At 46.9% G+C, this 72,089-nt stretch overlaps 1 protein-coding gene across 1 annotated transcript; it reads right to left on the minus strand.

Annotated features, from left to right (window-relative positions):
* Nucleotides 1–605: 605 nt before the first annotated feature.
* Nucleotides 606–40,730, minus strand: LOC142817583 (lipase lipl-1-like). Its single transcript, XM_075894633.1, has 10 exons — nt 40,554–40,730; nt 27,818–28,084; nt 27,713–27,758; nt 26,439–26,553; nt 24,410–24,560; nt 22,805–22,900; nt 19,368–19,520; nt 16,919–16,990; nt 5,578–5,646; nt 606–1,000 (listed from the first exon to the last, which is right to left on the minus strand). The coding sequence occupies exons 1-10, from the start codon at nt 40,671–40,673 to the stop codon at nt 671–673; spliced, it is 1,419 nt and encodes a 472-aa protein (XP_075750748.1). The 5' UTR covers nt 40,674–40,730; the 3' UTR covers nt 606–670.
* Between the last annotated feature and the right edge of the window lie 31,359 nt (nt 40,731–72,089).

The following is a 72,089-nucleotide window of genomic DNA, read 5'->3' on the forward strand; positions in this document are numbered from 1 at the left end:
CTGGCACATAATGCAAACCAATTTTAATGGGCGTTTTGTGCCCCTCAGCAGGAAAGTGAAGCACCTCATGACACGGATATCAATTTCAGTTTGGTGCAGAGAACCACCAACCGCCTACGTCATGAACCTGTGTTCACTGTCATGCCCCTGTACGGTTTATATGTCACATTTTACAACGCTACGAGCATCAGTTGTCGGTATTCTCGCTTAGCTCGCCTGTGTTTACAAAAAAACGCACCTGTCCCACCTCTCTAAACCCGTACTCAAAAGCGGAACTTTCGCTTGTGCTATAAAAACCATCTCCAAGTAACCAACCATCAAGCTTGATCAAGCATGTTTCTGGCCGTGATAAGCATCGTAATACGTTAACAATTGCAGTAAGAAATAGGAGGTACACTATGTTCATTTCACTACCCTTGGAAGAGGCAACCAAATCGTCCAACGCCTACATGCTTGTTTGGTTGTGTCTTGTGCAAGTTCATCGCAATGTAGAGAAAAAAAAGGAGAACACCTTAATGGCACGTTAACATGTTTAAGCAAGGCACCATTCTTTTTTTCCGACACAAAAACTTACGGTTGTTTGTCGAGAAAATTCGACTAGTGAATAGGGTTTGGTTGACAGCATTCTTTCTTAGAATAGCAAATAAATGAGATGAAGTTGTTCTATTTATCATGACGTCCAAGCTTTAGAAGCCAGGGTCGTGTCTACCACGTTCGTAGTGGTGGACACGTCTTCATCAAGCGCCCTGCTTTGTCCGGTTGAATACCCGCCCAGGAAGTCCAGCAAGCCCCTGAAGAGGGCCTTCTTGCTCGCCAGGCCCATGAGGAAGTGCAAGTGAGTGTAGAAAGGGTCATCGATGTATTCCTCTCTCTTGAGCCTGGGGCGGAGATCGGCTCGCAGTTCGTCGACTTCTTGTGGGGTCACGAATTGGTCTCCTTTGCTCCAGAAGACTCCCACATCTGTTGTTACCCGTGACAGGTTGTATTCGGGTGGCTTCCGCTAGTAACGAAGATGGTTCAAATGAGGTATGCGGCATAAGTTTTTGTGTTTTTTGACAGCGAAGCTGCATATACATAGATGAAATCTCAATTCGCTCGTTCTACAAATATATCTGTGCGGAAAAGACTAATTGTGTGTGCGTATTGGCCACATTTGTTTGATGAGCTCTACTCTCGAGCCCTTCCCCGCGAAGCATTAAGAAGTCGTCTGCCTCAAGAAACGTATATCATGAAACCAGGGCCGTAGTCAGGAATTATTCTCAGGAGTGGCCAGCTTGCTGAAGGCATGCGCATTTTGTGAAGAACACCCATTTTAATAATTAGTTATGGTAAAACAACCTCCTGCATCGAAATTCTGGGAAGGGGGGTCTGGACATCCCCCCTGGCTACATGCCAGTATAGAACTATTCACCTTTTAATCTATTCACTCTGCAAACTAATTTATCACCATCATCATGATTATCATCATTACCAGCCTGACTACGCTCACTGCAGGGTAAATGCCTCTGCCATGATCCACCAATAAACCTGGGCTTGTGCCTCCTAAAATAATTCATTTCATATTAATGGCACCATCCGATTCGAGCATGATCAACCGAGGTTGGTCGCGCCATGTGTCTAATGTTGAATTCCAATAGCATATCGAGATCAAGTTTTTCTGCTCTGAGCCGAGCAATCCTATTACAATAACGGATTGGGTTCGTGAAATGTGTGTCACAATGGCAGATTGAGAGAAAATACAGATCACAGATTGGTCCGTGGAGCAAGAATGCTTGCTCCGCCGAAATCGGCGGATTTGACCGGAAGTTCAAGTGACGTATTCTGTGTGCCCGCCTTTCATCCAATCACCGATAGAAGTCCGGAAAACGCTGCGCACTCTCGAAATCTCTCATGCTCCCTACTAGATTTTCGCTCACCAACAGCTCCCATCGAGACGCGGGCGTCCAGTCGCAGATTTGGCGAGAACAACATAGTGCGCTCCATTGGCAATCTGGCCCAGCGCTCGTGATATGCCATTTGAATTCAACATCAGGAACAGTGATTTGACCAAATCATACTCTCCACTCGTTCATCACTATCAGTATAGGAACGCACAGGAGGCAATGCCAATTAATATTTCTGCCCAGTCATAACCAATATTCGAGAAAGATTTAAATTAATTGCACCAATGAACTTGGTGACGAACACCGAGGCACTCGCTTCAGTTCACACGTTAGCTGTATCTGCAGGCCACTTCGGCGATTATCTTTAATACCGATTTCAACTTTTCACAGATTTTTTTCATTTTACGTTTTCTATCAATATTGAAGATAGCGGAGTGAGTGCCGAGACAAAGTTACAAATGTTTCACGTGTTCTGCATCCCACATTACACGGTAACAATCTCCAAAATACACACATAAGCTTTTCGATTAAACCGACTTTTCGAAGGCCATAGCAAGTTGTACTCGAGCACTCACAATGCGGCATGATGCCTCTCTACGGCCAATTCATGAAGGTATCTTTAAAGTAACAGGTTTATGTAACGAATTTTGTTGTCACAAAGAGGTTCGAAAAAGCTAGGTAATGCGTACATTTACACAGCTTGCGACTGGAAGTAAAACCCTAAAGCTTGCAACTAGTATTTGAAACCACGTGTTGAAGTGTCACACTTCAGCTACACATGTGCTTGTGAAATACTGTATTTCACCGATAATCACGCAACAGGGCTGAACGACACACTAAAGCCATTCTTGGACCGCATTGACACTTTTCCATAGCACGCCAGCAAAGCGGCAACCAGCGTAACCAGTTTCATTTTAATGGTTATTTTGCTATCCACGCGACAAAATACTTATGAAACGCTTGCTTGGTCTCATATCCTATCTCGCCTGTAGCTGGAGTGATTGCGTGACTTGCGTTCACGCTTGACAAAGTGGTCACAGCAGTGACAAAGCGAAAAAAAAGGAAAACCAATATAAAAATCTCATGATTCAATTATATGAGAAATAACAGCACACAAAGTAACCACTTATAAAATTTCAAGACTAAAAGAATTCACATAAAGCTTTTTATTGCCTTACAAAAATTATTTTTTTCTTTCACATTAGTCGGTGTTTCTTTGCAAATAAGGGCGCCGTACAATTATATGAGCTTCAAATCGTTCACATTTATCGCAACCAGAAAATTAAAGCAGAATCAACTGACATGTAGGAGAGCAGTGAAAATGGCTAGTTGGCACTGATTCATTCTGTTACAGCGTGAGAAGAACGAGGAAAGAAAGAGTGAGGCACACCTACGATAGGAAACAGCGCTGCCTAGTTCCCGTCACACTGTGACATAACGACTTACTACCCTGGTTTTACAACAATAATACAAGAATGTATTCATAAAAGGCATGTCAACAAACACCAACATGTGCTAATTGAACCCATAAAGCAACAAGTCATTAGGTGGCTCACGTGGCAGGCATTAGGCAATTACTATTTTCAACTGCGAAGTTGTTGAGCAAATCGTTCTTCACCTGCGTGCCAAGGAACTATCATAATCATAAATTGGCTAAATGCCACTACTCCCGACCGGTGCACTGAAATTGTAGAAGGCGGCAGTTAGCCCAACAAATTGCTGCGAAGTGACTGCAGCAATTAACGAGAAAATCTGCTCACCCGTACGTGAATTTCTTGACGACAGAAAAACAATTTTTTGCATTCAAAATTTCACACTGCAGCCTTTATCTCATTAGACGACTTCCTACCTGTTCTTCTATAATTATCACGTTGGTACATAGAATAATTTGTAAACACATGTTTTCTATATTTCTTAGTTAACTAATTAGCGTTGTGTGTTTAGTTTTCTTCACCTAAAAACTAATCTTAATACCCGTATTAACCCACAGTTTTATGAACAATTCCCCGAACTGGTTAAGAGTCATACCAGAAGGGTTAAACAAGCATTGATTGATATGTGGGGTTTAAAGTTCTAAAACCACCATATGATTATAAGATGTGCCGTAGTGGAGGTCTCCAGAAATTTCGACCACCTTGGTTTCTTTTACGTGCACCCAAATATGAGCATACGGGCCTACAACATTTCCGCCTCCACCGGAAATGCAGCCACCGCAGCCAGGATTTGATCCCGTGACCTGCGGGTCAGCAGCAGAGTACCTTGGCCACTAGACCACCGCGGCGGGGCAGGGTTAAACAAACAAGCGGTGGCGGTCAGCCGAAGAGTCACAATACTTAGAACGAGAGAATACGAGGGAACGCAAAAGGCAACGGCGGTTGCAAGACGCCGTACTGACGGTAGGCCTACGGCAACAACGGCATACCAGTGTTATGTATGTACCTGTCTCTGGTTTAAATCGAACCTGTTTGCGCTGCAGAATCAACCTAATAACAACATAGCATCACCTAGGTGAAGCCTAGCAACTATCTAGAATAAACCTAGAAAAAACCTGAATCACCAAGCTAAGGCCACGATGCGGCCTATAAAAGCAACCAGATTTGTCTTCAAAATCGTCGAGTTGCACTGTTTCGACGCTTGCGCTGCCTAGTGCAAGTTCCGCCAATTACTTTCTTAGGATGTGCCTACCGAGCAGCAAAAAACAGTCCCCGTGTAGTGTCTTAGGCCTGTACGCGCGCTACCCGCACAGCCGCACCACACGTACTGGAACAACTACCACACACAAGTGAAGGGTGCAAGAGCGACACTGTTTCGCCCTCCGCTAGCATGCGGCAGGTGTCATGCACACGTGGAACGGCTGTGTGGGCAGTGCGTGTGCTGGCGTTTAGTGTTTGTTGGTGGTTGCGAAAAGGCACATTCTATTATTCTAGTCGATGTGCAGGTGAATACTAAGACTATATAGCGTGCGCTAGACGATCACGCAGTAGGCTGTTTTCTTGCTTTGTTTCAAAAACATACGCTTTGAGGTGTTCGAGTTGCCGTTCAAGTAGGAGGCACGATTTTGTCGCCCTTCAGTGTGTGCTTCGGATGATCAAGATATTCTCAAAGGATAATCGGAATTTCAGGCACAAATTAGGAGAAGCAGAAGGCAGAGAAGGATGCTAGCGCCCTGTCAACAGGAGGCGTTACAGGGCATTAGGGATCGTCTAAGCCCTACCAGAGATCATGACCCGCCATACATATGACATATGCGCACAGTCCCTGAGTGTAAACAAAGGCGAACATCCCTACGTATTTTTGCACTTACCACATTCATCAAGAGGTGACATTTATTTCTTTGCTGGAAGTAGCTACTGAAAGCAGACTCACACATGTTCACCTACATATATATGTTAATCGACTGCTTCGGCGATTTCCCATTTGGTGCGCTCCTGGTGAGATTTTTAATAATTATCCTGCAGGACTTGCACCGCTATTGCGTTTTTTGATAAATTAAAAAAATGTTATTCTCTTGTTACTTAAGTCGTAATTACGCTGAATATATATATATATATATATATATATATATATATATATATATATATATATATATATATATATATATATATATATATATATATATATATATATATATATATATATATATATATATATATATATATATATATATATATATATAAGGGCTGTGTTCTCTCACCTGTCCATACAGTTGCTGGTTCTTCGATGCCCCGTAGTCATACTTTTGTGGCCGCTTTGATCTGACAAGCTGTAACAAATATACAAGAATGAATAGAAAAGTGCCAGTGAATGGAATAATGCTCCTCGACATACATCAATACATCACAGCACACAGATATGCATACTTTTCTACACTGAACTTTATTTAGAATAGGCTGACTCGAAGCTCGTTTACGCTGCGTCGGCATTCAGCCAACTTCGGCCTGCCGATTGTCAACGGCAAAGTCTGTTGTGCTGTTGGTCGGCATCGTGGTCGCCATCTTATTCGCAGGTTACCGATGCCAACAGTCTGTCTACTGCGTGCCTGATGCGCCTTCCACGACTAGTAATGCTGCCGGACAAGCGTAGGCTTGATCTCAACTCACACAAGAGGCGAGGCAGCGACAACAAGCGGACTTCCCAGCCCAGAGGAGTAGCGCCTATGCACTGACTGGGCAAGTACTGTATTAACTAAAAAGAAAACACCCTCCGACACTTTATCGTGAGTTTGTGGGGACAAGGATCAATACGCTCGAGAAGTACTTTGATCTTGGTGAGTTGGTACATTGTTAGGCGGAATAAACAGTGCAGAAAAGATGAGTACACAGAAATACAGTACACATACGAGCCCTGATGCGTACTGTGTTTCTGTGTGTTCGTCTTTTTTGCGCTGTTTCTCCCATCTATCAATAAATTCAGTGACTGCTAAGAAAAAGAATCAGATGGCCCACGGCTAATTACAAGTTCGACAAAACAGGCACTACGCAAACCACTCTCAGACCGCTGAGTCTACTTGCGCTGAGTCTCAAATGGCCTTATACCGCACGCCACGAGGATGAATGGAACGGGTATACCTCGTAGGCTTCCGACCACGAGGCAAGCTAGCCGTCTTGCGACCTGTATGATTTTTTGTCAAATTCAATTCAATTTTATTTCATCTGAGGAATGAGGGCAATCTCGGAAGACAACTTACGTTAATCGCTTGGTCAGAAGCCGAGCCGCCCTGTTCAGTCGGGGGCTTTCCGCTTAAAGTAACCTTCGCATATACATATGACTCTCACCTTGACAAAAAATTTTTAAATGCGAAGCATTTCTTAGTGAACCTCGGTACATTTGAGCGTATCTATCTATCTATCTATCTATCTATCTATCTATCTATCTATCTATCTATCTATCTATCTATCTATCTATCTATCTATCTATCTAGCCCCTTACGCTTCGGTGCTCTCGTGGTCATCGCCTTACCTTGGCATGAACGAAAACTAGCATGAGAGGGTAAGATGGTTTGACGAATATGAAGCGTTGCTCAAGAGTTGAATAATGTCAGAATCCCGTCACGCACGTCAACAAACACTTCCTGCAAGACAGTAGCACATACCCACGGGCGGCTACGTGCCACTGGTATGTGGGTATGTGCCACAGGTGATTGACACTTGTATCTACCAAAGAACGACGAGAACACACATGGGCAGTTTCAACGCATGAGCGTTAACAAATACCCGACATCTGTAGCGACGTCCTGGCGAATTAAAAAAAAATTGGCAGATCCCTCGTACAGTGGGAATCGATAATATGCGAAGCACGAATGAGAAGTGTTGATTTGTCACTTGAAATTCAGCACAACGTTACGACGTGGAGGTAAATGATGCAGTACATCGCTTCCCTGTCCTGATAATCATGTTTGGATGTGTCGTTTACTTTCGTCATCTATTCACGTCTAGTGACACCAAATTTAGTATATGTAAAGCTAGCAAAACGGCCGCGAGCATGCTATGAGCGTGGTATGTTGTTATGTTCCTACATGAATCGCTAGCCAGGATTATCATGTTTGAACCAGTCATATATTTCGTCATCAATTGACGTCACGTAACACCAAGTTTGGCATATGTGGAGCTAGCGAAATGGCCGTGAGCACATCATGAAGGGCCCAATATACTCCAATGTACAGCGTTGACGCGCGCACGCTGGGCACAGCGACACTACGATAGCAAAACGCAAGCACTTATAATCTGACGCCAGGCGCGAGGAGCGTCCGTCGGCGCGGCCCGACGGCAACCGGCGCGAAATGCGACATGCTGCATTTCGCGCTGATGCGTTACCCAGACAACACTGCATCTCCCTCTTTTCGTGACGGAGGGACGCCGTACGCGCTGAAACGCGCATGGGTCAAAGAGACGCAGCGCGGCGCATGCCTGCGAGTAAATGGCAGGACCGGCGCCTGGCACGGCAACGCCAGTGTGACGCGACGAAATGAACGCCGGTGAGCATGCGCACAGCATCACGTCGAAGTGTATTGGCGTCTTGACTGTGGTTTGTAGTCATGTTCTCACATGACACGCATCTCATGATTACAAGTTTGCACCAGTCACACACCTTCGTCATCCATTGGCGTCGCGTAATATCGTGTTTGGTAAACGTGAACCTAGCGAAATGGCCGCGAGCACATCATGAGCGTAGCATGTAGTGATGTTGTCACATGACATGCATCTCATGCTTATCATATTTGCACCAGTATCATATCTTTATCATCCATCCACATTCCATAATACAAAATTTGGTATAAGTGAAGCTAGCGAAATGGGCGCCAGCGCATCATGAGCATGGCATGTAGTCATTTTGTTACATTACACGCATCTCATGATTACATGTTTGCACCAGTCACGTACCTTCGTCATCCATTCGCGTACCGTAATACCGAATTCTGTATATGTGACGCCAGCGAAACGGCACCATGAGCGTGTAACGTAGTCATGTTGTTACATGACATGCATGTCATGATTTTCTTGTTAGGGTCTGTCGCTTCTGTTCACCATGCAATCATGTCATACCATACTAGTTTGGCGACATGCCATGGGAACGAAACCACCGCAAGAACTGTAGGACCATGGAATTTAAATCATGACATTCATGACATATTATTATCTGTATGTGATTTGGGTATGAGCCTCTCGGAAATGTTGTAGGCCCGTGTGCTCAGATTTGGGTGCACGTTAAAGAACCCCAGGTGGTCGAAATTTCCGGAGCCCTCCACTACGGCGTCTCTCATAATCATATGTTGGTTTTGGGACGTTAAACCTCACATATCAATCAATCAATCAATGGGTATGAGCCTCTGGTTAGCGGGAAACAGGCTGATTAGAGAAGAGGACGTCGGGCTAGCCAGATAGGCCTTATTGTCGCTGCTACGCTATACTTCGAAAAAGGTTACTAGTTATTCCATTTCTACGCTATACTTCGAAAAAGGTTACTAGTTATTCCATTTCTCAAAATAGGCGTTAGATTGACGGTGGAAACTGCGCTAAGCTTTGGTGCCTCAGTTTTGGGACATAGCCACAGGGATGCTTTCAATGCCATTTGCGATTATACTCAGGCAACCAAGCGTATACCTTTGTGATCTTCAATCAAATAATTATTATTTATTACTCCCCATGGCAAAGTGAAGTAAACGCAGCTGAGTGGTAATCACAACACCTGAAACCTCAAAATTGCTCAACTTGAATTTTCTATTTTATTTCTCGTTTGCTCCTTTTTATGTGGTTTTCTTACATAAGTCAAATTAAAATACAAATTCATTACACATAGTTCAAATGATCACAAAAAAACTCCACTACACTTTCTTGGCCAATGCCCCTGAGTGGGTATGAGCCATCAGCCCAAGGAAACAAACAAACAAACAAACAAACGAGATAGGCCTCCGGTGCACGGCCCCTGCAAGTCTTCCAGTACGCCAATACAGCGTAATAAACACATTTCTAAACGTAACAGAGTGGTGGAGGTGCTGGGTACAGCACGTCGACGAACGACGGAGCCACAGCTGTTAGAACTTCGCCAGAGCCGTCGTCTTGCTCTTCTGCCACCGACAACAACCGTCATGGCCGAGAGCGAAGGTCACGGCTTCTCAACCACGCAAAGGTCAGTGCTGGCTGCACCTCGGTATCGCTATATGGAACCCCGCCCATTCGCGGGAAGAGCAGGGGAACATGTGGATGCGTGGCTGACACATTACAAAAAGGTCATCCGGTACAATGGCTGGGATCCCACCAACCAACTGGGACATGTCACGCTGTTTCTTACGAAAACCGCCTTGATGTGGTACGAAAACCACGAAGATTCCTTAACAACGTGGGACAGTTTCGCCGAAGCACTCAAGAAATGCTTCGGCGACTCTGATTCGAAAATGAAAAGCGTGGAGCGCACGGTAGCTCGAAGAGCCCAGACTCCTGCAGAAACGTGTGCCTCCTCCATTGCGGAGGTTCTGATGCTCTTCAAGATCATAGACCCATATATGTCTGCAGAGGAAATAATCGAACACACTCTGAAAGGTATAGCAAAGGACGTCTACAATTTTTCGATAGGCAGGGGAGACCTCACTTTCGTCTCCACTGTCCAACGTCACTGCCGTACTTTCGAAAAGCTGAAGACCCATAGTATTGCCCCGAAATTTGGAAGGCTGGCAAATGTAACAACCGTCGCCACCGTCGACGTAAACCCGCCTGCCGACCTTGCCGCTACTATGCGGGCAATAGTGCACGAAGAGCTACAGCGGCAAGACACACTGGTCAACGACACCATCCATCATCCGCCTGCGTGTTGATCCTATTACCCGGCGTCGTTCGCTCCTCTGCCACCATCGATATGTGCGACAGATTTTAGCGAAGCTGGAACTTCCTGGTCACGCCGAGACTCATTCGCGCCTGACCAGCGGTATGACCGACGCCTTCATACCGGCCCCTCTCCACAGAGACGGGCAGTTCCCGTTCAGCAAGCTGATCCACTCCATTCGGGTAGGTGACCTTACACAGGGCAGCGCTCTCAGCAGTGGTTCGGCGAACGACCCCTACCCGTCTGCTACAACTGTGACATCGAAGGCAACATTGCCAGGTACTGCAACTACCAGCAGCCGACAAAGTACGGCCGCTCACCGAGAACCCACCTGTCTGGCTTTGCACGAGCACCAACGTTCTCTGGAAGCGCATCCCACGAGATACCAAGGCCGCTGCGAAACCGTTCTCCGGCCTCTGACCACTGTTTGACACCCCCGCCAGCCCCTCGCTCTAATCAGTCGCCGCCTCCGGAAAACTAGTCTGCGCGACCGTTGGAGGTGAGGTCGCTGGACAGTCTTCGATTTCCACAGAAATGCCTCCTTTCGTTTGCATGTTTAAAAAATGGTTCGTGTGGTAATCGACGGTGTCTCAACACTGGCCTTAATGGACACAAGTGCAACCATATCAGTGATGAGTCTAGCATTCAAACTCCTTCTTGAACGAAAGGTTATGTTTCGTTGGGACCGTGCTGATACATTTCGTGGAGTGAGTGGAGATGTCTTACAACCTGTTGGTGTCTGCACAGTGACTGTTAGTTTGGGTGGCCAGAATTTTATTGCTGATTTTGCTGTTCTCTTTCATTCAACGCATGATGTAAATCTAGGACTAGATTTCCCGAATCTTTGTGGTGCCACTGTCGATTGCCGCACAGGAGAGATTACAGTACATTCCAATGTTCCAGTAGCGTTATTGAAAAGCCCGCCCTTTTGGAAAGCACCCTTTGCGTGTCCATGGACACAACTGTACCAACCTCATCTACCAAGTGTGTTCCTGTCGTCAGTTTCCCTGCAACCTAGACGACATTTGATGCCACCGTACAGCCCTTTCACCTTAGCTGCATAAAGAAAAATGTGCTAGTACCCTATTGTACGTTGTTGGTTATGCGAGGGCATACTGGTTTGTGAGTGATCAAAGGCTCCAATGAACCTTCGTTACTGCCGGAGGGTCTACAACTTGCTAAAATCCGTCAACATGAGATGTTCTCCCTTGTCATCCTTGCAGAAAGTAGTTATTCTCCGGGTAAGCCCGATTCCAATCATTTGCATTTCAGGGACACCTCCATAATGGCAATGATTGACAAGTCTTTCAGCACCAACGAGCGTAATGACCAGGCGAGTATTCTGCGCAAACATGCTGGTCTTTTCGATTTCGCACAGCTACAGGCTCCACTGTCGTTCCCTGCTTCTCGTGTAAAGCACCACATATATACGGCATACCATAGACCTCTCCGACAAAAGCCATACCGGGTATCGCCTTCGGAACGCGCAGTGATAAGTGAACATGTTGGCAAGATGCTAAAGAAGAATGTGATTCAGGAATTTTGCAGTCCGTGGGCCGCTCCCATAATATTGGTCAAGAAGAAAGATGGAACATGGCAATATTGCGTTGACTATCGCCGTCTCAACGCCATCATAAAGAAGGACGTGTACCCACTACCACGTATTGATGATGCTATAGACTGTCTTTCATCAGCCTCCTACTTTTCGTCTGTTGACTTGAGGTCAGGGTATTGGCAGATTCCCATGCACGAGGAAGATAAAGAAAAAACGGAATTTCTAACACCAGATGGACTTTTTGAATTCAATGTGATGCCATTCAGACTATGCAATGCGCCTGCAACTTTAGAGCGCTTCATGGACAACATTCTGTGTGGTTTGAAGTGGGAAGTATGCATGTGTTATCTGGACAATGTTGCAATTTTCGGGCGCACTTTCTGTGAGCACAACACACGCCTCCACCTCGTGCTGAACTGCCTAAGCAAAGCACGCTTGGCCCTCAGCTCAAATAAATGTTTCGGAGAGCGCCAGACACTCGTCTTTAGACACTTGGTGAACAAAGAAGACATACGGCCGGATCCCGCGAAAACGACTGCAGTGGAGGCGTTCGAGCAACCTCACTCAGCGAAAGAACTACACAGCTTTTTGGGCATCTGCTCATACTTCCGTCGATTTATCCCTGGATTTGCCAATATCGCGCACCCACTCATGCGTCTGCTTCAGAAAGGCGTGCCGTTTGACTGGACTCCGGAATGTACGTCCACTTTCTTGAGTTAAAGTTCCTTTTGACATCCCATCGGATTCTTCGACACTTCCATCCTCTGGCTCCCACAGAACTTCACACACATGCTAGTAGTGTCGGTGTAGGCGCCGTGTTGGTTCAACGCTTGGATACCAAAGAAGATGTAGTTGCGTATGCAAGTTGCTCGCTAAGCAAGTCCGAGCGTAACTACACCATCACAGAGTAAGAATGCCTCACAGTATTCTTTGCAGTGCAGCGCTTCCGGTCCTACCTGTACGGATGCCCCTTTACCATCATGACAGATCATAATTCGCTCTGCTGGTTGGTCAATTTGCGTGACCCATCTGGTCGACTAGCACGCTGGGCACTCCGTCTGCAGGAATACGACTTTACGGTTTCCTATAAAAGCGGTCGTCGTCACGCTGATGCAGATTGTCTTTCACGACTACCGCTTCCATCGACTGGCTGCGGCGCGGGCAACTTCGACACCTACATCGCGCCATTGGACCTGCCATTTCCCGATACCAACGCCTTTAGAATTGAGCAGCAAAGGGACCGCACCATACAGGAGCTCCTTCCGACCGAGTCAAGACCATCGGCGACTCACTTCTGCATGCGCGATGGGCTTGTGTACAAAAAGAACTATGCTACGACCGGCTTACGATATCTTCTCGTGATTCCAAAGAGCCTTCGCGTTTCCGTCTTGCAGGCTATGTATGATGACCCAACGTACGTCCATCTAGGCACAGCGAAAACTCTTTGTCGGCTTCAAGAAAGATTTTACTGCCCGAAAATGCACTAGACGACCGAACAGTACGTCTCTAGTTGAAACGAGTGCCAACAACACAAGCGCCCTACCAGTGCTCCTCCAGGGCGATTACATCCTATTCCACCCCCTAGAACTCCATTTCAGCAAGTTCGGATTTACCTTCTAGGTCCCTTTCCGAGGTCTCCTAATGGCAATTGCTGGATAGTCGTATGTACCGATCACTCAACACGGTACTGCGAGACAACTGCTATACCATCGGCAACTGCAGCTGACGTGTGTTTATTCATGCTGCGTTTTGTGGTCCTACGACATGGACCTCCTAAAATTGTTATCAGTAATCGTGTGTGACAATTCACTACAGACGTGGTGGAAGAGATGATTCGTCTATGTGCTTCAAGCTTTCGGCACTCTACGTCATATCATCTCCAAACAAGCGACCTGACGGTACGGACTAACAGGACTCTCCCGAACATGCTTTTTATGTATGTCGCAGCAGATCACAAGAACTGGGATAGCGTGCTACCTTTTATCACTTACGCATTTAACACCGCACTGCATGAGACTACCAGCTACGGTCCGTTTTTTTTCTTCTGTATGCTCAGCCACCTCGTTATACCCTAGGTACCGTCTTCCCGTTTTTAGACCACCATGATTCCGGCATATCCGAGATCGTCTGCCATGCAGAAGAAGCCTGACGTCTTGCTTACCTGCGCTCCCTCGCTTCGCAAGATCGCTCGAAGACACGTTTTGAGCGTCAACTTCGACACGTGACGTAAAATTGCAGAGACCATGTATTGCTGCGGACGCCAAATAGGAAACGTTGGATGTGTGAAAAATTGCTGGCACACTATGCGGGACCTTATGTTGTTCTAGACCATATAAGCGTTGTAACTTACTGCGTAGCACGTCTTCATTCAATTTGCCGACGATCTGCAAAAACTGAACTTGTACATATAGCACGTTTGAAGCACTATATTCCCAGAGAGACTCTAACTCACCCGGTGGACTTCGTCTGCGTGGAGGTAAATGCTATGCATATGTGATATGAGCCTCTGGGTAGCGGGGAACAGGCAGATTAAAGAATAAGACGTTCGGCTAGCGAGATAGGCCTCCGGTGCACGACCCCTTCAAGTCTTCCAGTACGCCACAGCGTAATAAACACATTTCTAAACGCAACAATATATATCATGATTTTCAAGTTATGACTAGTCAAATATGTTTTTCATACAGCGATGTTATACCATACCAAGTTTGGTATCGATACTATTATCTAAACGGCCAGGAGAGCTAAAGGTTGTACGTGGATAGATAGATAGATAGATAGATAGATAGATAGATAGATAGATAGATAGATAGATAGATAGATAGATAGATAGATAGATAGATAGATAGATAGATAGATAGATAGATAGATAGATAGATAGATAGATAGATAGATAGATAGATAGATAGATAGATAGATAGATAGATAGATAGATAGATAGATAGATAGATAGATAGATAGATAGATAGATAGATAGATAGATAGATAGATAGATAGATAGATAGATAGATAGATAGATAGATAGATAGATAGATAGATAGATAGATAGATAGATAGATAGATAGATAGATAGATAGATAGATAGATAGATAGATAGATAGATAGATAGATAGATAGATACGCTCAAAGTTGCCGAAGTTTGCTAAGAAATACTTCGCATTTCATAAGAAATGTCAGGGTCCCAGCAGGAATCGAACACAAGCAATCGGCGTGGCAATAAAGCATTATACCACAGAGATACGCCAGGTCTCTCAACTACTTTTCAAATAGAGGCTAATCTTCGTGAAACGTTAGTAGTGGTTGCAGTGCTGCCTACCCAACTTTATAAATATTACATATGTACTATTTTGATACAGCCGTCACGTCGAGTTAACGTCAATTGTGGTTAGTTGCCGTTTGCCGAAGTTCATTTACGTAGCAGTGTCCAGGGCCAGCATCCTTGCGAGCATCATCGCTTCATATCAGCTTTTGTTCTTAACTAATACACGTGTTCTAGTTGGCATCGTTGCGCAAGTGGAAACAAGTGGTTATATAAACATCTGCAACTCTTAAACATATGTCTGTGCGTGCAACATTTGTACATTTACATAGCGTCATTTCATGACATTGGAGCATTAAAAAATTGCCCGCAGCTTCCCTCGGGGGAACACTGAGGAGGATGCGGAGCATATAATTGGTTAACGGGGTGTTAAAGTGCGACTTACTTGGGTCGATGGCTAAATTGGTTAACGTGGTTGTGAAATGGGGTGTTAAATTGCGACTTACTTGGGTCGATGGCTAAATTGGTTAACGTGGTTGTAGGAGGGGGTGTTAAATGAGTGAACACGTACACACGTATGCGAAAGGGCGGCGCTGGTCGAAGGGACGTCGATCATTGTGTTTGTGGATTCGTTGGAATTCATTTCACGCGACCTTGGACGTCGACGCGCCGTACAAACCAACCGACGAGCGGCAACTGAGCGAGCGAGCGCCGACCTTGAGTATATATACCGCGCGACGGCGCATGCACTGTCAGCTGTTGAATGTTCTCGAAGCGCGACGCCACATGCGCGTCCACTGGAGAATCAGGAGAATTGTAGATGTCGAACGCGGTGTGTAGAGGAGGAAGGGTGCACAGATGGTGGAGGAGTGAAGCGCGCGCGGTGTGTAGAGGAGGAAGGGATGCACAGATGGTGGAAGAGTGGGTGACGGCACGACGGCGCATGCGCGCGCGTCAGCTGTCGAATGTTCGAGAAGCGGTGCGGACGGCACGGACGGCGCGGACGGCGCACTACAAGGCGCGAGTATAAGATGCTTCCGCATCTAAAAAAGCTGCTGCACGGTCACCTTCCTTCCGCATGCTTCGCATAACGTCGATTTTCAGGTATGTGAGGTCTGCCAATTTTTTTACAAACGAATCAATTATGTGTGATTATGTGCTTTACTGAAGTTTATTGGCATTTCCTTCGCTACAGTTGTAAGCGAGCCATATAGAGTAAGGAGAGAGTTCAGTAATACAACCTCGTACGTAAACGTTTCACTTCTACAGGCTGTAAACTCTTATAGCTTTGAAAGCTACCTTACACTTCAACAAATCTCACTGCACCCAAAGGGTAACCAAATCCCTATTCTTCGTGCGGGACAATTTCTAATATTTTTTCGAAGAGCACCGACAGATAAATTCCTTCCGACATACCCCGTCGGTGATAACCTCTTTCAAGCACCCTCATGACATCAACCGCCTTCGAGGGACCAGAACACAGAGTACCTTGCTTTTATTGTCCGCCTTTCGTTGCCCAACCAACCACGACGAAAAATGTGCATGAAGAGGTTGTTAATCTTTCTGTCATTCATTGTTTTCAATTATCAATGAATTGAGTGATTATAATAAATATATGTTTATATATATCTTCTCTGTTCATTGTGCAACTTTCTTCACACCGAGAGTAAGGCCACGTCACATTTCCACCCAATGTCTTCTCGTTGTTCACGAAATTCTTGAATGGTTAGCCTACCTAAAGCTTACGATATTTCTTGAAAAAATGTGTTCTGTTCTGGAAGTATGTCACGTGTCACTTGAACCGATTTTTATGCGCATATCAGACGGAGAGCATAACTCCACTTCACTACAATGTGAGAAAATATATTATTATTATTTTTTAACCACAGGTGCAACTGAGTCACTCACCTGTCCAAAGTGTATGATGTTTTTTGTTGAAGTCCCTGCAGGAATGTGACACATGTAGGTTGTCGCGCGCGTCTGGAACAATGGCAAAAAGATACATAAACAAACATACAGAAGCAATAACGAAATAAAAATATTATCAGATTAACCTTTGGAAGTACATAACAATTGTCTTTGTTTTGCTATCTCACACAGAGCCCGAAATTTACAGATACGACAAATTAAGCTGTTAGTGTACTCGCTAAAGAAAAAGACAAATAGAGCACGCAAAATAAAAGAAACAATATTGAGCTTGGATAGTATACTGGTGCTGCTTTTTCTAATTTGTTGAGTTTTAGGCTAGATAAAAAAATGTATTTATCACGTGCCAAACTTGTAAAACTTGTTAGAGGGAATGGCTGCGCATACGCCCTTAATTTCGTCGTTGACGTCTTTGCTCTATTTGTATTTGAATTTGCCACATAATAAATGCTACTTTGTTATATATTTCAGCTAAATACAAAAAAGTTCACACTTTTTATATGTGATGCCCGGCAACGTAACTTCAGCTCTGCCTAGTAGCATAGCGGTCCTGTTGTAAACATTGTCATATGTTCCATGAGACAACTGGTGAATATTTCTGTTTGGAGAGAGCTGCTCGTGAGACTTTATAATTTGCGTTACGACGGCGAACTCCTGCGAGCTGCTACGTATGAAAAAGGATTGCCATCGAGTTAGGGGCGAAATGCCACCGTGGTATAATTTTAGAACTTCCAGGACATATCGATATAGCTAGCAGTAATCACCTCACTGATGAATCAGTGCAGTCAGCCCGTGAAGGAAACAGAATCGTTCAGATTAGACTAAAGTAAACCGAGATTGCAAGAGATCATTTTGTTTTCTTGCTCTGACTGTCACACCTGTTTTGTCGTATGCCGATTCTCTTAAAAAAATAAGTTCCTTCTTTATCCTTCCTTAGGGTTTTGGTAGACATACTGGTTGCTTCACTCACCGTAATATTGTAGTGATTATGGTGCCGAACTAATGACCACAAAGCGGTGGTTACGAATCCTTCAGGGGCCTGTTTTCGGTGGAGCTATATGTCATAGGCCCGTGTGCTTTAACTTAGGTGCACGTTGAAGGACGCTAGTCGGTCAAAATTTTGCGCACCCTCTGATACGGCGCCTCTGATGTCCTACCATAATGTTGGGGCAAAAACAAAGCCTACATATACAATAATTATTATTATAGCTGCCACAAATTCACCACTCTGGTGCATCTTCCTTCTGCCAGCTCTGAATGTGTTATTTATTACACAAAAGCACGCTAATTCCGCATCGGAATTGCTGGCATACAAGGAGGTAAGCTGTGCAAAAACAGTAAGATTACTGAACAAGTATAATAGTAACATTATCTGAAATTTTATGCACCAAAACCACGATATACTTATGATAATGAGGGATGCCTTTGAGAAGGGAAGTGCGGGATCGGGCTAGTTTGAATTCTATTGTTAAACTGCTCAGCGCAAAAAAAATTGAGACAATGCACGCAAAAACGATGAGCGCCAGCGCAGTTGAAAGTCTGCGCTGGTCTTCGTCTTTTCTGTGTGCATTGTTTAAACGTTTTTGCACTGAGCAGTTTAACGTTTAGTGGGGAACGGCTCTCAAACATGTGGCAACCTAGTCTTCTTTAACATGCGCTGACATCGCAGAATGCAGGGGCATCTTACATTCAGCCTCCACCAAAATGTGGTCACCGCGGCCAGGATCAAACCCGCTACCTCCGGGTCAGCTTTTTAGATTTGTAACTGCTACCCCACCGCGATGGACACTTAACTGATCCACTGTATTTACTGCCGTTATCACATTCAGCCGATTTGACTTGAGATTGTTCTCAGAGTGAACCAAGGATCTTGGCCATGACTCTACGGCTACATGAGCGTAGCCAGAAATTAGTTGGGGAGGGGTCTGTTAAAGTTGCCTTCGACTGCCCGGTCAACGTGCACCTATGCAATAGTTTGCCAATACACGCACGTTCTGGCGCGAGCACCAAGACGCGCATACGTGTTGAGAAGCTAATTCCTTCCTGAAATAAAAGCCTGGTTATGTAACTGACTTGAGTCTCTCCTCTCTGCTGCTCCATTAGCCAACCGGGAAATCTTACTGTCCTTGGTATTCTAAAAGCTTCTCGGTAATGAAGTTCTGCTATATAATGTGCCAAAACCACAATGCGTTTATAAAGCCCACCGTTTTGGGCAAATGTACTTTGATGTGATCTTTTGTGTTTGTTCTTTTCTGCTTGTAGACCTAAATACCCAGCGAAATGCGAACGCTGTGGCGGGCAGTTGAAACCTGGTCTTTTAACTTTGCAGCCCAAAACGCCTATTTGCTATGCAACCACAACGGTAGACTGTATATCGCATCATCGTTCCTGTGTGACATGTAGTTTGCGACATTGTAAGCACATGGCTTACCTGGTTGATGTACTGGCTCCCGACATTGCCGAGTCTATCGCCGAGAAAAGCGCAGACACGCTTGGCCACCCCACCACACAGAAGTCTCAAGAAGTCAGTAAGCTGCAAGTCCTTCGGGAGCATCTCGTAGCCACCCATCGCTTGTGCGAGCCGCTGCGAGCATGGGAATCTAAATGTTACCAGGACCACAGGCCATAAATGTTGCCTACAGCAGGGCACTAGGTCTGTTTGTACATTCTATTGAAGGATAATGAACAGTTAAAGAGAGTAAGAATAACTATTTAGCTTAAGTAAACAAAAAAGTCAGCTTGCGGATGCATAACCAACAAGCGAAGATGACAGACACATGCTGCAACTAACAACAGGTTTAATAAAACCACCACTGATAATCTTCACAGGAAAACTAAGTGTGCATGCCGCGTATATTAAACACCTTTTTTTTTCACTGAAGGAAAGAATGGTATAAGTAATCACATTTTTCGAAATAAGCAATCCCTTTGATAATGATAGCGAAGGTACACGAGTACATTTGTTGAAATAATGTTTCCAGATTGTACACACTTCAAACATTTCGCGTTCGCATTGCGTGGTTTCATTACCAATAAGTCGCGCAGCTTTCAGATCAGGAGAACAGCCGCACACACGGAAGTTCCTGCTCACTTCCACATGTGTGTGTTTATGTAATTTAGAAAGATAAACATCGGTAAGAGTGGCCGGTGCGAGAACAGAAGGATATCAGAGCACTAGAGATCACTAACAACTAGTGCTTACTCTCATATTAGACGACCTAGATAAAATGTGGCTGCACCCTGCTGTTCCCTGAGACGGAAATACTTTTCAATAACAGAGATCAGCCGACGAAAGAAATTTCTGAGGCGTTCTATATTAGTAAAAGAAAATATTGTCACAGGGTCGTGACGTCGACAAAGAAACGGACAGTAGAATGAAGGTTAAACTGTTTATTTGGGCGAACTTGTTCCCGGTAAACGGAAAGTCGGATCACAGTAGCAGTTCTTCACTGATAGCCGTGAACGGATCGTCAGCTGTCGATCAACTGACAAGCGGTGAAGCGCGTCGGCATTTGTACACTTGCCGTCGAATGTTCTAGCGTTATCGCTAGCGTGTACGTAGGCTCCATAATAATCTCTACAGTTCATGGAGTGGGCGTAATCTTATCGAAATGATCTACCACAGTCCTGAAGCTTCTCGAAGACTGCAGGCGCGGTTTGCGCTGAGAATTACGTAGTGTATTGGGGCGATAACAAAACTTGAGAACAAGAACGTGGCAATATAATTGCATCAACCAAGCATGGGTCAGTGGAAGCAATTGTCAAGCATCATTTTCGAAAGATCACCGAAAATTGTAACTTGAACGTCATTGTCGTACGTCGAATGCTATTATCTCGTATATCTACCACGTTTTCTCTGCTAAATGAATTAGTTGTGAGTGCAGCGGTGTTCTATCCGTTCCATTTGTGCCTGTCACCGTGCATTGCTTCACGAGTAAACAGAGATCTCTGCAAAGGGGTCGTAAAGATGCATTTAGCGCACGGTCAGCAAAGTTTTACTACGGTTCCCTCCCACCCGGTCGGTGGACACGTCACCTGGGTAGCATCCCCTCGCGCCCGGCGTTGTGAAAAACAAGCGCCTATGCGCACAGGCATTGAATAGCTGCCCAGCGCGGTGGCTGAGGGCAGGAACGTGATAGCATAATCACTCACGACAGAATGAGGCATGCTTACGCATCAAGAAGGCCTTTACACTACTCTACATGGTGGTACAAAACGTCAGGATATGCACTTGACAAGGAACATCGTAGGTGTCCGCACTTCACAGGCCTCAATTGTAATCAAATTAATGACTAGATGACGCTTCATTGTCACAATATAAGTTTAGAATATTTATTACAAAAGGCGGAGATAATTGATGCGTGAATATTCGCGGCAACGATCATTGCAGGTGTACGATCGAAACAAATGACCACAAAAATTGATAGAAGTGTGAAAAAAAATGGCCACGCATCTGCGTGTTTTGCTGGGAATGTCGTTTAACGACGATAATCTTCTGCTGACCTTTCGTGCATAGCATCGCATGGCAACGCAGTGTAAGAAACGCTGAGTTCTTTAGAATGGCGTCTCTGTGTATATTCGAGTAAGGAAACACACTAGGAAGATTTAAAATAACGCACCGCGAGCCCTTGCGGTGCGGTCGCTGCCAGTGCGCATGCATCGTAACGTGAGTCGGCGTTCGCGTTCGCGGACCGCATGCAGAAAATCCGAAATTGCGTGCGGTGATGGCGGCCCGCATGTGCCCGCAAGCGCTGTTTCGAGGCTACGGTGTCGCTGCGATCATGCGTTGCGGTTCGCAGCAGGGCAAACGCTATTGTAAAACTTTTATGGCGCCCGCTTCGCCCGCAATGCCCGCAGCGCTTGCAAACGGTATTCTAAAACTCCCCACTGCCTAACACTTGCGTACCGATGTCCCACCTTATATATGCGTGATATTTTTTTAGATGCGAAGCTTCTTATGATCGAACTGGCTCTGGTGTGCGGCATGATCACCCTTAGTGCGCATGCGCGTCCCCTTCTTCCCCTCTCGCATCGCTACGCCGGCGCAGGCAGCTCCTGCTAACCGACGCTCGTGGCCCTCTTTCTCCTCTAGCTATCCCTCCCGGCCGTATCTACAGGCCTATTGCGCATGCGCGTCCCCTCCCGATCGTTTTCTACGCACCCATTTCTACCCTCGCAACGACGACACAGGCAGCGTCTGCTTGCGAGTTTCTTAATTGAAAACACAAACTTCTCGCACTGCATCACCGTTCACTGGCTACTCTGTAAGGCATTGGATCTTGACATCGAAGATAGTGCAGGTGGGAGATTTCTCCTGTACGTTGATGAACCGTAAAAATCATCCATCTGGTGCATCTGCAGTGAAGATCACATGCACATCGACTGCGATCATGCTCAGACAGGTGACATTCACGCCTTTGAATACCTTACCCACACTGCTAAGACGTGGGTTTTATTTCTCGCAGTGCTCCAAATACAATATTTACGTACACTATTCCTGTTTTCTAACCCTTTCGTCTCGTATCATGTGTTTTGGGAGGTGCCTGGCATTGGTGCCTAGAGAATTGTGATGGAACAGACCAGCTAACATTAGCCAATTTTCGCAATTCAGCTGGCTTAACCATCTTTTGTGAAAACTATCCATCGCTAGCCAATATAAGGCAACATTCAGGCTACATAGTTCAGCGCTGACGTGTTAATATAGAATGCAAATCTCGTGACCAAAGCGAGAAGCGTGGTGCCATAGTCTTTCCTGCCTTCGCAATTCGTGCACACCCTGTGCAAAGACAATTGAGCATCACCACTCCCCTGCCTTCCCTCCCTCATCACAGAATGCTGCTAGAAAGGACCTTCAACGATTATGCTTACCAGTGCCGACTCGGCATACGGGCCAAGTATTGCGAGTGGTGGCACCTCGATGTGAGCCAGCTTGTTGAAGGGTGCAAGTCCAGCGAATGCCAGCACCTGCGTGAGTCCAGAGACAGCCGAAATCTATCAGCAATCGTCATTTCTTAAATGGTTTCTCAATATTTCTCTTAAGTAATCTCTTTCTTTCGTTGTATCATAGGAAGAGTCTTGTTCAGGGGCTCTGTATGTCTGCACGTAGGATACGAGAGATTATCAGTCAGCTGTCAGCTCGTATTAAGATCACGTGCTTTGCGATGCCAGCAGGCTGAAAAAGAAGAGTGTTCCACACTCGTGGTCATCAGTCTCATGAATACTTGCAGCATTGACTGACATTCCCATGGGCCGTTAAGAGAGAGAGAGAATAAACTTTATTGGGTTCCAGCATGCGGGATTCCCTCCGGCCGCGCAGGGCGTGGGGTTCACCCTATCTCACGTTATATCTCAGCTAAGTCAATAGAGCATCAGACGCGTTATACAAAGAGTGCAAGTTCGGTCCCTGTCAGTTGTAAGTTATCTATTGAACCACCTTACTTTCTTCACACTTAAAGTATACCGAGAAATCAGATACGATATACTTGGTTTTCTTGTTTGTATGTTCTAATTAACGTTTACATCAACAAACAAGAACGAATTCATATATATCCCCCTTTCAGTGCGCAATTTATCAGGCCTTATTTAGATACACGTGCCGTGCAAAATAAGTTAGGAAGTGTTTGACTGGCCGAGGTGAATGTGTTGACATGGCCCATCTTTCATGCCAGAATTACGCATGATGTGTACGAAACTCCTAAGCAGCTTTAATATACATAATGTTTATACTTTTAGCGTGCTACACTGCTAAGACGTGAGTTTCATTTCTCGCAATGCTCCGAGTACAATATTTACGTACACTAATCCTGTTTTCTAACCCATTGACAACATTGTTTCGTTTTCATCTTTTTCAAACTTATTCGCTATCACGCTGAATTTATAGCCTGCCTCTGTTCTTATATGCAACACAGTGCATTTTATTTTGTTGACATTTTGCACATTTTGAGACCCACTACACGCTACCGTACTTCAGCATACAAGTGTGTGTTACGAAAATAAATACGTGAAGTGTTTATTAGTGTTTACTGCCTTGATTGTGTTGACTGGGCCCTGAACTATATGGACGTCGAAATATTGCAACAGTGTCATCGCCTAAAATTACCCTAACCACCAAATAAATATCTTTCTATTAGCGGATGGGTTCATCGTAAAATATATGGCAAATGAACAGCTCATGTTGTTTAGGTAGCACTTAACTGTATATACTGAAGGATATAAAATTAGACTTGCGTATTTGAACTACAATGTTTGAACCACCAACTTCGCACTGCATCTACGGTAATCAGCGGCGGTAGATATTTCAGTGCTCAAATACTTCAAGAAAATCTGGTAACCTTAGCTAGCATCATACACTGCAATGTATGGCGGCGGATCTACAGGGTGGGTTGAAATTTGAGTTGAACTCTTTAAAGACACATCAGCGTCAAGAGGACTATAGGTTGCAATCAGCCCAGCTGTCACATGTGTGTCGCCTACCTTGTCGTTGTACTCCGGCCTCTCGGACATCAAAGTGAAAAAGCTTAGCGTGCCTTGGGAGAATCCGATATACAGGAGCCGCCTTTGCCCCGTGTTTCTGAGCACGTAGTCGATCTGAGCGGGAAGATCGTAGAGTGCGTGCTCGTGGAACCTGCAACGCATAAGTAAAGACTTTTGACTGCTCCGTCCTTCCAATGTGAAGCACTTTATTTGCATATTCCTTCTGTAGGACGGTGAAGACTGTGTATCAGCATTCTGCGGATAATTCCTCCTATGCCCAGCAGATGGCGAAGAACACTGCGTTGTCAGGTTATGTCTACACAGTGAGGCGGCGTCGCAGTCACACAGTTACGCGCGATTCTCAGAAAAATCATTGCGATGTCAGTGTGGTTAGAACCATAGAATTCCCAATTAACCTGCACGAAGAGGGGCTGGGGTGGAAGGTGTTCAAATCTGGATAGTTCGTGCATTTCAAAAAGCGCAATGGTGAAGGTTTTGTTGTGATTCAGGCTTGGACATTTACGCAAGAGAGAACAGCATGGACGTAAAGACGGCGAGATTCGTTCTTTATTACACTAAAATACATAAAGAGTAAGAAACCGTAAATGAAAAGAAAAAAAGCAGGAAAGTGGCGGAAGAAAAATGAAACCGTAATACGGCAGCTCCTGAAATCTGTCTCTAAGAACTGCTGCCTGCAAAAAACGCAACATCCCGTTCACCGCTTTCTGTACCCAGGACGAACTCGGCCAAAGTCACAGAAATCTTCCCTGCAGGCCAATTGTCAAGTTTATGAAACACATTAATGCTTGATGGAACTCTATTTACGCCCTCAGAGACGCGTGCTATTTGCCCGCACTGAAAAGCGCAAACTTTCAAAAGAAATGGCCAAATGTTTTCTTGAAGTTTTATTTACTGCATCTGCGTTTCTTCCCCATTTATATCCAAAAAACTAGGAACAACCAAGCCATTTAATAAGGTTCTCGTGGGAGCCTGTATAGAGTTTCGGCTGTTCTTTTTGCGTTTTCCAAACAGTGAGGCTTCTTTTTTAACGCCAACAAGGAGGAGCGTTAGATAATCTGCGAGTTTTATACATATTAAAGTTGATCACAACGTTCATGGGGATCAATATATGATGCTGTCAGCACAAAAATTTGATGGCAACACACTGCGGAAGGCACACTACATTGTCCCTTTTACATGAGGCACACCCGTGTGCGGTTCCTTCATGCCTCGCGTTTTCCATCGGTTACGCTGGGTCGACCCTTAATCGCGGAACCAGTAATATTTGTCGGAGTGTTATGTGCCCAAACCAGGATATGATCACGAGCGATGTTGTAGTAAAAGCTTCTGTAAATTTTGGCCACCTGGTATTCTTTAACGTGCACCCAAATGTAAGTACTGTCAACCGCAACAGTTTGCGGAATGTGCAGCGAATGTCAGAGGGGCGGTAAACTGCATTGCTGCGCCGCCTACCATGATGTGAATCATGGTGTGGAAGTTATCGGCCACGGCTTTCGAGATTACATCCAGGAGCAGCGCGCTGTCTAAGCGCGCTACACGCGCCGTTGCTCATAGTGAGGCCACGTATGGTAGCATCAACACCAACGACACGACGCCTTGGCAAAGTAGGCAGCACAGCATTGCAGTTTTCCGCCACTCGGTCATCGCTCCAGGTCTCACAAAGATTTACAGCTGACAGTACACGGGCCCGAAGCACTTTTGCCTCAACTGGAAACGCAGCCTCTCTAACTGAGAGGTGAGCTTTATAATAATAATTGTTGTGGATTAACGTCACAAAACAACTATATTGTTATGGGAGACGCCGTGGTAGAGAGATTCGAAAATCTCGACCACCTGGGGTTCTCAACGGGCACCTAAATCAAAGTACACGGGCCTCAAGTATTGTCGCCTCTATCGAAAATGCGGCTGCCGGGATTCTGTTCCGCGACCTGTGAGTCAGCAGTTAAGTACCACAACCCCTATAGACCACCATGTTGTTCGAGATGTGAGCTCCAAGAATATATCTTACGTGAAGTTCCAGAACTGCCTTGATCGCACGTTCAGTGTTCGATGCCTCCTACCAAACGTGTTTCCCCTTGTGTTTCCGAGCCAGACATCGTAGCCCTTGTCGGCGAGAACAAATCCTGCGGGTCAGTCACACTGAGACTAAATGTGCCCTGTTTGAGAAGCCATCCTTAGCAACCATCTGTTTTCTAAATGGTTAGCTAATCTTGACGCTTACATTGCTAATGTGCACGTATAAACAAGAAGAGATGAACAGTCAGGCAGTGCTGGTGTCCAACAGAATTCTTCCTGACTAGGAAAGCGTACACAAGACTTTTTTAAAATGAAATTGTAAATACAGATAAGCTGTTGTTATCTAATCAGACCAAACTTAGCTCTGTGAGACATCAGACACGAGCTGTACTACAGCAGTCTAACTTCTCAGTTTGTGCGATTGATGACACGCTTAAGCACGTGTTTCTGCATGTACACGCATCAGTAGCTTCAGCTGTTTTCGCGATTCTGCTAGTCATTTCTGCGCACCAATGTTAAGATGACTCGACGCCTGGCACAATGTCGCGCTTCTGCCATGCGATGTTATATTTCCTAAGGAGACAGCTTTTACTGCATGACATTCATATAAAAGGAAAAGGAAAATAGACAACCACCCGTTTGTAGCACAAAGCCAAAAGGACATCCGTATGAATTTCTGAGAAAGAGAAGCCTCTTAGTTGCCGAAAAATTTGTCTTGGCCCGGAATTTCATATCACGTTTATTTATTTTATGCTTATTTTTGACGCTGTTTCCGCCGCTTTGCGGTAAAACAGCTTCTTCACTCCCGCACGATCTTGTTCGATGCACAGTCGGACTGAAGTTGTTTTATTATTATTATAAAATTTATTTCACAACTTGCTCAACTTTTGTATCACGGACAAGATATTTTGCTCAAAACCAACGAAGCCGACACCAGAATTCCTATGAAGCAACCTTTTAATGCTAATCGTACGAATACAGCGAATGAATGCATTAGTAGTTTGAAGCCCAATGATACACCGCATTCTTGAAGACTCTGTAACGTTTGTTGCTATGCACCTCAAGTATTCGCGATGATGTAAGTTCATATAGAGCAGGCTCCGCTTGCGTAGCAGAACGTTCTAAGCAACCTAACAAATATTTCAATGCTAAAGAACAGTAACGTGGTTACGTCGAAGGTCTCATGTAATGTGGAAAATTCTTTTGTGTTATGGTTCTAGAAGAACGAAAGGGGAGAACACCTTACCTTATACCAATACTTTTTACGCAGGAAGGTTGATGAGTACACTATCTTTAGCTTCTTGCTTTCAGGCTGTTTATTAAGTGACGCACCACGATTTAAGGGCGATTCAGCGAGCAACTTCTCTAAACAAGCCAATAAAAATGGCAATAACTTAGTACGAACTTGCCTAGTGATTGGTCAGGCAAATCAAGCACCAGGGACGCCGAATCTGCCAGAAGACCCGTCATGACGAACACAGAACCACGTCCTCCACACCAGCGGTCATTGGTGGCGCTTACGTGAGCGCAGGAGCCCATTCTTCCGTGAGGTATTCGGTGCATCTGTAGAATGTAGCCATCTTCTGTAGTCACCTCGTGGGTCTCTAATGGGTAACCTTTGTCGCTGATGAGGAACTCCTAGCAATACAAGGATGCGCAGACATACATATATACATCAGTTTCTTTTTTTTTGTCGTTTCACCTATGTGAGAGTCAACTTTACTCATTAAAAAAAACTGGAAATCATTTCTTTCCATAGATGACAATCCTTAAGCAGCATAACGTGTTGGTTGTATTGAAGTAAGAGCACCACAATTTTGCCTGAAAGTTAAATACGTAGCGTGTACAAAAATGGTAAACAAAAGTGGCGCCACCGCGCACACTGCACAATGTGCAAGGCAGCAAGTCTTACCAGGTGGATAGCCCACCATTTCTCGCGAATGAGTTGATGTATAGCTGCGACGTGAGGACTTGTGGTCTCTTACACATCGCGAATCAGTTTTTTTAGCAAGAGTGATTACCCATAATAATTGTTCGCGTTTTTCGAGTTTTTGAATACTTTGCCCCCAACCTGCCAGCTACCTGGCTCTTGGTTAAAGCCAGCTGGCGACGTCACAGCTCCCGAAAGGCCATTCGTCACCGCTTAGAACTTCGGGCCAGGACGAAGTTTTCCACAACTACAGAGCTTTTCTCACTCCTAATCTCATGGAATTATTGCCGCGAGCATGTCTTCCTTCCTTCTTGGTAGATTCGTACCACAGACAGATTGGTGTGGCAGTTTTTCAATCGATAAAAACGTTAGGAGTCATTTTCTTTCGACATCAAGGGCGTTCGGTGCCAACAAGGGTTACTAATCCGACCTTCCCTAAATTTTGAGAGCAGTGGACCCCTAAAAAAAAGTCGCCGTTTCACCTCAAGAACCAAACAACAAATGCTATGGGAAGAAATTAAATGGTTGCGCAAAGAACTGCAAGCAGCTGCGCAGCATGCTGCTCCAGCTCAAAGGAAGCGCGAAAAGAACGCACACAGGAAGTGCACGCGTTAACAATCTTCCCAACTCGATACTTGAAAGCGCGCCGTTCAAGCACAAGAATTGCATGAAAAGAACGCCCAGGTATACACAAGACGAGCGCGAACTACCTCAGCTGTCACAGTTGTCACTTCGTGTAGCCCCGCACACGTTACACAAACATAGCCGCTTGCACCGAGTGAAGTAATTATCGTGCGCTCTGCAACTTCAACGCATGCTCTCTGGAGAATGCAAAAGACATACAAGACACCCCATTCGCATGAATGGAGTCTTTGTATGTCATGTCAGACTACCTGCGGAAGCATATACACTAACGCTAAAGCGTGCTTTTAGTACTATCTGGCTGGCAATGCAGCTGGGAACACGCTGAAATTCCCTCGGGGTCTGCGTACCAGCAACGGTAAATGGTTTACATAAATAACTCACTTGTAGTGTGCTGCGTAATATATGCTTCGTGGCCGAGCCATCTCACGCCACGCGCTACAGAGAGAGGGGTCGTTTGTTCTCACCGTCTCGCCGCCATGGCTACTGGTGGTGCTGACTGAATTTCCATGTTTAAATTGGCGTATATACCCAATAAAGTTATGGGGGGATAGCCGCCATGGTAGCTCAGTGGTAGAGCACCGAAGGTCGCAGGTTTGGTTCCTGCCCATTGCAATTTATCTTTTCACCCACTCTTTCTTCAAGTTTACATTTTAATTGGTCTAAACACTTCCCCTATACTTTCCTTGGCATTGTTGTCCGTTATATATTAATAATATTGTTTCAAAGCGTGTAAAAACTAGGCCTTAAGTATACATTTCTTGCCCTTATATATATATATATATATATATATATATATATATATATATATATATATATATATATATATATATATATTGTGGTAAAGCCTTTGAACAGTGGGTCATCCTCTTCAGCGCCTTCTAGTGGGTCGCCCTTTTCTTAAGAAGAAGAGCAGCTCGTGCAGAGAGTCGATCCCCGCATTGACTGTCGCTGTCGTGAATCATCGCTGAGTGTCCGTCAATAAACCGCTTAACAATTTGGTGGAGAGTGCTGAGAGTGCTGTGCCCTTCAAACACCTTCGGTCAGCATTCGATGCCCTTGGAGCTTCGATCCCGTACCGTGTCTCCAACCATGTACCAAGACGCCGCCCAGCAAACGCTTCCTCCTACGTCGCCGCCATGTCCCGGTGTCCCCCGCATCCGCGACCCTCCTGTATTCACCGGAGCGGATGGCACCGACGTCGAGGACTGGCTGGCCATGTACGAACGCGTGAGCGTCCCCAACCATTGGGACGAGGCAGGTAAACTCGGCAACCTGTTTTTCTATCTCGCGGGTGTGGCCGGCATGTGTTACAACAACCACGCATCTGATTTCCCGACATGGTCCGCTTTTAAAACCGCTGTCGTCGAAGTGTTCGGCCGCCTTGCTGTTCGTAAGCTGCAAGCTGAACAGCGTTTACGTGAACGAGCCCAGCAGACCGGTGAGTCCTTCACAAGTTATATAGAGGACATCCTTGACTTGTGCAAGAAAGTCGACCTGAACATGTCAGAGGCTGACAAAATCACGCATGTTCTGAAAGGCATCACCGACGATGCCTTCACCATGCTCCTGGCAAAGAACCCCCGCACTGTGGCAGAAGTCATCATGTTATGCCAAAGTTACGACGAGCTGCGACGGCAGCGCTTCATGACCCGTCGCCCGCCACCACGTGATGCTGATCTCTCGGCCTTGTCAGCAGTTCCAGACCACGCAACCTTGCTCGCCGAAATCAAGTCGTTCGTGCGTGAGGAAGTTGCCCGCCAGGTCTCTCTACTGGCTTTTGCTTCCCCACAACAAGCTCAACAGCCATCAAGTACACTTCTACCTCCGCTCCACCGAGCCATTCAGCAGGAAATCGCGGAGGTCGTCCCTGAATACCACCAGCCACCTCCTGCATCTGTGCCACTCAGCTACGCCCAAGTTGTAGCCAGGCCGCCCCCACCGATTTCTGTCACTGTTCCGCTAAATTACACAGACACCGTCGCGAGGCCCCAGGCCTTTGGAGAACCTGTCTCGCCTACATACGCCGGCGTCACCCACGTGCCCCGAGTGCCGCCTACCATGCACTCATATCAGCAGCCGGCTCGCCAATCGCGTTCTGCGACATGGATGCGACCAGCAAACCAATGGCGCACTGCTGATAATCGCCCCATCTGCTTTGCTTGCGGTTGCGTCGGTCATGTGGCACGATATTGCAATCGTTTGCAGCAACCGCAGGTCGCCTCCAACTTTCCCAGCCAGTCAAGCCGCTCTTATGACCAACCGCCGCCTATGTCATCGTAGTCCCGCCCCGTTCCGTCTACCCGCCGTTCACCATCTCCACGACGTCGCTCACTGTCACCGATGCGGCCACGTCCACTCGAGGGCGACCAGGAAAACTAGTCGTCGCAGTCTACGAGGCAAGGGCTGCGACGCTGTCGAACTGCGGAAGCCCTCAGGAAAGCCCGTCGAACGTGATAGACGTGCTTGTGGGTGGTGTTCGTGCATCTGCCCTTGTAGATACTGGAGCCGCCGTATCCGTGATGGACGAAAAATTTAGCCGATTACTGCGCAAAGTGAGCATGCCGCTTTGCGGGCTCTCCCTCCGTACAGCCAGCGCCCAAAGCATTCACCCTACAGCGATGTGCACAGCCCACCTTATGATTCAGGACGTGATGTATGCGGTCGAACTCATCATAATTTCTTCATGCTCTCACGACGTCATCCTAGGATGGGATTTTCTCTCCCGCAACGACGCCGTCATTCATTGCGCACCAGCAGAAATAGAACTCGCGCCATTCTCTTCTTTGACGCCGGCCAACAGTCCATCCGTTGCAAGCAAGTTACTCGTCAGAGACGACACTCAAGTGCCTGCAAACTCGTCCGTTGCGGTGTCGCTCTACTGCGCAAGCCTTTCTGACACCGCTGCACTCCTCTCGCCATCTCATCGTGTTTTCATAAGAAAACGCTTGCTGGTTCCTTTCGCGACCGTGCAACTCACTCACGGCAGCACCACTATTTTTGTTGTGAACTCATCTCCGTACAGCGTTACGTTGGTGCGAGGAGAATGTCTCGGCAGCGGGGAACCCATCGAAGACGCGCAAGTTATGGATCAACCCGATGACATGCACTACCCAAGTTCCTGTACGCTTGGTGCTGTTTCGACATCTGCTTCATCATCCGATGATATATTCGGTCCCTGCATACCCGACGACCTTACGCAGGGCCAGCGTTCCCAGCTTTTGGGCCTGTTGGAAGAATTCCGCTCTTCTTTCGATGTCGCTCAACCTTCTCTCGGCCGCACATCCACCGTTACGCATCGCATCGACACAGGCGCACAGCCACCGCTGCGGCAACGTCCATATCGCGTATCTCCCACAGAACGCCGTGTAATCAACGAGCAAGTCGACGACATGCTTCGCCGCGATGTTATTCGCCCCTCTAGCAGCCCCTGGGCATCTCCTGTCGTTCTCGTCACGAAGAAGGACGGTTCTGTGCGGTTCTGTGTGGACTACCGACGCCTCAACAAGATCACTCGTAAGGACGTGTATCCACTACTGCGGGTAGATGACGCGATTGACAGCCTGCAAGGAGCAGAATTCTCTTCATCCCTCGATTTGCGCTCAGGGTACTGGCAAGTACCTATGGCTGAGGACGCTCGACCAAAGACCGCTTTTGTCACCCCCGACGGCTTGTACGAGTTTAACGTTATGCCGTTTGGGCTGTGCAATGCGCCCGCCACCTTTGAGCGCATGATGGATACAGTTCTGCGTGACCTGAAATGGCACACGTGCCTGTGCTACCTCGATGACGTCGTCGTTTTCGCTCCTGACTTCTCGACGCACCTTCAATGCCTTCGGCATGTTTTAACGCGTCTGAGAAATGCCAGTCTGCAACTGAACCTAAAGAAGTGCCAATTTGCAGCTCGGCAGCTGACAATACTCGGCTACGTCGTGTCCAAGGACGGAATTCTCCCTGATCCAACCAAGCTTCGGGCCGTGACCGAGTTCCCCAAGCCGACATCCGTGAAGGAGCTGCGCAGTTTCGTAGGACTGTGTTCCTACTTTCGGCGCTTCATTCGAAACTTCGCGACTATCATATCGCCGCTGACGAAGCTTCTCGGAAGTAACGGGCCTCTCGATTCGTGGTCATCACAGTGCGACGACGCTTTCAGAACACTTCGTCGTTTGTTGACGTCGCCTCCCATACTCCGCCACTACGACCCTACGGCCCCTACAGAGGTACACACGGATGCCAGTGGTGTCGGCCTCGGCGCTGTCCTTGCGCAGCGCAAACCAGGGTTCCCGGAATATGTCGTGGCGTACGCGAGCCGTACGCTTACTAAAGCCGAGACTAATTACACAGTCACCGAGAAAGAATGTTTGGCAATCGTCTGGGCCCTTGCAAAGTTCCGACCTTATTTGTATGGTCGCCCATTTGATGTCGTCACCGACCATCACGCACTATGCTGGTTGTCGTCATTGAAAGATCCCTCAGGTCGTCTCGCCCGGTGGGCACTTCGCCTGCAAGACTATGACATCCGCGTGCTGTACCGCAACGGAAAGCAACATGCTGACGCCGACGCCCTGTCGCGCTCTCCCTTGCCTGACGACAATGCCAACAACTCAGTGTCTCACCTTGCCATTTCTTCGATTAGCATTCATGCTATTGCTACTGAACAGCGCAAGGATCAATGGATTGCCTCACTGATAGACTTGCTGACTGATCCATCCACTCCATCCACTCGCGCGTTGCGTCGTCAAGCCCACCATTTCGCCGTTCGCGACGACCTCCTCCATCGACGCAATTACAACGGTGACGGCCGCCAGTGGCTACTAGTCATACCTCGCAGTCTGCGCTCTGACATATGCGAATTCTTTCATTCTGATCCGCAGTGTGCGCACTCCGGGGTATCGAAGACTTACCACCGCATTCGCCAACGGTACTTTTGGCGCGGCATGTACCGCTACGTGCAGAAATTCGTTCGCTCCTGCATAGAATGTCAGCGCCGCATAACTTCAACGCACCTGTCGCCGGTAGGTCTGCAACCTCTACCTTGCCCTGCCAGGCCATTTGGGCGTGTTGGCATCGATGTGTATGGGCCACTTCCACTAACGTCGGCTGGTAACTGCTGGGCCATTGTTGCTGTGGACCATCTCACGCGATACGCCGAAACGGCCGCTCTTCCCGCGGCTACAGCGAGCGATGTGGCTTCCTTTCTGCTCCAACGATTCATTCTGCGACACGGCCCACCCCAGGAACTGCTCAGTGACCGAGGCCGTGTCTTCCTGTCTGAAGTCGTTCAAGCCATTCTCAAAGAGTGCAACCTTGTTCACCGCAAAACTGCTGCTTACCACCCGCAGACGAATGGCCTCACAGAACGCTTCGACCGTACGCTGGGTGACATGCTCTCCAAATACATCGCCGCCGATCACACAAATTGGGATTCCGTTCTACCCTTCGTCACCTACGCATATAATACCGCCCCTCAGAGCACTACTGGCTTTTCACCTTGCTTTTTATTATATGGAAGGCACCCGTCACACACCATCGACACGATACTTCCGTACAGGCCAGATCCGTCTGAGTGGGCACCTATTTCTGCTACAGCCAAGCTTGCTGAAGAATGTCGAGAGCTTGCAAAGACCTTTACTGCGCATGATCAAGAGCGGCAGAAAAGCATTCGCGCTGACGCCAGTACTACTGCACCCACATTCCTCCCTGGAGCGCTCGTCTGGCTCTCGATCCCTACTACTGCAACTGGCCTATCTTCAAAACTATTGCCTAAATACGAAGGCCCATACCGTGTCGTCAAATGCACTTCCCCAGTCAACTACTTGATTGAACCCATCGAACAATCTTCGGACATGCGTCGTCGAGGACGCGACATTGTTAACGTGGAGCGCCTCAAGGCCTACCATGACCCGCTCATTGTAACCAGCTGTTTGGTCGCCAGGCGGCTCCCTTTTTGTACCCAGGGTAGTTGTGGTAAAGCCTTTGAACAGTGGATGGATGGATGGATGGATGCTATGAGCGTCCCCTTTATAACGGGGTGGTGACAAGTATGCCACCAGGCTCGACAAAAAAAAAGAAAAAAAAACCTTTTTTTCTTTTTTTTATGTTGGCCTAATGCCTCTACTTCGATAAATTCTATCTTAATGGAAAAAAAGGTAAATTTTCAGCTTAAGTTCTCTGCCATTTACGGCACACTGTCCATATTTTATTTTTCCAATATTTATTTTTGTCCTTTCTCTCTAATTTTCTGCCACCAATACTCTAACCGTCTCTTACTTATTTCAATCGCGGGTGTGTTCAGCTTTCCATTGTTGTCCCTAAAACCCAAGGCTTCCTGTAGGCTCGTGCCCAAACGTACACCTGGGTGGATATCTCCACATTCAATCAGAACATGCTCCGCCGTTTCCTTATCTTTCCCGCAGCATGTGCATTGTTCTTCTTCTTTACTGAATCTTGCTTTATAACTACGCGTTCTAAGGCAGCCCGATCTCGCTTCAAACAGTAAAGCGCTTCCCCTTGAATTATCGTAAAATGCCTCCCTCCTTATTTAATTTTTGCCCTTTCGGTAGTTACTCAAAGCCGGTTTTTTCTCCATAGCTGCCATCCAGTAAATCCTCTCCGCCTCCCTGACCTTTCCCTTAACGCTCTTTGTTGACATATGGCTCACAATACCAGCCGTATATTTACTAGTGAGTCTTCTAGTTCTTTTTCTCCACTGTGTGTCCACGCTCTTCCTATACAAATAACGGAACACCTTCTCTGCCCATCTACTCTCCTTCATATTTCTTAGCCTTTCTTCGAACCTTATTTTACTCTGCGCTTCCCTCGCCTCAAAACCTGCCCACCCCATATCGCCCTTTACAGCCTCGTTTGTCGTCTTCCCGTGAGCACCCAACGCGAGGCGTCCCACAGTCCTTTGATTTACATCCATTCCCGATTGCACCTCTGCCCGCATGCACACCACTGAGTTCCCAAAAGTAAGCCCTGGAACCATTACACCCTTCCACAGACCTCGAAGCACCTCATACCTATTGTATCCCCACAACGCTCTGTGCTTCATTATTGCCGCATTCCTCTTTCCTTTTGCTGCCGAGGCTTTTTCCTGTACCTCCATGTATCTATCACTCTCATTTACCCATACTCCAAGGTATTTGTATTCACTTACCCTCGGTATTTCTTGGCCTTGTATGGACACCGTCTGATCACAGGGATCATTGAATACCATCAATCCACACTTCGTTACACTGAATCCTAGTCCAAGAGCTTCACCTTCCCTTCCGCATATATTCGCCAGCTGCTGTATATCATCTCGACTGTCCGCAAATAAGACGATATCGTCCGCATAAAATAAACCTGGAAGCTTCTGCTCAATCATCATGCCGCCCTGTTTGTGTGACAGATTAAAACCAATGTTGCTACCTTCTAGCGCTTTTTCCATACTCACCATGTACAGCATGAATAACAGCAGGGACAAAGGACATCCCTGTCTCAGACCCCTGCTAACCTCAACGTTCTCTTTGCTACGCATTCCTTCCCACTCTATGCAAACTGTATTTGCTCGGTATATCTCCCTCAAAAGCTGTGTACAGTCGTCGCCCATGCCCATTCCTTTCAATATATCCCACAAAATTTCCTGATTAACGTTGTCGTATGCCCCAGCGATGTCTAGAAAAGCCACGTACAAGGGCCTATTCTCTATTTTAGATATTTCTATACACTGAGTGAGAACAAACAGGTTATCGTCTAACCGCCTATCGACTCGAAATCGGTTCTGAAGTTCTCCCAAAATTTCGTTATGTTCGGCCCATGTTTCTATTTTCATTTTTACTGCTTGCATCGCCAACCTGTATAGTACCGATGTAATGGTTAGTGGTCTATACGAGCGAATCTTGTCCTTTTCTTCCTTGCCTTTATAGATTAAGTTCATTCTACTTTGTCGCCAACTGTCCGGTATTTGTCCGTCCTTTAAGCTTTTTCCTACTGCTTTTAACAATGCTTCTTTAGTGTTATGTCCTAGTTCGTTAATGAGGCTAACGGGAATCCCATCTAAACCCGCGGCAGTGCGCTTTGGAATTTTTCCTTCGGCCTTTTTCCAGTTGAAATTATCAAGTACTAGCTCTTCCTCTGTTGCTTTCTCCGCCACACTTTTACTCACCGGGGAGATCCCCTGGACGCTCTTTTGAAACGAATCGGCTGTTACCTTTTGGATGTAACCTAGCGCTTCGTACCCTTCCAATTGATTTCCTCCTTCATCTAGAATATGTTGTTGCGTTGTGACAGACTTCCTACCTAGCGCCTTTATGTGGCTCCAAAAAATCCTAGGCGCGGCCTCCTTTTTTTCGTGTATCTCTGTCATCCAGCGTTCACTTTCACCTTTAATTTTTGCCTCTACCAATTTCTGTACATGGGATTTTTCTCTAAATATATTTCCCATATTTTTTTGACTTCGTCCTGCGGCCGCTTCTCCTTTTTTGCCTTTCTATGCTCCCGTGATGCTTCGCGTCGCTTCTAGATCGCCTCCCGGATTTCCTTGTTTCACCAACTTTTTGGCTTCCTTTTTCCTTTCCAGCAAACAGTTTTCTTCTCTTTCCCTATCTCCTTCGTCATTAGATGTAACAGCTCACTATACTCCCAGTCCTTGTGGGTCAACCTCTTCAGCGACTTCTAGTGGGTCGCGCTTTTCTTAAGAAGAAGAGCAGCTCGTGCAGAGAGTCGATCCCCGCATTGACTGTCGCTGTCGTGAATCATCGCTGAGTGTCCGTCAATAAACCGCTTAACAATATATATATATATATATATATATATATATATATATATATATATATATATATATATATATATATATATTCATTTATATTTATATATATCTATTTATATATATATATATATATATATATATATATATATATATATATATATATATATATATATATATATATATATATATATATATATATATATATATATATATGATTCAAAAACAAATTCTGTGGGTCCGGTGCAAATATAATTAGGAATAAAGGAGCACACTTACGAAAATTTGATAATTGTTTACTCTACGTTTCGGCCGTGGCACGGCCTTCGCCAGGATTGCACACTGACGAAGGCCGTGCCACGGCCGAAACGTAGAGTAAACAATTATCAAATTTTCGTAAATGTGCTCTTTAATCCTAATTATATATATATATATATATATATATATATATATATATATATATATATATGTCACGGTGTATTAGGATCACCACCTCAGGTTCGAGAAATAAGGACGGAGCGGGCGTTCTCGGAAGCACACACACACACGTACACACGCATTTAAACATTGAAATCATGAAAAACAAAACCCAAACTAGAGAAGCCACTCGCGTTCTATGCAATAATGAGGTAATTGTCACTAGCTATAAAACAACCCACAGTTCATAAGAAAAGAAGCAAGAAAGTCAAGGACCACACTTCAACGTGCAGATTGGCTGGAGACACACTGAGCGTTCCGGACAGCGTTGAGGGAAATTCGATGCTCTGCTGGGAGAAAAACCATGGGTGGCGAATGGTTGTCATATGGGCGCCTGTGGCGACTCACGTTCGGGTAGACTCTGGGGCGGCCAATCGACTTCTTTCTCACAATTCAGAGCCACCAGGCGTCGGCAGGAGCCCTGGGAACTCCTCTCCGCGTTGCTGCTTTTTCCACTGAACTGCTTTCCCCCCCGCGGTGCTCCTCCGCCTTCTCGTTTTCTTCTCCCCAGTGCTTGTGCCACGAGAATTTACCTCGTCTCTCATCTTCTTCTTTTCTTTTTTTTTGTCTGTGTCTCAGTGGCTCAACAGCATTGTCATCTTTGTCGACATCACTTCGCCGGAGTCCTGACACTCAACACATGACAATCTCAATAATATTGTGTCAAATCACGGAAAAACTAGCCCTAAGTGCACACTTCTTTCCCTTTCATATATATATATATATATATATATATATATATATATATATATATATATATATATATATATATATATATATATATATATATATATATATATATATATATATATATATATATATATATATATATATATATATATAAACGAAGGACTATTGGCCAGCTGCCCGCTCGTTATAAGTTCACGTGCTACGCGACGCCACACAGGCTCATAAAAGGGTGTTCCACACTCGCCGCTATAACTACAGATGGCGTTTACTGACACTCCCACGTCTAAATTTACATATAAACCGATAAAGTGGCTGGGGGATAGCCGCCGTAATCCGTGATAGCTAAGTGGTTAGAGCATCGAACGCTTTATCCGAACGTCGTAGGTTCTAATCTTGCTCATGGCAAGTTATTTTTGCACCCACCTTTCTTCTTATTCTACATTACATTGGTTCTAATAACTTCCCCTATGCATTCCTTGACATTATTGTCTGTTAGACCTTATTAATATTGTGTCAAAGCCCAGAAATACGAGCCCTTAGGTATACACTTCTTTCCCTTATTCATTATCGGGGGTCTCGTACTGGCATACTTGGTGCCGTTAGTTGTATACCAGGGACTATTGGTCAGCTGCCCGCACGTAATAAGTTCATGTGCTACGTCACGCCACACAGGCTCATAAAAGGGTGTTCAACACTCTCGCCCCTATGGCTACAGATGGCGCTGACTGACACTCCAACGTTTAAATTTACATATAAACCCAATAAAGTGGCTGGGGGATAGCCGCCATGATCCGTGATAGCTCAGTGATTAGAGCATCGAACGCGTTGTTGGAAGGTCGTAGGTTTGATTCCCGCTCACGGCAAGTTATTTTGTCTTCGCCCACTTTTCTTTCTGCTTATTTTACATTACATTTGTTCTAATAACTTCCCCTATACATTTCTTCGCATTAATGTCTGTTATATATCATTATTATTGTGTCAAAACACGGAAATACGAGCCCTTACGTGTACGCTTCTTTTTCATATATATATATATATATATATATATATATATATATATATATATATATATATATATATCACAGAAGAAAGAATCCATGAGTGGCCACATAGTTTCCACCTTTATAATAGTTATCGTATTGACAACAATTACTAATATGACAAGACGCCGGGACCGTTTCACAGTCGTAGGAGCAAATGGACAGCTTATCACTCTAAAACTGTTAATGTAAATTTTTAATACTTTTCATCGTTCCCCTGTGGATTTGGTTCAGGGCCTTCGTTCAGCAGCTTGATATATCACTGGCCAGTTCAAACGAGAAAGCACTTCGTATTTTTTTTTCATTCTGTTGGACATTACGTTATCCCACTCCCTTACAATACCACAACTCTAGCAATGCGTCTTCATTTACGAATATTTCGTAACCTAAGACGAGCTCTTAGCTAACAAGCCATATTCGTTATCACCCGCAATATACGCGGGTGATATTTCGTAAGAAGGCACGCATGCCATAAAACTGAACGTTTGGTCTGCTTCGAACTAGGTTGATATACGTTTCTTCTGAGAAAGATATCGCAAGCCTAATACGAGTTTCAAAAAATAAAAAAGTTGAACTCACAATTCCGGTGCAAACCCCGCCAACTTTGGCCCTGTCCGGAACGAGCCTTGAAGTCAGGTTAAGGGCGAGACCGAAGCTGGTCACTACGAAACGCGGCAGGAACTTGGCGATGGCCACCATGGTAACTCGGAAAGATAATCAACGATGTTTCGAGGGCTAATATCTGAGCTTTTGTGTTTTTTTGGCTATAAAAAATTATCACCAGCAGTCATTCGTGATGTGGTCACACATGCTGTTAAAATAAGGGTAGTTTAATGATGTTCGATATTATTGTCATTATCCTGTTTACCGCTGACGAATACAAACCGTGCCTATATTCTTTGTTACAATGCATACGTTACATCCGTTCAACAACAACAAAAAAAAACATGATGTATTCACGGCACAGGACCACATGACGCCTTTCTCGAAGTCGGCGAATTAAAATCGCGAAGACAGTTTTTTTCTTTGCTTTTTGAAGAACCTTTCATTCCACGTGCTGTTAACTGTGGTCTCTTTCAGTTGGGATGAAACTGATGTAACAACGCCTATATTGGGCTCTTTTTGATCACCAACAACCTGTTTACGCCGTTTGACTCGCCCCAGAACAAACTCTTACGCCAGGTAGGCTTCGATGCGCGAGGGTTTTTATTGGCCACGTGCTCATGCGCCAGAAGGTTACCCACGCGCAGTAGATCGGTGGCGCCTTCCGGGGGAAAACACATCCGACTGAGCGCATAGGGTCGAGGGCGCATGTACTTTTTGTGGTCAGGGACGCGGTTTGTGTTGTCTGGCTTGGCGACACGTTTGGCCCATATAGCCTCGCACTACACAAACAGCCCCGCTTAGGGACACTCCTAATTCATTTCACGATCTAGGGCGGAAGAAAAGAATTCGCCCTATCGAAGTATGTGCTGCGTCTGCTGACTTCCGCTGCGATCGGATGATATCGCAAGTGCTAGTGCTGCAGACCCTTTGTCACATTGTGTCTTTCGTGTGACTGCGTACAGCGTGTACAAGTAGTCTATTTAGAGCAGCACGTAACGTACGTGGTTATGTAAGCTGTAGTTATATCTCATGCGTTGCAGATGACTGTGTATTAGGCTGCCGCGGTGACCCGTAAACGTAGTTTTTTTTTTTTTTTTCATCACACACGTTCACGCTTCTCGTTTAAGAAGCGTAGCTTCCGTTGCACGGCCTGCAAGGTTGCCGGCCTGCAATTTCACGTTGCACGGCCTGCAACGTGAAATTTCTGGATGAGACGTAAATAAGCACTACTACTACTACTACTACTACTACGACTTTTACTATAATACAATCACTACCACTACTAAGATCAAACCCGGATATATTGAACTTGTTAAAAAATGGGATAAAAATATCACAGCATATCCACAGACTGAATCTTGATGAGCAGGGCGAAGCGTCCGTCTGTCCGCTCGTGCATCAGTCCGTTCGTCCAACCGTGGGTCGATCTGTCCGTCCGTGCGTCTGTCCGTCAGTATGTCTGTATGTCCGTCCGTCTAGTGAACACTTCAAGTACCACCGGCCATCTCGCATCTTTTCATCATAAAGAGAGAGAGAGAATAAAAAATTTATTTGCGACCAACGAAGGAATGTCGAGTGGGATCCATAGTCCGGAATGCTATTGGCACGGGCCGCTGTCTTCGCTCGTCTCACGAGGGCCTCTTGGGTTTTCGGATACGAGCTGGGCAAAGCTGCCTCCCACCCTACAGTGTTGTGGTGTGCTCTGGGTTGTAGAGGTGGATTGTGTGGGCATTCCCATACCATGTGGTACAGGGTGGCTGTTTTAATGACGCAGAACCTGCACTGTAGTGCTTATGTGTCGGGATCTATCTTTATTGATTATATACAAGTAACGTCATCTAGTGGACATTCTGAAAACTAAACTCCACTGTGGCACATACCCGAGAGAGGTGGTTGCTACAAAGGACAATGATCGGGTGACGCCTTGACCCTTTCAGCCCTGGCGTGCTATAAAAAGGAGATGAAGCAAGTTTGCCGCTACTTGTAACACAATGAAGTCAGAAATCGAAAAAAGTTGTCTAAACTATCATCAATATGCCTGCACAAGCATAGGTAGTAATTCTTTCGTCGTCATCTTCTTTGGAACTCTGAAGGTAGAAAACAAAATGGCAGATTTCAAAAGCGATGACGCTCGCCAACCTCAAACAATGAATGACACCTTACTGGTTAACTATTAGTTCAGTAGCTATGGCATTTTTGTGTTGTTTCTAAGATATGTTACTTGTTACTTGCAAAGTGCGTCTTTCCTAACACTAACGTGTCCCCAGCAGAAGTTGACAAACTTCATGTCCTAAATATAGGACACCAGGGCGCAGTGGTTGTCAGACCTCTGTATGCATTAAGACTATTCCAACTGTGTAGCTCTTATAAAATCTCCCGATTTCTTAATATTCTAGTCGAGAAACCCTCCTACATCACCTAAATAGTATGTAGGAAGTGTGTAATAGCAAGATTGTACGTAATGAATTTTAATTTGTGTCATGAAATATAATAATGGTACGCGATGGAGCTAGAAGAAGATCACGATGAAGTCTAGTTCAGTCGGCTTGTCCTCGCAAACAAGAGTGGTATAAATTCTGGCGCGGCAAAGCAGGATACAGAAATTTTTTTATAATGTTGTATCTTTCAAAGTGCTCAATATGTAGACTGCGGCCACTCAAGTGCAATGCGGAGCTGTGTATCACTAGCGCAAGAACTTGCTATTGGACAGTTTAGGCGCTGTAACTAGTATATGGTTGCTGTATGTTAGTTTCACAGCGAGAACTTGCGATAACATGGTAAATAAATAGGGGCACTTAAGTTCATCATATTTCACTTTACAACCGCTAAGCCCTGGTGTCCTATATTTCTGACATTGGGCAATTTGTACTGTGTACTGATGGGATGCTCACAAAAAAATATTTTCGTGTTCTTCAGGTTTTAGTACCTCCAAATCAACGGGAGACAAAAATACCTACCGCTTAAATATATTCAGGGCTGAAAGGGTTAAGTAGCTTCTTTTCATGATATATTAATTATATACAAGTACCGCCATCTAGGTGAGATTCCAATAACTAAACTTCCCTGTGGCACGTACTCAAGAGAGGTGATTACTTCAGAGGATGATTAGCTGACGCCTTAAGGAGCTTCGCCCCTAAACAATGGAGGGGAGGTGGCATATCGAAAATTCTATATCAATCACTGTAATTTCAAAACAAATTTTAATGCGCAAGTTGGCTTCACGGCACTGCTTTATGATAATGAAAAGAAGGCGATGTATGAACAAATGAGAACAATTACATTTTACTTTTTGCAATGGTATATTTCCTACGTTATAGTTTTTTTTCGTAGTGTCCTGTATACAGGCCTAACAATAAAACATGTAATATCACAGAAGCATTGCGTGCTACGAGCGTGCATAGCCATCTGGCGTCCGAACATACGAATATCATTAAGACCTCGTGGTTTAAAGCAAGCCACCCTTTACAGAAGGCGCACGTGTTACTGCGCGCATTCTCTTAAGACCACGTAGTGGGTGCATAGCATGTTCAAGAAAATTTCATAAGCATGACTTTTGTTTAAAGCATGCTACCCATTACACAGAAGGTGGCCATGTGCCAAATCTTCTCTAACACTAGCCCCTTTCAACTTCATCCATTACATTGTAGTAATCCACAAGTTATCGCGTAACATCGTGCAACAAAGTGTATGCGTAGAGTGCTTGAAGTACGCTCTCCGGACAAGATACGTCCATCGCATTCAACTCCTAAAAGCGAAGCTTGAGGATCCCCTTTTTTCGAAATGAAATTTTATAGCTCACTATTGTTACAGAAAGTTTGCATACACAGTGTGGACTCTTAGACATTGGCTGGTTTGAGTCCAAAAAGTAGTCATTTTATAATGCTGATATAATTTTCGATAATACACTCGCCACGTTTCTTTGGAGGTTATGCTTAGCGATGACGCCAAACTTATTTTCTTTACGTTCGATTGCACCGACTGTCACCAGATTGTTGGTGGACAACAGCCAGATTCTTCTGTTTTAGGGCAGCCATCGCGTTGGCGAAGGGAGCTTGGATGGCCGTGATGATGAATAATGATGGTACAAGAAAGCAGGCAAAAGTGATGGTTTCTACAAGCTGTGCTCCTAATCATACCTATAACTGATTCAAACACTTGTGGGAAAGAGCCATTTTATGAGGAAAAGCCAACTTATTGAGAGGTAAACTCATCTTGAAAAGCGTCGCACTTCCCGGTGTTCGATAAGCAAGGTATTCTGGTAATTTGTCTTATATAGCCGTAATTTTTCTCTATGGTTTCATTTATTCACTTTAATGGAGTTCAGCATAGCGAAGTCTGACTGCACTGCTACTACTATTTATCTTACAAAGCCTCCGTGAGACAACGTCTGAAACAATTTACGTGTACACAGAACATTACGATAAAAGGAGGACAGTCAGTGGATGGTTGGATTGGTAGATGAAAGAACATTAAGGCTCAATAGGTGTCGCTATGCTATTCACCATATCAAGCCTCTCATTTGAGATGGCTCGGCGCAAGAACAAACTGCTCTAAAGGCTCACACATTCGAGTGTAATGCCATATTCTGTTGAGCGGTACTGAGTGTTGTCATGCGCTTTGAAATGTGGCCGCGGATTCGTTTAATGAAATTTGAACACTCGGACTACCCTCGGTTTTCAAATCGGAACGTCAAACTCCGTCTCGAAGCACTCCCAACCACTCGGCACAATCTGGATGGAAGGAACGATCAAGTGACAAAAAGCCGGTAACCAGGTGGTCGCCCGCAGGTGACAGCGCAAGCGCTCATTTCGGAAGGCAACATCGCCGGGCGCACAAAACGTCATGAACGTGTGTTGTTCTTGGTGTTTCTGAGCGTGTGTGTGTCTAGTTTACTTCTACTGAAGCAGAAATGCATCATGCCAAAAAAAAAAGGTGGCCAATGAAGACGTAAGCTCCCAGACGTAAGCGTTGAAACTACTATATCGAATGACAACCACCGCCACTTTTGTATGCTCAGCTCAGAAGGCTGTCGATGCATCCAGGCATGCCGAAAATGGCCAATCAATAGATAAACGCAGTTTGTCGATGCTGATCGGGAATGTTTACCCGGTATAGTTCCCCGCGCTGACTGCATGGTGATGCTACAAGTGCTTTGCTCCTATCTGCTCCGAGAGCACCGATGTATTCGGTTGGTACGCTGTCTCTCGCGTTCTGAGTGCGAGCTGCACCGGTACTTTGCGATTGCGAGCCAGAAAATTGGAGCGTCCAACCGACTGCGCCATAACATTTCTGGGACATTAGTGTACGAAATGTTTGCTCGAAATCACCATTCGGAGACTTATCACGCCTCATCGCATCGTAAACGTATAGCGCATTCCAGAGAGTCAAGAAAATACTTTTTAACTCTTTTTATCAATAGTTCAGACCACGAAAGTGAAACACCTCTTTGTCGAGTGGCAGTTGTGCTTAACGTTGGGCACTACAATTTGCACAACGATCAGGCCGACTTTGACATGGATGCACTGTCTGAGATGGACGTCTGCGGTCCCATTTCGCTTATCACAACGAGAAACTTTCGCGACCATAAACAATTTTAATGTTATCAGAAGTGATTGAGGTAACGACAGAATGCATCAAAGGTAATAACGCAACCATGGGTGTTGGAAAGCCATACAAATGGAACCATCGAAAATAGCCTGTAAATAACTAGCTCTTCGAGCTCACCGTACTCCGCAGCCGAAAGCACGCTATTTAATAATTGGCGGCTGTTTCGCAGATTTGTCTCCACAGTAGCGTGCTGCTTTTGGCGAGCGGTTCCCCCAAAGGTACAAGCATGTTAGGCCGCTCAGTAGTGTTCGTGGGAGGCCCCGCCGCAGTGGTCTAGTGGCTAAGGTACTCGGCTGCTGACCCGCAGGTCGCGAGACCTAATCCCGGCTGCGGCGCCTGCTCTTCTGATGGAGGTAGAATTGTTGTAGGCCCGTGTGCTCAGATTTGAATGTGCGTTAAAGAACCCCAAGTGGTCCCAATTTCCGGAGCCCTCCACTATGGCGTCTCTCATAATCACATGGAGTTTTTGGGACGTTAAACTCCACATATCAATCAAATATCAATCAAATATTCGTGAGAGTGTGGTAACTCGTGGCGCGCTAAGAATCATGAGTAACCACGCTACGAAATAACGTCATTTGATTCTTGGTGATAACAAGGCTTAACATTATTTCCAATAAAAGAAACTTATCTTGTACTACTTCCTCTGCTGACATTTTCTACTCGCTGTCTTATGCCCTCACGCAGCAGACTCGATCCTACAAACAAAAATTTGTGTGCATTTAAATATCCCGCCAATGGCAGTGTGCCGTTTTATCTGCGCTGTCAATTCTGGCGGAGAGATCATTTTGAGAAGCCACTGCAACACCCCATTGCGCTGAACGCATTACAGACTAGTACTTAGACATCCCATCCGGTAATGAGACATCCGATCCTACGCTCATTGGCATGGAATAACAGAGCTACTGAGACATCTATAGATTTATTCATTTGACTCGCCACGTTAACTCAGCTGATAGGTTGTTACACTGCTGAGTTCGACGAAGCAGGCTTGATTTCCGTTCATAAAGATTGCATAATGATGGGGTGAAAGAAGTGCCAGAACACTCTTGCCTTTAGATCAGAGCCACCTCAAAATATGGCTGACACAAAAAATTGACCTTCTTTTTTATTTTGTTCCAAGAGGTAGCTTATGGCCCACTGAACATGGTTAGAAATCTCGTTTGTGATTGTACGTGGTTACATATTTAGGCGCGTCTTTAGAGCGCCGAGTCTCAGTTTTGGTTTCAAAAAGCACTGAACCAGCCAGGAGCAGTTCCGGGGGCATGCTAAACACAGCTGGTCGCGTGTCCACGCTAAACTGTTACGCCGGCGCCCCGCGCGAAACATGCACGAGCGGGCGCTGCGCTGACAGCCACCAATACGCGAAGCTGCAGGCAAGAAAAAAACATTTAGCAGGTAGCGCAAGCGCAAGGCACGTGCCATCGACAAGCCAACACAAACTCGTGACGTAATCTGTTTACGTTGTTTCTGCGTTGATCTGGGCGTCGCGAGGGGCTCCTCTTCTCTCTGGGTCATGCGGTGTGCACTTTAAACTGGATTTTAAACATGCTGTAAGCTATATTTGCCCTTGCTATCTTGTAGAGGTTGTGCATGTCTTCACATATGTCTATCTCGCTCTTTATCTCGCATTTCAAGTACTGTTTCAGTGCTCCTTCAAACAAGTCAATAGATGATAAATTTCACTGTCCAGAGTAATTAATAACAATACCAACCACAACAACTAAGGTTTTACATCACAAAAGCAGGATGTGATTATGAGGGACGCCGTAGTAGAGGGTTCCTGAAAATCCGCCGTCGGATGTTTTTTTATGTTTCCCCCCCCCCCCCCCCATCCCGCCGTACACGGGCCTCTGTCGCCTCCACCGTAATGCAATTGCGCTGCTGGGATCAAACCCTTGACCATCGGGTCAGTGTCCGAGCGCCATAATCTATGCTCCCCCACGATGGACCTTAATGAGCTCTTAATGATTACCCACTGATTACTTAATGGAGCATTGGTGAGAACATTGAGTGAAGGCAAAAATTATTTTTACCTGTGGAAACTTAGATGATGAACTGGCACCTTTGTGCAACATAACCACCTGCATCCAGGTGCGTAGCCGGAATCCTATATATATATATATATATTATATATATATATATATATTGGCACCAGCTCTGTGCCAGCGTGAAAGAAGACATTGACATCCGTGTGTGGCTCGTGCTTCCCGGTTTCCTGCCTGTACCAGTTTGTTGAGGCTAACGCTTCTCGAATAATAAGCTGTGTTTTTATGTAACCTCGCTCGTTGCATTTGGTGGAAACGTGCTGGGTAACGTCCTGGAGCTCCGCAGCCGTAAGCTAGATCTCAGTTCGCGATGAACGAACGCGTCGATCCCCCACAAGCCTCTTCCACGCTGCCACCTGTCATGTGTTCTGGTGTACTTCATCTGCGTGACCCACCAGTATACAACGGCACTGATGATCATGATGTCGGGGACTGGCTGGCAGAGTACGAGCGTGTCAGCGCGATTAACAAGTTGGATGACCCTGCGAAGCTGACTCACGTCATCTTCTACTTGACGGATTTGGCCAACCTATGGTTCACCAACCACCAAGCCGACATCCTCACCTGGTCGGTTTTCAAAGAGGCCGTGACCTCGTTTTTTTGGTCATCCCGCCATGCGCAAGCTTCGCGCTGAATATTTATGAAATGGAAGCGCACAACGTAGAAGCAGACGGAAAGACAGGGACAAGCGCTTGTCCCTGTCTTTCCGTCTGCTTCTACGTTGTGCGCTTCCATTTCATAATTAGTCATGTATCACCAACTCGCCCAATCAACCATTTCGCGCTGAACTCGGCCTGCGGGGATGATTTCAGCAAAATGGTGAGAGCTTCACGAGCTACATTGAGGATGTGATCAGCCTCTGTAGGCGAGGTGATGTGAGGATGACGGAGGCTGACAGAATAAAGAATATTTTGAAAGGCATTGATGACGACGCTTTTCATATGCTTGTGGCCAAAGACACACAGATCATCACGGCCGTGATTCAGCTATGTCAAAGTTTTGATGAGCTGCGCAAACAGCAAATTTCTACACGTGGCGCTAATACGCAAACAGCAGATATTTTGGCTTTGGAGTGCAAAAGCAGTGTCCCCGACTTCAGCATGTTAATGCCTCAAATTCAACAGTATATCCGGGAGGAAGTTGCTCGACAGCTCTCCCTCATCAACGAGACCCCCACAGCACTGGACCACTCACTTCGCCGTGCTCTTCGGACGCAAGTTGCCGAGGCTCTCCCTTCGCCCGCGTCCCCAATATCAGTTGCTGCACCGCTGACTTATGCAGAAGCCGTCCGCCGACCTCCTATCCAACCACCGCTCTCTTCATACAGTCCAGCCACCAACTACTGCAGGTCACCAGTTTCGGTTTATTCGGTAAATCGGCCCTTCCCACCACCTCGAGCACCTGTAAACTCTTGGCGTACTCCGGAGAACCGGCCCCTCTGCCACAACTGCGGTATTCCAGGACATGTCGCGCGCTACTGTCGTCGCCGTGGATTCTATTTTAATGGTGCTTAGCATTCCGGCAACGTACCTCGGCAATCAGAATCGCATGTGACACCTGAGGCACATGACCCCCACTCACGTCGACCAGACTTCAGCTGACGTCGATCTCCTTCACCCCGTCTTCGGTCTCCTTCCCCCATGCTACGCCGTTTCAACCACGCCCAGGAGGAGAACTAACAGTTGCAGTTCCTGAGGCAATAGCTGCGCCACCGACGAAATTTTCAAGGCATCATCTTTCGCCCCCTAACGATGATTTGATTGATTTGTGGGGTTTAACGTCCCAAAACCACTATATGATTATGAGAGACGCCGTAGTGGAGGGCTCCGGAAATTTCGACCACCTGGGGTTCTTTAACGTGCACCCAAATCTGAGCACACGGGCCTACGACATTTTCGCCTCCATCGGAAATGCAGCCGCCGCAGCCGGGATTCGATCCCGCGACTTGCGGGTCAGCAGCCGAGTACCTTAGCCACTAGACCACCGCGGCGGGGCACGCCGCCTAACGAAATTGTCGTGTTTGTGGATGGTTTCACCACAAGTGCTCTTGTCGGCACAGGTGCCGCTATTTGTATAATCAGTGAAGTGTTATGCCGCAAACTGAACAAAGTGACGACTCCACTGGTTGAAATTTCGTTACGCAAAGCGAGTTCGCAACGCGTCCAACCTTCTGCCACTTGCACTGCTCGTGTTGTGATTCAAGGAGTGCTTCTCATCGTTGAATTTATCGTCCTTCCGCATGCGTCTCAAGAAATCATCCTGGTATGGAGCTTTCTTTCCGCTAATTATGTGGTTGTCGACTGCGCTCATGCTCAACACGTTTTGTTTCCATTCAGCACGAGATTCATAGATCTCCCTCGCTCACCCAAAAATTTGATCATCGCCGCTGACGTCGTCATCTCTGCTTTTTCGGTCGCCGCGGTATCTCTTTTATGCAACTCCGTTTCCGATTCAACTGCCCTGTTTATACCGTCACAAGAATACGCTCGTCACCGGAACCTTGTCGTCCCGTTTGCCGTCATAACACTTGCCGATGGCTCCAGTGCCGTGTACCTGTGCAATCCGTTCTTTTGTCCCACTGCCATGTTGCATGGCAAATGTATTGGGAGTCTTGACACTTATGATGTCATCTTTCCTTTCGATGCCCGTTCCTACGACGCCGATGTCCGTGGATGCTGTCACAGCTGCCACCGCGCCCTCACTAACTGACGAAGACGTTCTGTTGCGCAGCGTAGACACCGGCCTTACGCAAGACCAGCGCAATCAGCTCATTCAACTACTTGACCGTTTCCACGCCTCCTTCGACCATGGACAACCTCCCTTGGGACGCACGTCAGTTGTCGCTCACCATATCGACCCCGGTCATCATAATCCACTTCGTCAGCGCCCCTACCGCGTCTCGCAGGCTAAGCATGACGTCATCACTCAACACATCGACGAGATGCTGCAGCGTGGTGCTATTCAACACTCACACAGTCCTTGGGCTTCACCAGTGGTCCTCGTGCGAAAAAAATGGCTCAATCAGGTTTTGCGTGGATTACCGTCGACTAAACAAGATCCCACGCAAGAATGCTTATCCCCTGCCACGCATTGATGACGCCTTGGATTGCCTTCAAGGTGCGGAGTTTTTCTCTTCACTGGAGCTGCGCTCTGGATATTAACAAGTGCCAATGGCCGAACCAGACTGTCCAAAAACGGTGTTTGTGACCCCTGGCGGCTTTTTTTATTGATATGATATATAAGGAGATGTTGGCGCACCATTATGGCGCCGGCTACTCCTTAGCCGTCGAGTGAAACTTGAACTCATATCTTGAAGCGAAACTTACAAAGCAGTGCATGGAAAATAGAAAACTCGTGCACAGATACGCAAAGACACACATATACGCACATATCACAACATAATGGTAAGTAAATGTTCAACAGTCAATGATTGAAGTCTCTGATATTGTCCCTCGTTAATATTCGGTCCATTAGCACAAAACAGCAGAGTACACGTCTGGTCCTTATAAAAAAGCATTCGCTCGTGTGTACATAATAGTCGACACGTCATTCATTTCACAACCCACACATGATGAGTGTCACATGATACTGTACATAATAAGTACATGTGCTACAAATAAAAGTTCGTTATGTCTTAATACTTGTCAGCAATCTCGCTGTCTTGTAAAAAACGTGTTATTGCTTTTAAAGCGTGTGACTGTAAAACTCTAGTAGGCCACGGGCCCAGAAGTTTCTTCATGTTAAACGGTCTGCGGTCTAATGCCAACAGTTCGGACTTAAGACGTTTGTGACCCCTGACGGCTTATAAGAATTTAATGTAATGCCCTTCGGTCTTTGCAATGCGCCTGCGACTTTTGAAAGAATGATGGACAGTGTCCTCAGGGGACTTAAATGGCACATCTGTCTTTGCTATTTAGACGACATAGTTGTATTCTCGGCGAATTTCAAAACTCAACTTTCCCGTCTGGAACAAGTTCTCCAGTGCCTTACGGCAGGCGAGTTGCAACTAAACTTAGAGAAATGTCGTTTCGGCACCCGCAAACTCGCAATTCTCGGCCACGTTGTTTCAAAACAAGGAATATCGCCAGACCCTGCTAAACTGCGTGCCGTTGCCCGATACCCCAAGCCTACTACCCTAAAAGAGCTCCATAGTTTCGTAGGCTTGTGTTCCTATTTTCGGCGTTTCATTCCCAATTTCGCCTCTATAATTGCCCCCCTGACTCAGCTTCTCTCCGGTAGTGCGGACCTCTCTGGCTGGAACTCCCACTGCGATGACGCATTTACGGCGCTGCGCCGGCTACTCACTTCTCCGCCAGTTTTCCGCCACTTCTAATGTACCCACTCCTAATGCACCCACTGAAATTCACACTGATGCAAGCGGTGTCGGCCTCGGTGGCATTCTCGCTCAACGCAAGGATAGCGGTGACGAGTACGTTGTTGCCTATGCCAGCCATACGCTAACGAAGGCAAAGTCCAACTATTCCGTCACGGAAAAAGAGTGCTTGGCTATCATTTGGGCTATAAGAAAATTTCGCACTTACCTTTACGGACACCAGTTTGATGTTGTCACAGATCACCATGCCTTATGCTGGCTAGTGTGCATGAAAGATCCTACTGGCCACCTCGCTCGTTGGGCGTTAAGCCGTAAGGAAGACGACATCCGTGTTATTTATCGCTCAGGGTGCAGACAGTCAGACGCCGATGCTCTATCCCGTTCTCAGCTGCCTCCTGACCTTGCTTGCTTATCAACTACCATCTGCGATTCGTCATCGTTGAGCATCACCGACATGCCATTCGAGCAGCGCAAGGATCCCTGGACCATTTTTTTGCTCGACGTCCTCTCTCACAGTTCGTCAGAAACGACTTCACGCTCCCTCTCTCATCAAGCAAGACACTTTGCTGTCCGCGAAGGCTTGTTGTATCGCCGCGATTACGTGACGGACGGCCATAGGTGGCTCCTTGTCATCCCTCGTCGTTTGCACTCGGACATCTGCACTGCCTTTCACGATGACCCCCAGTGTGGCCACGATGGAGTATTCAACACTTACTCTCGCCCTCATCTAAGATACTACTGGTGTGGCATGTATCGGCACGTTCTCCAGTACGTTCGGTCATGCACTACGTGTCAACGACGCAAGACGCCTTCTCAAAGCACTGCTGGCCCTTTGCAATCCCTAACCTGCCCAGCGAGACCATTCGCACAAACAACCACTGGTTTTTTTCCTTTCTTCCTCCAGTACGGACGTGAGCGATCATGCTAAATGGACACCATTCTCCCTTACAGGCCTGATGTTTCCGAAGCGACGCCTGTTTCCGGAGCAGCTGCTTATGCCGAAGAGTGTCCTCAACTCGCTCGTTAATTTACCGCACAAGAACAATGGCGCCAGAAAACAGACCACGATGCCTTTGCGTCTAGTTTCCACTATAACCCAGGAATGCTTGTTTGGCTCAGGGTGCCATCTACCGCTCCCGGTCTTTTCCAGAAGCTTTCGTCGAAATACCATGGCCCCTACCGTGTGGTGCGGCAAACATCTCCTGTCAACTATGAAGTTGAGCCCATTGACTTACCTTAGGACCAACGCTGCCGTGGGCAAGAAGCAGTACACGTATCACGCCTTAAACCGTGCTATGACCCCCTTGTCGTGTCCTTTCCCTAGGTCGCCAGGTTGGCTTCTTTCTGCGCGGGGAGTAATTGTACCGAAGCATAGTGGCGCCAGCTCTGTGCCAGCGTGAAAGAAGACTTTGACGTCCGTGTATGGCTCGTGCTTGCCGGGTTCCTGCCTGTATCTGCTTGTTCCGGCTAACGTTTCTCGAATAATAACCTGTGTATATATATATATATATATATATATATATATATATATATATATATATATATATATATATATATATATATATATATTGTAGTGAAGAGGAATGCCCACTACCAAAGCGACACCGACACTTTGGCGCAAGACACGAGCTAAGACTGCCTGGTTGTTGCTGCGATGCTGCCTTTGCACCCGGCCAGCTCTTGCTGCTTTTGTACAGACGCTGATACCGCTTTGGACCTTGCACTTACATTATATTTTGGTGGAAGTGCTGCGGTCTTCCCCAGTCCTGAAACTTCGTAGCCGAAAGCTGTCGTCCGTCATGCCTGACGACGCTGTCTTCACACCCCCACCGGCTTCGCCACGCAGGAGCTGTCCCGGTGCCCAGCTCTTGTGAGAACCCGACATCTTCAGCGGCACCGACAAGAAAGACGTTGAGGATTGGCTGGAATCTTGTGAACGAGCCAGCGCTACTAACAAATGGGACGATCCCACAAAGCTTGATACCGTGATGTTTTATTTACCGGATGTTGCCAAGCTGTATTACAGAAACCATGAGGTGGATATCCCCACCTGGACGACCTTCAAAGCCTGCATCGCAGATGTTTTTGGACGCCCCGGTGTGCGCAAACTTCGCGCAGAACAACGTCTACGAAGCCGGTCCCAACAAACTGGCGAAACATTCACTAGCTACATCGAGGACATCCTCGACCTCTGCCGGCGTGTCAACCCGACGATGGCGGAAACTGACAAGGTACGACACATCATGAAAGGCATTTCCGACGACGCCTTTCAAATGCTGCTCTCGAAGAACCCTGTCACCGTCTCTGAGCTCATCGAGTTGTGTCAGAGTTTCGACGAGCTCCGACGACAGCGTCTTCTCACGCGACGCCCTAACGTCACGGATGACACACTCTCAAGCCTAACCACCACATCTGACCATGAGTCCCTGCTATCGCAGATCAAGGAGTTTGTTCGTGCTGAAGTCGCTCGTCAGCTGTCGCTGCTATTGACAGTCGGCCAACCACTGTCACCTCTTCCAGCGAACCTTCGCCAGGCCATCCAGGAGCAAGTTTGCGCGGCTCTGCCATCTGCCCGTGGCGCTTCACCGTTGCCGACCCCCGTTGCCTGTGCCAAGGTAAATGAACCTTTAAGCTATGCTGAAGTGGCCGCTCGACCACCTCTCCAGAGTTTTACGTCACTGCCATCAGCCGTGCCACCACGACCTACTACTGCTTAGTTCTCTCAGCCAAGGTCCGCCCAGACTAGTCGACAATCGGCCCATATGCTTTGCCTGTGGCCTACCTGGCCACATAGCGCGATACTGCCGTCGACACGCCCCTGTCTACCACCAGAGCTACCACCAGAGCTTCGAACCTGCCCCTTATGTGCCACCGCGCCCTTCGTTCACAGGATCTCAGCCTCCCTACCAGATGTCATCATACGCCAACCACCGCCCTCCTGTTAATGGTCGCTCGCCATCACCTCGACGCCGCTCGCCATCCCTGATGCGTCGTCGTCCTTCATCGCCGGAACGGGAAAACTGATTTCCGCAGTTCCAGAGGCAGGAACTGCGTCACCCGCGAAAAGACCAAGGCCTCTCTCTTCCCCAAGGAATGTTCTCGACGTATATGTGGACGACGTCGCTGCACTCGCTCTTGTCGACACTGGTGCCGTAGTTTCAGTGATCAGTGCCAGACTCTGCCACTTGCTCAAAAAGGTCATGACGCCAGTAGCAAGTATATCACTTCGTACAGCCAGCGCAGAGCACGTCACGCCAGCCGCTGCCTGTACTGCTCGCATCGCAATTGATGGCCTCATCTATGTCGTTGAATTATTGGTTTTGGATTCCTGCTCCCATGACCTCAATTTGGGTTTGGACTTTCTGTCCGCTAACAAGGCCGTCATCGACTGCTCTCACGCTGAGGTAGAATTTGAGGTGTTTGGCGACGCGCCGTTAAATGATGCTCTTGAAACCGGGGACAGGTTATTTATTGCTGAAGACATCATCATACCGCCGCACTCTTTCGCCCTTAGCATGGTATCTTGTAACTCGCTCGCCGAGTCGAGTGCCCTTTTCACGCCATCTGCCCTTTTCGTTCGCCGCAAGTGTTCGCCGCTACCTTATGCCCTTCTAGAACTTCATGACGGTGTCAGCAGACTGCTCATCTCGAACCTCTTGTCATGTCCTGTAACACTACTTCGGGGTTAGTGCGTCGGGCGGGTTTACAGCCTCGACCCTTCTGCAATTTTTGACATCTCGACTGGTCCTTCTGCCAAACACGAAGTCGCCAGAATGACTTGTGCCTCTTCGCCGCAGACTACTAGGCCTGACGTACTCAGCAGGTCCATCGCCGACACGTTAACCATTTCGCAACGTGCTCAGCTTCTACGACTGCTGGAGAAGTTCCGTTCTTCCTTTGACTGCCAGCATACTCCCCTCGGCCGTACGTCCACTGTGTGTCACCGCATAAATACGGGTACGAATGTGCCATTGCGCCAGATCCAATCGCGTGTCCGCAGCCGAGCGCCAGGTTATCGATGACCAAGTAGCTGACATGCTCACGCGTGGCGTCATTCAGCCTTCGAATAGCCCTTGGGCATCTCCAGTCGTTCTCGTTAAGAAGAAGGACGATTGAATTCGCTTCCGTGTTGACTACCATCGTTTTAACAAAATAACTCGAAAAGACGTTTATCTCTTACCGAGAATCGACAATGCCCTTGACTGCCTCCAAGGTGCGGAGTACTTCTCTTCTATTGACCTACGGAGTGGCAGCTCGCAAGTCCCTCTGGCACCTGAAGATCAGCCTAAGATGGTCTTTGTGACACCTGATGGCCTTTACGAATTCTGTGTCATGCCTTTTGGTCTTTGCAATGCGCCCGCAACATTTGAGCGGATGATGGATAATCTTTTGCATGGCCTGAAGTGGAAAACATGCTTGTGCTACTTGGATGACGTAGTTATATTTTTACCAGATTTTACAACGCATCTCCGCAGGCTAGATGAAGTACTGCAGTGCCTAACTGACGCCGGTCTTCAGCTCAACCTGAAGAAATGCCGCTTCGGCACAAATCAGCTCACCATCCTCGGCCATGTTGTCTCCAAATACGGTATTCTTCCTGACACCACCAAACTTCGGGCAGTTGAGGTTTCCTAAACCTGCGTCTTTGAAGGATCTGCGTAGCTTTCTTGGCCTCTGCTCCCATTTCCGACGCTTTATTCGGAATTTTGCGATGATCAGCGCCCCCTTGACTGAACTTCTGCGCAGTGACTCGAAAAGTTACGCTTGGTCACCCGCCTGTGACGATGCTTTCGAAAAGTTGCGCCGCCTGTTAACCTCGCCGCCAATTTTGCGTCACTTTGACCCGACTGCCCCGACCGAAGTACACACCGATGCCAGCGTTGTTGGACTCGGTGCAGTGCTCGCGCAGCGCAAATCGGGATTCGCAGAGTACGTAGTCGCATACTCAAGCCGTACCCTCACCAAAGCGGAAAAGAACTATTCTGTGACAGAGAAGGAATGTCTGGCAATTATATGGGCTCTAGGTAAATTTAGACCATACCTATATGGTCACCCCTTCGACGTAGTCACCGATCACCATGCGCTTTGCCGGTTATCCACATTGAAAGACCCCTCAGGTCGTTTAGCTCGCTGGGCTTTGCGGTTGCAAGAGTTCGACATGCGTGTTGTCTACAGGTCGGGTCGATGTCACACTGATGCCGACGCCCTATCACGTTCACCTGCGTCCTCCGGAAGCTCTGCATGTCTATCTGCCGTGGACGAAATGATTTCATTCCCAGAAAACTGCGACATGGCGTCTGAGCAACGTAAAGATGACTGGATCAGCACTCTTCTGCGATTCCTTTCGGACCCGTTGACTTCTCCATCTTCTCGAACGTTGCGCTATCAAGCGGCTCACTTTGAGGTCAGCGATGGCCTCCTTTATCGCAGGAACTACAAGTCCTACGGCCGAAAGTGGTTACTCGTCATTCCTCGCCACCTTCGTGCTGCAATATGTTCAGCTTTCCACGCTGACTCTCAGTGCGCACATGCGGGCATCTTCAAAACATACGCTTGGCTTTCCTCCCGGTTTTATTCGCGAGGCATGTACACCTTTTTGCGCAAGTACATTCAGTCATGCCCACAGTGCCAACGACGGAAAGCTCTGTCTCATCATATCTCTGGTCCCATCCAGCATATCCCTTGCCCGGCCAGGCCTTTTGACCGCATTTGGATCGACTTGTACGGGCTTCTTCCATTCACGGCTTCCGGAAACCGTTAGACTGTTGTCGCTGTCGACTATTTGACGCGATACGCAGAAACAGCCGCTTTGCTTGCTGCCCCAGCACGCGACCTATCCTCTTTTCTCCTGCGGAACTTCATTCTCCGTCACGGCGCACCGCGTGAACTTCTCAGCGATAGGGGACGTGTATTCCTCTCTGAAGTCGTCAACACACTCCTTGCCCAAGCCGTACCATTCACCGGACTACCACCGCCTACCATCCGCAGACGAATGGCTTGACGGAAAGATTCAACCGTACCCTAGGGGACATGATATCAAAGTATGTTGCCTCAGACCACTCCGATTGGGACCTCATTCTCCCTTTTGTGACGTACGCATATAACACTGCTCCACAGGCAACTACGGGCTTTTCGCCATTCTTCCTGTTATATGGCCGAGACCCTTCCACAACACTAGATACCATTCTACCCTACCACCCAGATTCCTCCGAGTCTACGCCTATCTCCGAAGCTGCCCGCCGTGCCGAGGAATGCCGTAAGCTCGCCCAGTCATTTACAACTGTCGACCAATGGACACAAAAATCTCGACGAGACGATAACCAGCCGTACCCTTACTTTGTTGCGGACACTCTTGTGTGGCTTTGGGTTTCCGCTGTGCCTATAGGCCTTTACTCGAAGCTTGTTTCAAAATACCAGGGACCCTACCGCATTGTCTCGCAGACTTCACCTGTTAACTACATCGTCGAACCCGTTACGCCATCCACAGACCAGCGCTTTCGGGGTCGTGAAACTGTTCACGTACAGCGGTTGAAACCTTATTACTATCCGCTCGTACTCTGTTCACCATGAGTCGCCAGGATGGCTCCTTTTCCGATGGGGGATGAAGTGTAGTGAAGAGGAATGCCCACTAATAAAGCGACATCGACACGTTGGCGCGAGACACGAGCTAAGACTGCCTGGTTGTTGCTGCGACGCAGCCCGTACACCCGGCCAGCTCTTGTTGCTTTTGTACAGACGCTGATACCGCTTTGGACCTTGCATTTACATTATAATATATATATATATATATATATATATATATATATATATATATATATATATATATATATATATATATATATATATATATATAATGAGATCTAACAGACAGTAATGCCAAGGAATGTACAGGGGAAAATATTAGAACCAATGGAATGTAAATAAGAAAGAAAAGTGTATGAAAAAATAACCAGCCGTGAGCAGGAATCGAACCTACGACCTTCGAATAACGCGTTCGATGCTCTAACCACTAAGCTACCACAGCGGCCTTCCCTCCATCCCTTTTTTGGGTTTATATGTGAATTTTAGGAGTAGGAGTGACAGTCAGCGCCATCTATAAGCCAAACGACGAGTGTGAAAACACTCTTATGCGCATGTTTGGCGTCACGTAGCACGTGAACTTATTATGAGCGGGCAGCTGATTAATTTTCCCTCTTATACAACCTAAACACACCAAGTCTGCCAGTAGGAGACCCTTGTTCAATGAAATAAGGGAAAGAAGTGTATAGCTAAGGCCTCGTTTTTCCGTGTTTTAACACAATATTAATGAGATCTAACAGACAGTAATGCCAAGTAATGTACAAGGGAAGTTATTAGAACCAATGCAATGTAAATAAGAAGAAATAAAAGTGGATGAAAAAATAACCAGCCGTGAGCAGGAATAGAACCTACGACCTTCGAATAACGCGTTCGATGCTCTAACCACTGAGCTACCACAGCGGCCTTCCCTCCACCCACTTTTTTGGGTTTATATGTGAATTTTAGAAGTAGAAGTGACAGTCAGCGCCACCTATAAGCCAAACGACGAGTGTGAAAACACTCTTATGCGCATGTTTGGCGTCACGTAGCACGTGAACTTATTAACTTATTATGAGCGGGCAGCTGATTAATTGTCAGGGAAGGCCGCTTTGGTAGCTCAGTGATTAGAGCATCGAACGCGTTATTCGAAGGTCGTAGGTTCGATTCCTGCTCACGGCTGGTTATTTTTTCATCCACTTTTCTTTCTTCTTATTTACATTCCATTGGTTCTAATAACTTCCCCTGTACATTCCTTGGCATTACTGTCTGTTAGATCTCATTAATATTGTGTTAAAACACGGAAAAACGAGCCCTTAGGTATACACTGTTTTTCCTTTATATATATATATATATATATATATATATATATATATATATATATATATATATATATATATATATATATAATATATATATATATATATATATATATATTGTCACGCAGTTTATTTACGTACAGAAGCCAGGAACGCCAACAGGCCGAAAATACAAAAACGAACGCAAGCTCCGGTCGCGCATGGGCACCAACGCTATGACTTGCCGGTTTATGCTGCTTCGTCGTCGTTCGCATAGTTCCCTACATTGGCCCCAAGTGAATAGCGTAGCCAACCTGGCGACTTAAGGCGTAGTCACTATAGCTGGGTCGTAATACGGCTTCAGGCGACTCACATGCACAATTTCTCGGCCACGACGGCGTAAGTCATGAGACTGTGTCAAAGGCTCAATCTCATAATTGACTGGTGACGTACGGGCGAGAATGCGCTAGGGCCCATGGTATCGTGCCAGTAATTTCGACGAAAGGCCAGGAGTGCTCGGTGGAATCCAGAGCCAAACGAGAGCACCAGTCGTGAAAGTAGAGAGATGTCGGTCGGTGTCATGCTTTAGCTTCTGGTGGCCTTGGTCCTCGGTTGTCAGTGAACGGGCCAATCGTCTGCAATCTTCTGCGTACCTGGCAACATCAGAAATTTCAGTGTACTCAGAGGAGTCGGGCGTGTATGGGAGGATAGTGTCCAGCGTGCACGATGGTTCGCGTCCGTACAACAGAAAGAAAGGGGAGAACCCTGTTGTCGCGTGCGTAGCGGTGTTATACGCATACGTGACGAATGGAAAGACAGTGTCCCAATTGGTCTGGTCTGAAGCTGTGTACATCGTCAACATATCACCGAGAGTGCGATTAAATCGTTCTGTGAGACCATTCGTCTGCGAGTGATATGCAATCAAGAAGGGTGTAAGGCAGGGGGACACAATCTCCCCAATGCTATTTACCGCGTGCTTACAGGAGGTTTTCAGAAGCCTAGAATGGGAACAGTTAGGGATAAGAGTTAATGGAGAATACCTTAGTAACCTGTGCTTCGCCGATGACATTGCATTGCTGAGTAACTCAGGTGATGAATTGCAACTCATGATTACGGAGTTAGACAAGGAGAGCAGAAAGGTGGGTCTTAAAATTAATCTGCAGAAAACGAAAGTAATGTACAACAACCTCGGAAAAGAGCAGCGCTTCGAGATAGGTAATAGTGCACTTGAAGTTGTAATAGACTATGTCCACTTAGGGCAGGTAATAACCGCAAAGCCTAACCACGAGATTGAACTAACTAGAAGAATAAGAATGGGGTGGAGCACATTCGGCAAGCACTCTCAAATTATGACAGGTAGATTGCCACTATCCCTCAAGAGGAAGGTATATAACAGCTGTATCTTGCCGATACTTAGCTACGGAGCAAAACCTGGAGACTTACAAAGAGGGTTCAGCTTAAATTATGGATGACGCAGCGAGCAATGGAAAGAAATATGGTAGGTGTAACCTTAAAAGACAAGAAGAGAGCAGAGTGGATTAGGGGACAAACGGAGGTTAAGGATATCATAGTTGAAATAAAGAAGAGGAAATGGACATGGGCCGGGCTTGTAGCACGTAGACAGATAACCGCTGGTCATTAAGGGTAACTAACTGGATTCTCAGAGAAGGGAAGCGGGTTAGGGGGAGACAGACGGTTAGGTGGGCAGATGAGATTAAGAAGTTTGCGGGTATAAATTGGTAGCAGCAAGCACTGGACCGGGTTAACGGGGGAACATGGGAGAGGCCTTTGTCCTGCATGGACGTAATCAGGCTGATGATGATGATGATGATGATGATGATGATGATGATGATGATGATGATGATATGCTGTCGTCATGCGATGAACCATGTTGCACCACAGTCCCTTAATACCGTTCTGGTCACGAAACTTCTCCGTCACTCTATGGGAGAGCTTGATATGGTGCCAAGAGCGGCCGCTATGCGGCGCAAGCCGTCCTAGGGGGGCCATCGCCCCGCTGCGCCCGGCGGAACGCACTGGCCGCGGCGGCATCCCGAAGGCGTTGTGTGGTGGCAGCTCGCGGTTTCTGCATCAGCGAAACGCGAACTTCATGTGCCAGTGCACCGTGCTCAAGGTGGACGGCATGAAAATTCGAATGAACAATGCCTAAGACGTGCTGTGTGACAGGTTGCAGCTCCGGATACCGAAGCAACAAAGAAAAGGCGTCGCTCTTCCGTTTCCCAAGTAGCGCCGAACTCCGAGAGAAATGGAAGCGAGCTATACCACGGTTGGAAGCTGGCGGTTTCAGCTTCGAAAGTAAGAACGTTCGGGTGTGCGAAAAGCATTTTAACGCTAGCGACGTTGTGAGAACCGACGAGCACATCGTGAACGGGGTGGTCGTGTCGCTTCAGCGAGAGAGACCGAGGCTTCGCACGAACGCCGTTCCAAGAATTTTTGACGGGCTCCCGGCGTACCTGACAAAGCAGAAACCGCGTTCACGCATGCGGTGACGTGTACGCGATGATTGTTGAGGGCATTTTGCTCGAAAGCCGCACAGCGTCAGCAAGTGTAGGTTGTCTGATGCACTTTTTAGGGACAACAGCCTAGGTTGTACACTTTTTTTTTAGATGTAGATTACATTTCTTCACTCGAGAAAAAAATAAAGCCTCGCGGGCAACTGTGCGCAGTTCATGCCCTCCAAGTGGTGGGCGGAAGCCACAGTGTTAAGCATAATGGCTGTGTATGTGAGCACGCCTTCCCATTTGTATATAGTGTTGTACATCTTGTATACATTACACTGTAATATTTTCGTACTATTCATATTTATCTGCATATAGTGTAAATAGTGTATATTCAAATACAGTTTATTTTAGGCAGTGAGCTAAGGCAGAGTGCAGCTGTTAATGAAACGAAATACACATTGTACAGTAGAGTCACAGATTGTGTAACATTGCTCAGAACAGCTGCAATAGTTTCTAGTGCTTTTCTTCTCCAAAGTGTTGTTCTCAGTGTATTTTGTGTAAATAAATGTTTTCCAACTTTCTCCCCATTACATGCACCATATGTGAATCTCCCATTCATAAGTACACACCTGACTACTGGGCGGCGTATCATTAGCACCAAATTTAAGATTTATTGCAAGCCTTAAATCATAACCACCCTTCCCCCCCCTCCCACCCAAAAAATAAAAACAAATGTGTGATGCGGTACCTCGGTAGTGGCAGAGGTGGCTAGCACTGGCATCAAAAGGAACTTCCAGATTAGGCTGCTGTACTTCTGTTCCCGGAGAAATCATGGGTTGTCGGCCGGTAAATAATTGTGCCCTAAACAGTAAACACAAGGAAACGTCAAGCGTCGGGTGTCCCGTGTAAACTGCGTGGAAAGAAGTGATCAATCAAATGTTGGGCACGTTTAGAGCGGTCGCGAAAGCCCTCGACATCGAAAGCCCCCGCGTCAAAAAAGTGATCGGCGCTCACAAACGTGTGTCCAAAACAACTGCGCATTTGGGTATAAACTCAATTGAAAGGTCTGGAATAAAACTTCTGGCTCAACCATTCAGTTCATTTGAATACTCGGGTAGTAGCGCGCGAGAGGCGAGCCGGATATTAACCAATGTGATTGCTCCTGTACTACCCAGTCGTGTTTCATTTCGTTCACCTTCCTCCCCCTATTAGCGGCCCTACCAGAATATAAAGCTCACCTACCGCATAAACATAGTCGCCCTTTGGCCGGGCGCAAATACAAACATGTTGTCGAGCAGATCAAGCAGTAGCTGCTCGCATCAAGAGCATGGAGCATAAGCATCGTCTTTCAACACTTGCGAGCTATAGCTCGCAAGTACCGCTTCGAGGCATCGTAAGTATGCATATAATTGGGCTATGAGACAATTATTGACACAATGCGTTATCGCGCGGTGTGAGGACACTTTTAATGCGCTGCTGTTTATAAGGTGGGCCCGCACTTCCAAGTAAACTACGCGTGCGTTCCAAAGTAAACAGCTCTCATTCGTCGTCGACACTGGATCCCGTTTCAACTTTATCTGGTGGCATTGATGCGTTCAGAGACGTTTAAAAAAAGGTAACAGGAAGAACAGCACGCACATAATCGCGTCGAAACGTCGGCCGCTGTGCGCATACAAGCCCAGCAGTGGCGGCGGCTTGTGGCCCCCATACGACGGGTGGCGCCTCTAGCGACAGATTTTGTCCCTATATCAACCTTCGGGCGGAGTTTCGTGACCAGAAAAGCATTGAAGGACTCTGGTTGCACTGAGCGAGCAACGCTTGAATGGCGTCAGACAAGAAAACACGCCCCCGGTCGCTCAAAAGTTCGCAGGGAGCACCATGGCGAAGAACAGAGTTGCGCAAGACAAAAAAATGGCAGCATATCCACGGAGTGAATGATGGAGAGTGGGGCGAAGCATTCGTCCGTCCATGCGTCCGTCTGTGTGACTGTCCATGCGTCTGTTTGTGCGCCCGTCCCTGCGTTCTTTCATGCATCCGCCCCTGCGTCCGTTCATGCGTCCATCCATGCATCTGTTTGTGTGTCTGTTCGTTCATCTATTCAACACTCCAAGTCCCACCATCTCGCATCTTTTTATCATATATTCCCCATATAGAAGCACCGCCATCCAGCGGACATTCCAAGGACTAAACGAGAGGTGGCACACGCACACTTTCTTACGGCCTGCGCTTTGGGTCCACTTCCCACCTTTAACCACCTTGAGTTCATGGTATATTCTAGTTCACTGTATTCATGGCACTGCGACCAAACGCTCGCTAAACCTTTCGAAAACCAAGGAGGTTACGCCCAGCGAGTATAACGTAGCGACCTTTCCCTGTCAGATAGGGCTCAATTTACATGCCAATGGCTGCTAATGAGAAATGAGAGACAGGAGAATTCGGCTTTTACTTTCTTACGGCTTGCGCTTCGTATCTACTTCTCATTTTTAACCACCTTGAGTTTATTTATGGTATATACAAGTTCATTGTATTCATGGCACTGCGGCTCAACGCTCGCTAAACCTTTCTAAAGCTAAGGAGGTTACACCCAGCGAGTATAATGTAGCATCCCTTTCTTGTCCGATAGTGCTCAATGTACATGCCAATGGCTGCTAATGGGGATCGCAGCGAGCGCGTTGACTAAAAGCCGAATGCTCATGTCTCTCATTCCCCATTAGCAGCCATTGGCATGCACATTGAGCACTATTTTTTATTGTTAAACAACGCACAGAAGAAATCTCTCACTGGCACCACCTTGGAGGTCAAGTGTTATACCTATTTCGGGTATGTGCCACTGGTGGTTACATACGAGGAACGCCCAAGCCACGCCATAAGGAGCTTCACCCCTAAAACGCAACTTCTCTCACGGTTGCTGCGGGTAGTGCTGCCGTCTCCGCGTAACGCGTGAGGTGGTCCACGCCGACAATTATCCACCTATTTCCAGAAGACGACGTGGGAAGTGGTCCGTATAAGTCGATACCGACGCGGTCAAACGGACGCGCTGGACAAGGCAGAGGCTGAAGTGTACCGGCAGGGCGTTGAGGTGAGACTTTACGTCGCTGGCATGCAGTACAAGCACGTACGTACTTGCGGACAAATGTGTACATGCCGCGCCAGTAGTACCGCTGACGTAGACGGTTGTACGTTTTGAGAGCGCCAGCGTGAGCGCTTTGCGGGTCGTTGTGCAAAGCAGTACAGATTTCCGAGCGGATGTAGTTGGGTATCACTAACAGCCACCTCCGACCTTCAGACGTGTAATTCCGTCGATAGAGTAGGTCGTCTCGAATAGCGAAATGTGTGGCTTGACGGCGGATAGTTCTTGAGACCAAATTAGCTAACGGATCTGTCAGAAAGGCGAGGAGTTGGGAAATCCACACATCTTTGCGTTGTTCCGATGCCATGTCTGTGAAGTCGATTGGTGTTATGACAGCTGCAGAAGGTGACGAGGAGGTTGGGTCAGCCGGTAGCGGCGAGCGGGATAGCGTATCAGCGTCGGAGTGCTTGCGGCCGGATTGGTATACAACACGAATGTCGTATTCCTGTAGGCGAAGCGCCCAACGACCAAGGGGCCCCGACGGGTCTTTGAGCGATGATAGCGAGCATAGAGCGTGGTGGACCGTGACGACTACGAAAGGGCGGCCATAAAGGTATCGGCGGAACTTCGTCAAAGCCCAGACAATTGCGAGGCGCTCTTTCTGCGTGACGGAATAATTACACTCGGCTTTATTGAGGGTTCTACTCGCGTAAGCGACCACGTATTCTTGGTACCCTGGTTTTTGTTGAGCCAATACAGCACCAAGACCGACACCACTGGCGTCGGTGTGGAACTCCGTAGGCACATCGGGGTCAAAATGACGTAGTATTGGAGGTGATAATAATAACCGCCGAAGCGCGGTGAAGGATTCGTCGCACTCTTTTGACCAAACAGAAAAATGCCTTTGAAAGTTGTCAACAGGTTTGTAAGAGGCGCGATGATGGAAGAGAAGTTGCGCACAAATCGACGAAAGTATGAGCACAGGCTGATAAAACTTCGAAGCATCTTGATGGAATTGAGCTTCGGATAGTCGGCCATGGCGCGGAGTTTCGCCAGATCCGGGAGAACACCCTCTTTGCAGACGACGTGACCCAGTATAGTGAGCTGACGTGCGGCAAAATGGCACTTCTTGATGTTAAGTTGAAGGCCAGCAGAGGTGAGACACGTGAGAATAGTACGAAGACGAATAAGGTGAGTCGAAAAGTCGCGAGAAAAAACTACGATGTCGTCTAGGTAGCAAAGGCACGTGTTCCACTTGTAGCCGCGAAGGATGGTGTCCATCATCCGTTCGAAGGTAGCTGGGGCATTGCAGAGTCCTAACGGCATGACGTTAAACTCATACAGCCCATCAGGCGTTACAAATGCAGTCTTCGATCGGTCAGGATCAGCCATTGGAACTTGCCGATATCCTGCGCGTAAATCTAAAGAAGATAAATATTCTGCCCCTTGCAAGCAATCGAGAGCGTCGTCGATGCGTGGCAACGGGTACACATCCTTCCGAGTTATCTTATTGAGCCGGCGGTAGTCGACACAGAATCGGATAGACCCATCCTTTTTTGCGCACAAGTACAACAGGGGACGACCAAGAGCTCTGCGATGGCTGGATGACACCACGCTTGATCATATCGTCGACTTGTTCGTTGATAATACGGCGCTCTTCCGCTGAAACTCGATATGGTCGTTGGCGTAAGGGAGCATGAGTACCGGTGTCAATGTGGTGCGTGATGTTCGCTGTGCGACCCAAAGACGGTTGAGCGCAATCGAAGACAGAACGGAACTCTCGAAGAAAGGACAAGAGTTCCCTTCTTTGTGTCGGCGATAGCTCAGCGGCAACAGAGGGCTGGAATGAGTGTGGCACGGGCAGTGTGGCCACAGGTGGCGTCATAGCATTGAGCTGGAGGTGAGGTGCGTGTTCGGCGAACACTAGAGGGCGCAAGAGGTCAACGTCTTGTATGTTACCCAAACATTCTCCACAAAGTAAGGTAACTGGCGATGATAGCGAGTTCACGAAGTGCATGGCGATAGCAGTGGATTCCACGGTGAGTACGGCAAAGGGCAGGTGTAGGCTACGGCGGCGGGTAAATACGTCAGATGGAGTGAACAAAACAGTTCCGGCAGGAGCGGCCGTACAGGTCAGGGCTACAAGGGTGCATGTTCTCGGTGCTATTTCCGTGTCTGCAACAACGACAAGTTTGTAAGCATCAGAAAGAGAATCCACCAAACAAGAGGTTTACAGTGGTGTAAGGGCAACTTCTGCACGAGAGCAATCTATGATGGCCCGGTGACGCGAAAGAAAGTCCCATCCAAGAATGACTTCGTGGGAACAGGATGCCAGCACAAAAAATTCAATGGCATAAAGTTCACCTTGGATAATGGCACGTGCAGTGCACACAGCTGTAGGTTCTATGCACTGCGAGTTGGCCGTGTGGAGCAACAGGCCCGAAAGAGGCGTCGTCACCTTTTTCAACTTGCGGCATAAGGTCTCACAGATTATGGAAACGGCGGCCCCTGTGTCGATAAGCACTTGTGCGGCGGTCCCCTCAACATTGACGTCAATAACGTTTTGCGGCGAGAAAGATGGAGGCGTTAAGCAGTTTGAATTGTATGCAGCTGTTGCCTCCGGAGCTGCAGCGATCAGTTTCCCTCTTCCGTAGCAGGTCGGCGACGCATAGGTGACAGGGAGCGTCGTCGGGGCGATGGTGACCTATGGTTTGTGTAGGGTCGAGGGCCGTCAGTGGTGTGCCTTGATGGCGTCCTAGACGACGACGCCATTGGCCTGCCCACGGTGTCGACTGGAGGGGTTTTCGGCGACAGTGGCGGGCGACGTGTCCAGCGATACCACAGGCGAAACAAATGGGCCTATTATCCGGCGTCCTCCAAGCGTCTAAGCGACGGTAAAATGGAGCTAAAAATCTCGCGTAGGGATACGGCGCAACAATTGGGGTTGTAGGCACGACATAGAGTGGCGTGGCAGGTTGAGCATATGGCATATGCTGTTGCGTAGGCCGAGCAGCGACGGCGGCGTACGTGAGAGGCGTAGTGACTGGTGGTTGCTGATGCATCGGCGGAAGGGCCTCAGCGACTTGGGTCCGAATGACGTGTTGGAGGCCCGGTTGATGATGATGATGTTTGATGTTTTATGGCGCAAGGGCCGATTCACGGCCAAAGAGCGCCAGTTCATCTTACTAAAAAATACGGACAATGATTGTGATAAGCGGCTGTATAAGGGCCATAAAATTCCTCGCAGTAAGGCGGGTAAAAACATACAGGTAATAAAATCATGACCATGCCGTGAAAGGTGTGTGTGATGTGAACAGATGACAAAAGTTGGTGATAATAAAAGACGATGGTGGATATGTATGGCAATAGCACAAGTGCCTCACTCGTTCAAACCCTTGCGTCCAAGGGCCGTGAGGCATGTGCTTTTTTGTGTAGCCACCGCAGCAAAAACCTCTCTGGAGAGGTCCCGCTACGGTATGCCCGGGTATATGACATGAAAGCTGTGAATTTCTTTTAAAAACGCTAACAATGAATTATGACTAAAAAGTGGTTCCCTACCGACAAACATTGCAGGGTGTAAAGGTATATGTTGTCGGTAGAGTATTGGAAAATGTTGTTTTCTAAGAGTTTCTAAGTGTTTACACTGAATTAACATGTGAAGGACGGTTAAGTATTCCCCACATCTGTCACACAATGGTGGATTGCCACCAGACAAAAGGTGTGTGTGTGTCGTGTATGTGTGTCCTATCCTGAGTCTTGTTAGTGTTACCTCTGTTAGACGCGATTTTGATACTGGTGGCCAATGGCCAAGGTGTGGCTTGATAACGTGTAGTTTGTTTTGTGTGTGTGTATCCCACTTGCTCTGCCAGTAGTCCCTGAGTTTTCGTTTGAAAGACGGCCTAAGATCAAGGACCGGGATTGATGTCGGTGTAACGGCGGTGCTTTCGTGGGCGGATGCAGCAAGCTGATCCGCCATCACGTTGCCTTGAATCTCACGGTGCCCTGGCACCCAGCACACAACAACATGTCTGTTGAGTGTGTAGAGGGTGCATAAAATGGAGTAAAGTGAAACGAGGACAGGGTTTTTTTGTTTTTAAGACTGTGCAGAGCCGTTACCACACTGAGGGAGTCTGTATAAATTACTGCTTTTTGTATTTGTGATTGTTTGATGTGTTTAGCTGCCACAAGTATCGCGTAAGCTTCCGCTGTGAAGATACTTGTGCCTGGATGTAGAGGGCCAGCATCCGAAAAGGAAGGGCCAACAGCAGCGTAGGACACAGAAGAGTTAGACTTAGAGGCATCTGTGAAAAACTCAGGACGTGTGTATTTGTATTGAAGTTCCAAGAAGTATGTTCGAATATGGGCAATAGGCGCATGTTTTGTAACTTCTAAAAAAGACACATCGCAATCTATAGTCTGCCACTGCCACGGTGGCGGGTATGCAACAGGAGCCATTAAACTGTGTTCAAGTGATACTGCAGTTTCTTCAGCTAGACCCTTCAGGCGAACTGAGAAGGGCTGCCTCATTGAAGGCCTGTTTTGAAAAAGAATGGAGCTCGATAAGTCATTAATAGTAGAGTATGAGGGGTGCCTCTTGTCTGCTTTCACCTTAAGGAAATATATAAAGGACATGTAGGTTCTTTGCAGATGAAGGGACCACTCATTTGACTCAACGTAAAGGCTTTCTACGGGGCTGGTGCGAAAAGCACCCGTAGAAAGGCGGATGCCCGAATGGTGCACGGGATCCAGCCTCTTCAAAGCACTTTGAGTCGCTGACTGATAAACAATGGCCCCATAATCTAAGCAGGTGCGAATAAGGCTTCTATACAGGTTCATGAGGCATTTCCTGTCACTACCCCACGTAGTACGTGACAACACTTTTATAACATTCATGGCTTTTAAACATTTTGTTTTTAAATACTTTATGTGGGGTACGAAGGTCAACTTGTTGTCCAAGATTAAGCCTAAGAATTTATGCTCGGCTTTGACGGACAGTTGTTGCCCGTTCAGTTGAATGTCGGGTTCCGAGTGCATGCCTCTCTTTCGAGAGAACAAGACACATGTGCTTTTTTGTGGGTTAAGTCGAAATCCGTTTTCATCTGCCCATTTGGAGACCTTATTTAAACCAAGCTGAACCTGCCGCTCACACATGGCCAAGTTGCATGACTTGAAGCCAAGCTGAACGTCGTCGACATATGTACAATAGAACATATTGCGAGGGATGGACAAGTGCAAGGAATTCATCTTGATGAGAAAAAGTGTGCAGCTAAGTACACCACCTTGTGGCACGCCTGTTTCCTGGACGAATGTTTGGGAAAGAACCGTGCCCACTCGGACACGGAATGTCCGGTTTGACAGGTAACTTTCGATTATGTGAAACATTCTTCCGCGCACGCCAAGGTGGGACAGGTCTCTTAGAATTCCGAAACGCCATGTTGTATCATAAGCCTTTTCGATATCGAGGAATACAGAGAGAAAATATTGTTTATGGACGAAGGCGTCCCTGATCTGTGCCTCGATACGAACAAGGTGGTCTGTGGTGGATCTACTTTCTCGAAACCCGCACTGAAATGGATCGAGCAAATTGTTTATTTCAAGAAAGTGTACAAGTCTGCAGTTTATCATTTTTTCAAAGATTTTGCACAAGCAGCTTGTGAGTGCAATAGGCCTATAACTGGAAGGTAAGGAAGGGTCCTTGCCCTCTTTCAAAACGGGAATTATAATAGCCTCTTTCCAGGAGTTAGGGATAGTGCCAGAAAACCAGATAGCATTGTACAAACAAAGTAAGGTTTTTCGCGTTTCGATCGGCAGGTTTTTTAACATTTCATAAACGACACGGTCAGAACCTGGGGCAGAAGTACTGCAGGAGTTTAGGCTTGTTCGGAGCTCAGCTAGACTGAACGCTTGATTATATGCCTCGTATCCAGTGCATTTGTGTTCGAGTTTCTGCTTTTCTATTCTTGTTCTGTATTTTTGGAAAGTGTCAGTATAGTGGGATGAGCTGGACACCTGTTCGAAGTGTGCACCGAGGAAGTTTGCCTGATCTTCCAAGGTGTCGCCCTGAGTGTTTACGAGTGGAAGTGTGTGTACTTGTTTTCCTGCTATCCTACCGACCATGTTCCACACTTTAGCTTCC

Source organism: Rhipicephalus microplus, chromosome 5, assembly GCF_043290135.1.
Source record: "Rhipicephalus microplus isolate Deutch F79 chromosome 5, USDA_Rmic, whole genome shotgun sequence".
Taxonomy (NCBI): Eukaryota; Metazoa; Arthropoda; class Arachnida; order Ixodida; family Ixodidae; genus Rhipicephalus; species Rhipicephalus microplus.

Excerpts from the sequence above, each read along its gene's own strand:
- LOC142817583 (XM_075894633.1), bottom strand. The coding sequence starts at position 40,673 with ATGGTGGCCATCGCCAAGTTCCTGCCGCGTTTCGTAGTGACCAGCTTC. Across the intron at positions 19,521-22,804 it reads CGTATGCCGAGTCGGCACTG|CGGCTCGCACAAGCGATGGG; the intron begins GTAAGCATAATC and ends CCATGCTCGCAG. Across the intron at positions 5,647-16,918 it reads ACATCATACACTTTGGACAG|CTTGTCAGATCAAAGCGGCC; the intron begins GTGAGTGACTCA and ends TATTTGTTACAG.